The sequence below is a fragment of the Cajanus cajan genome, chromosome 1, assembly GCF_000230855.2.
Source record: "Cajanus cajan strain Asha chromosome 1, NIPB_CcT2T_4, whole genome shotgun sequence".
Taxonomy (NCBI): domain Eukaryota; kingdom Viridiplantae; phylum Streptophyta; class Magnoliopsida; order Fabales; family Fabaceae; genus Cajanus; species Cajanus cajan.
This window is the reverse complement of record NC_138517.1, coordinates 10517111-10570451: the sequence shown is the minus strand read 5'-3', so window position 1 is coordinate 10570451 and position 53341 is coordinate 10517111. Positions and strand designations below refer to the sequence as shown.

At 31.5% G+C, this 53341-nt stretch overlaps 6 protein-coding genes across 12 annotated transcripts; 2 read left to right on the top strand and 4 right to left on the bottom strand.

Moving 5' to 3' along the window:
• Window positions 1-4886: 4886 nt before the first annotated feature.
• On the bottom strand, window positions 4887-6484 carry LOC145958280 (uncharacterized). Its single transcript, XM_083075164.1, has 3 exons — window positions 5812-6484; window positions 5390-5737; window positions 4887-5218 (listed from the first exon to the last, which is right to left on the bottom strand). The coding sequence occupies exons 1-3, from the start codon at window positions 6482-6484 to the stop codon at window positions 4887-4889; spliced, it is 1353 nt and encodes a 450-aa protein (XP_082931290.1).
• Window positions 6485-9487: 3003 nt separating this feature from the next.
• Window positions 9488-14092, bottom strand: LOC109819199 (Acyl-CoA N-acyltransferases (NAT) superfamily protein). 4 transcript variants are annotated; one of them, XR_014433811.1, is made up of 8 exons: window positions 13939-14092; window positions 13765-13867; window positions 12828-12907; window positions 12167-12496; window positions 11832-11898; window positions 10801-10843; window positions 10662-10724; window positions 9488-9826 (listed from the first exon to the last, which is right to left on the bottom strand). XR_014433811.1 is itself a non-coding variant. In XM_020384832.3 (8 exons), exons 1-8 carry the CDS (start codon window positions 14026-14028, stop codon window positions 9812-9814), a joined length of 801 nt encoding a protein of 266 aa, XP_020240421.1. In that variant the 5' UTR covers window positions 14029-14092; the 3' UTR covers window positions 9488-9811. The 4 variants fall into 4 exon arrangements, 2 of the variants coding, with proteins under 2 accessions (XP_020240421.1, XP_020240420.1); XM_020384832.3 differs by having other exon boundaries at window positions 11822-11898; XR_014433810.1 differs by having other exon boundaries at window positions 10662-10843.
• A 5452-nt stretch (window positions 14093-19544) lies between these two features.
• Window positions 19545-28168, top strand: LOC109819200 (putative 3,4-dihydroxy-2-butanone kinase). Of its 2 annotated transcripts, none has more exons than XM_083074686.1 (20): window positions 19545-19764; window positions 20246-20319; window positions 20425-20488; window positions 21053-21165; window positions 21279-21326; window positions 21640-21711; window positions 21800-21889; window positions 22052-22225; window positions 22553-22636; window positions 23557-23612; window positions 24179-24309; window positions 24393-24489; window positions 24645-24726; window positions 26520-26663; window positions 26752-26792; window positions 27055-27138; window positions 27219-27292; window positions 27401-27513; window positions 27589-27684; window positions 27802-28168. In XM_083074686.1, the coding sequence occupies exons 1-20, from the start codon at window positions 19725-19727 to the stop codon at window positions 27922-27924; spliced, it is 1800 nt and encodes a 599-aa protein (XP_082930812.1). In that variant the 5' UTR covers window positions 19545-19724; the 3' UTR covers window positions 27925-28168. The 2 variants fall into 2 exon arrangements, with proteins under 2 accessions (XP_082930812.1, XP_020240423.1); XM_020384834.3 differs by having other exon boundaries at window positions 19547-19764; window positions 24393-24485; window positions 24662-24726.
• A 4914-nt stretch (window positions 28169-33082) lies between these two features.
• On the bottom strand, window positions 33083-33782 carry LOC109819202 (zinc-finger homeodomain protein 11). Its single transcript, XM_020384840.3, has one exon. It carries the CDS (start codon window positions 33748-33750, stop codon window positions 33325-33327), a length of 426 nt encoding a protein of 141 aa, XP_020240429.1. The 5' UTR covers window positions 33751-33782; the 3' UTR covers window positions 33083-33324.
• Window positions 33783-37786: 4004 nt separating this feature from the next.
• On the top strand, window positions 37787-39558 carry LOC145958170 (uncharacterized). Its single transcript, XM_083074685.1, has 2 exons — window positions 37787-39078; window positions 39399-39558. The coding sequence occupies exons 1-2, from the start codon at window positions 37914-37916 to the stop codon at window positions 39431-39433; spliced, it is 1200 nt and encodes a 399-aa protein (XP_082930811.1). The 5' UTR covers window positions 37787-37913; the 3' UTR covers window positions 39434-39558.
• An 11731-nt stretch (window positions 39559-51289) lies between these two features.
• Window positions 51290-52932, bottom strand: LOC109819205 (protein BASIC PENTACYSTEINE2). 3 transcript variants are annotated; one of them, XM_020384842.3, is made up of 3 exons: window positions 52774-52932; window positions 52508-52633; window positions 51290-52419 (listed from the first exon to the last, which is right to left on the bottom strand). In XM_020384842.3, exon 3 carries the CDS (start codon window positions 52321-52323, stop codon window positions 51481-51483), a length of 843 nt encoding a protein of 280 aa, XP_020240431.1. In that variant the 5' UTR covers window positions 52324-52419; window positions 52508-52633; window positions 52774-52932; the 3' UTR covers window positions 51290-51480. The 3 variants fall into 3 exon arrangements, with proteins under 3 accessions (XP_020240431.1, XP_020240433.1, XP_020240432.1); XM_020384844.3 differs by having other exon boundaries at window positions 52521-52633; XM_020384843.3 differs by lacking the exon at window positions 52508-52633.
• Window positions 52933-53341: the final 409 nt, after the last annotated feature.

Sequence of the window (53341 nt, the reverse complement as noted above, 5' to 3'; positions counted from 1 at the left end):
ATTTATTTATATTTAAAAATAAAAAATATTTTTTTTCTTCTTATAATAGAGAATAGTAGAGATGACAAATAAACCCGTACCCGTGGGTAATACCCGAACCCGTCCCGACTTTGACGAGGAATACCCGGTTTGACCGAGTACGGGTACGGGTACGAGTAAAACCCGATAAATTAAACCGGGTACGGGTACGGGTATTGGTATATACATACTCGCCCCGTACCCGTATCCATACCCATACCCGTACCCGATTTAATTATATTAAAAAAATTTAATATTTTATTATGTGTAATTATTTATTATAATGTGAAATATTTATAGTTATATAATTATTAAGAAATCTCTTGATTAAAATAGGAGATAAAGAAATAATCTAATTATAATTATAATATAATAGAAAAATAATTTTAAAATATTATATTTTTTTTTGCAAAAAATAATAATAATTTTTTACGGGTACGGGTATACCCAATACCTGATGGGGACGGGGATGGAGATGAAAATCACATACCCAGTGAATACGGGTATGGATACGGAGATGAGTTTGTCACGGGGACGGGAACGAGTATCATAAAACTCATGCCCGACCTGTCCCGTTGCCATTCCTAGAGAATAAAGATAGTACTAATTTGTTTTTTTAACCAAAATGACAGATTGAGAATTTCACCACTATGGAAGGAATTTCTAAAAATTTCTTGTTTTTTCTTTTTTTTCCAAAAAATCCAAGCTGAATAAAAATAATTTTATATTCCAGCTCGGATTTTCTGAAAAAGAATTAGTGTGCCAATAAAAACAAACGTTTGTGTGCGTTTTCCCCTAGTTTACTAGTTGAATGACATACACGGGACTTTTTGACCAAACTGGGGTCCTTTTACAAGTTTATTACGTAAATGAGGCTCTTTTGAAAGTATTTACGCCTTTGGGGCTGTTTACAACGGTGTCGCTATGGGCCATAGCGACACCAATAACACGTGGCATTTTTGTAACTCCAGAGAAGCCATGAAAGCCATATTGATGAAGTTGTTGCAGCCCATAGCGACACTCACAGCTTGAATGAAGTCGCTATAGCCCATAGCGCCCCATATTTTAAATTTAAAAACAAAAAAATCAAAAAATATATTAAATAAAGAAATTAATAGAAAAATAAATTTATAAAATTGTAATTAAAATTTATATGATAATGTAAAATAAAATAATTAAAAAAATAATATAATTCATAATTTAAAAAAATAAAAACGTCAAAATAAGTGGCGCTATGGCCTATAGTGACTGTGTGTCGCTATAGACCATAGCGCCACTATTATAAATACATAAAAATAAATAAATATATATATATATATATTAAATAAAGAAATTAATGGAAAAATAAGTTTATAAATAGTAACTAAATTTATATGATAATATAAAATAAAATAATTAAAAAAATAATATAGTTCATAATTTAAAAAAATAAAAAGGTCAAAATAAGTGGCGCTGTGTATCGCTATAGGCCATAGCGCCACTATTATAAATACATAAAAATAAATAAATATATATATATATATATATTAAATAAAGAAATTAATGGAAAAATAATTTTATAAATAGTAATTAAAATTTATATGATAATATAAAACAATAGAATTAAATAAATAATATAGTTAATAATTTAAAAAAAAAAAAAAAAACTTCAAATATAGTGCCGTTATGGCCTATAGCGACACAGAGTCGTTATAGCCCATAGCGACACTGATGGTAGTTGAAAAATTGATTACAGTGGCCACGTGTCATTTAATTTAATAACGTGTTATTTAAATTTATTTTTTAAAAATTTTATTAAATTTTTAATTGAATTAAATTATTTCTGTGTAATTTATCTTTATTTTAAAAATAATGATATTTAAAATTTAAATTGATTTAATTTAATTCTGTGTAATTTAAATTGATTTCAAAATTAATTTTATTTAAATCTGTGTTATTTATATTTAATTAAAAAATAGTTTTATTTAAATTATGAATTGATTTAATTTATTTCTGTGTACAATTTATTTATATTGAAAATAATGATATTTAAATTTAAAATTGAATTAATTCATTTTTGTGTAATTTATATATTTTTAAAAATAATTTTATTTTAATTTAAAATTGATTTAATTTAAAATGATTAAATTTCATTATGTGTAATTAATTTAGTTATATTTGTATTTTTTTGCTTTATTTATATTTTATATAATGTATGAAATAATGTGTTGTTAAATTTTGTTATAGATGGCATCATCTTCTACATCTATGCATGTGAGTTGTGGACCCGTTAAGGATGATTTATTGTCATTGCAATCCATACATGTTTCACAACATGTTTGGAATAGAGAAGATGATAGGAGATTATTAGCACGACGTGCTGCTCCAACACGCAATGGAATTGACGGAATTCCACATCAAATAGTTCTGTTATTAGACCAGGCTGGATTTGGATGGATTGCTTGGTTGAGTTATATCAAAGTTAGTCCTGGTTTATTAACTGCTTTGGTAGAACGATGGAGACCAGAAACACACACATTTCACATGCCATTTGGAGAATGCACAATTACTCTCCAAGATGTTGGTATGATTGTTGGTCTTCCAGTTGACGGTGAAACACTGTTAAGTCGAGGCAGTACTAATATATTCGAATTAGGTACTAAAATAACAATACTTTTAAGTTTTATTTTTTTGTTATAGTAATTGTGTTTTATAATATTAAAAATCGGTAAATAATTTGTTTTATTTTATGCAGCTCATGATTTTTTAGGTGTTGTTCCACCTGAGTCAGAAATTAAAGGACATCGGCTGAAGCTATCTTGGTTGGCAACATATTTTAATGAGATTGCAGATGATCTACAGGAGCTACATCAGTTGCTTCCTTATGCTCGAGCTTGGATACTACGGTTTATAGGAGGGCTTCTGTTTCCTGATAGATCTTCCAGCTATGTCTCATTGAGGTGGTTGGCGTTCTTAGGTGGCTTTCAGACCATTAAGACGTATGCATGGGGTGCAGCTGTGCTTGGATGTTTGTATCGCAATTTATGCACCTCTACTGATTACAAAACTCCAAGTTGTGGTGGGTTTACACTTTTATTGCAGTTATGGGCATGGGAACGATTCCCAACCATTTTGTCTTCTCCATTCCCACTTATTCCTCCAGCCTGTCCTATTGGTTTAAGGTATGATCAAATTCAAATATTAACATTTTTAAAATTATTCAATAAATTTTAGAGAAATTAATTGTTTACATTTTGATTTCAGGTGGTCCAACACAACCACTAAAATAAGCATGAGCGATGATATTAAATTTTATCGCAAATTCTTTGATCGTTTGACCAGAAAATCTGTAAGTAACTAAAATTTAAGGGTTTACGGTTTTCATTATGTAAGTTATTAGTATTTTAATATAAACTAATTAAATTATTTTATTTACAGATTATTTGGCAACCATATCCGCCTTTGGAACAGATGCCCGAGGACTGCACACAGGGGATTCGTATTTGGGGTTCTGTAATCCCCTTACTTTCTTTGTGTATTTGTGAATGGCATCAGCCTGATAGGGTGATGAGGCAATTTGGTTGCCAACAACCAATTCCAAATCCTCCGATGACTCCTGCTCATGTGCATGCGTTGACCCTACGAGGAAAAACTGATGATGATTGGACTACAATATTAAGTCCAGCACTTGAGCACTGGGCCAATCGATATGCATACCACTTTGCACCTACTCCTCCACAGGTTGAACTATTAGGTCCAAATTCTGAATACATGAGGTGGTATCGCAGAAAGGGGAAGTTTTACATTGATCCTGATGAAGTTAAAGACTCAGTTGTGGTATGTGCATATTACAACTCATATTTTAATATATTATTTTGTTAAATTATAAAGTTGTAAACTAATTTTATTTTGTTTTCTATATGTAGGGAGACGTAACTGAATGTTTGGCATACTTGACATCTCTTCATGGCAGGATAGACTTTTCTGTGGAAGCAGTCACAGAGCAGACTAATCGATTATTATCGATATCTGATGACTATAGGGCTAGATTCGTTGAGCCAGCTGAGGAAGCACCCCTTCCCCCTGGTTCATATGACGTGGGGACTTTCAATGTTCCTCCACAGTCAAGGGAGGCTGCAGGGTTACCTAGACGAAGAACGGCAGTTGAGGCGATGGATCAGATGTACCCTACAGTGCCAGACAGAGTAGCAGGGTTATATTATATTCCTTCTCAAGAGCGCACTTATCCATCGCAATCCCAATATACATATTGGTACACTCCACCTCGCCCACCAGGTTTTGAGACATCAGTTCCGATGACTACTACACATATCTATGAGTCACTTGGTTTAGACTCATCACCGAAACCAACTATGTCATCAGAAATGATGGATCATATTTTTGGACATTCCCCTTTAATGACTCCACAGCCAAGTATGCCACAGGATGCCACACAATCTAGTCAGGAAACACCTTTTCATATTCTGTATGATCATGATTATATCAGTCGTGCTTATACATCAGGTCTACTCATATTTTATTAATTTGTTATTCTTTTCTTCTTATAATTTTTATGAATATTAATAATTTGTGTCAAATATGACGTTGCAGGTGTTGATTTGCGTCCACAATTTTCTGCGGAGGCTAGTCATCAACCATCACAGCCAGAACAATTACCTGTTCGAAGAAATCCTCAAAGGGTTGCAAGGGAAAGACCACGACGGTGTATTCTAACTCCTGCTACTGTTAGAGGGAATCATCATGAGGAAGATGAGGAAGACAATGATGAGTAGATTTTGTATAATTATGAATAGACAATAGTAATTACATTATGTTATACAATGACCATCATCAATACACATTAGTAATTACATTATCTTTAAAAAATGCTAAACATCTTCAAAATTTATCGACTGATTATTAGACTTAGATGGACAATTGCGCCTGTTGTGACCTTCTTGTTTGCATATGCTACATTTTGGTCGTCGTTGTGAGCTCTCAACCCAATCCATTTCATTTCTAATTCTTGTGGATTTTGGTCTCCCTTTCCCGCGCACCGATGTTGGATCTGGGACAAGTATCCAATCCTCATTACTCGGAGGGATTAAGTCTTCATTTCCGATTGGTTCCCACGGACCAGAGTAGGCTTTTAAAACATAATCACTGGTATAAACAGGATCTATAAACTGGTAGTAATCAATGCTAACAACACCACATGCAGCTATAACATGAGAACAAGGATAATGAAATGTTGTAAACTTTCTGCATTGACAGTATCGTTCCTTTAAATTGACTACCCATTTCTTGCCTCCTGTTTGTGTTATTAGATCAAAGGCCTATTCAACCTCAAATTTAGAAGATTGAATGTCGTATCTACAAACTTGGTGGGAACAAGCCTCTTCTTGATTTTTTTGCAAAGCTTCAACCAACTTTGAAACGAAGACCTTCCTAGATGAAACATCGGCTAAAGCACGACTACCACGATTACTAAAATACTCAGCGCACCTGGTATACGTCGACCAAACTAATGCAGTGATAGGGAGATTTCTACAATCCTTTAAAACCTTGTTAACACATTCAGACAAATTTGTTGTTATATGACCATATCTTCGACCATCTGCATCATATGCCATGCTCCATTTATCTTTTGATATCGCTCCTATCCACCTTTCAACATCAGGGCTAGATTCACAAAACTTTTGCAAATTGCGATAAAAAATGTGCTTACATGGTGTATACCCTGCATACAAATTATAAATGATGCACAATAAATTTTTTTGAAATGATTAAAAAATTTAAAATAACAATACGTACCTAACTTCACAAGCTTTTGTTTAAGTTTCACATCCTTGAATCGAGTATTAAAATTACTTGCAATGTGCCTAATGCAATACTTGTGATATGCATTTGGCGGTCTCCAACCAATTGCCTCATTGTCAATGGTCGATTTAATGCTACGATGTCGATCAGATATTAAACATATCATTTCTTTGTTTGTAACATGTAACCGCAAATGAGACAAGAACCACGACCACGCAAGTAATGTTTCTCCTTCAACCACAGCAAATGCAAGAGGAAGAACGTTGTTATTACCATCTTGTGTTGTAGCAATGAGTAATGTACCTCGATACTTGCCATATAGATGAGTGTCATCAACTTGTATCAACGGTTTACAAAAATTAAAGGCATCACAACACGGCTTGAATGTCCAGAATAATCTGTGAAATTGACGATAACCACGATGACAACGATTACCAACAAAAAACTCATCATGAAACAGATCATAAAATGACCCTGGAGCAATTTCTTTCATGTATTGGAGCCATCGAGGTAAATAAGCATACGATTCTTCCCAATCTCCAAAAACGTTAACAATTGCTTTTTGTTTCGCCATCCAAGCCTTTCTATAAGATATTTTGAACCCAGTTTGAGATGTTATTCTCTCTTGGATAAGGCTAATCTTGATTGATGGATCTTGGTTAACCATTCCTACATATTAAATATTAGTAATCACTAAGATAAATTATTATTAATATAAACTATAAACTTTGCAGAACTTACCTTGTATGAATGTTGCAATTAACTCAGAATCTAACTTAGCATGATCTTGGGACAAAGACATGTTCAAACACGTATAACGTCCACCCCACTAAGTCACTTTCCACTTATCAGATCTCTTTGACTCAATGGCTCTCATGTACCATCCACATCCATCATGTGCATTTGGACATCTAACAACCCACTTAGTCTTTTTCGACTCAATCACATAAAAACTTTGATGCATTCTCATTGCATTTTGCTTTACTGCATTTTTAACCGCATCTTTATTCTCAAACTCCAACCCCACATATAAATCTTGGCCAATTGACCAAGTATTACGCAGATCCATCCCTGGGATATCTTCTTCATCGGGATGATTCCAATTGATGTTAGTGTAGTGGGGTAAATTACCCCAAAATTGACTTCCACCTATTTTAATAATAATGAATTTAGTAATTTCAATAAAATCAATTTCAACAATTTATTTTAAACAAATAACAAATTATTGATAAATTTAATTTTCAGATGTTACCTTCAGTAGATGGATACATTGAAATTGGTTCAACCATTGGACTATTAACAATAACATCCGGCTGTACCTCATCATCAGATGGTTCACAATTATCAATTTCATCTTCATTGGATTCATCAATGCTTTCATATGATGATGAAACATGATAGTCTTCATCTTCTTCGTCATCTTCATCTTCGTCTCTTGTGATCAAAGGTGATCGTTCAATTGACAAGTTTTCTAATGAAAAAGTAGAAGATTCTTGCATACCTATTTCAGCATATAATTCCATTATTGACATCACATTTTGGCTCTGAAATGCTTCTATCTTGCATTGTACATCATCATCGTCACTCAATCCCAATGAAGAATATATGTTGTTATCACCTTGTGAAACTAAAAATCTGTAACTTATAGATAATACCACTTGATTTGAGTTAAGACTAAATTTGTTGTGAATCCTTCTCTTTAATATATCCAAAGTGATACCTCGTTTAATATACATTCCTTTTCTTGGTCCATCAAATGTTACACCTTCAGCACCTTCAGCACCTTCATACATCTTTCCAGTGTAAATATAAGCAATCATTTGATCCATAATATTTGCAACAAAAAAATTAATTAGTACAAATAGCTACAATTTATATATTAACAAAAACAAAATTATACTCACATATTTCAATCAGAAACAAACGTAACTAGCTCACAAATTTAAATCAAAGCAAAACGTAACTGTTAAATATTTGATTCCAAATGGGAAAAAAACGTAATTGAGAGGGGGGTATATACTGATAGTGTCGCTATGGGCCATAGCGCCACTTTTAAAATTAAGAAAATTACATAAAAAGGAATAAAAATTGATTAAAATTAAAAAATAACAGAAAACATACATTTATAAATATAATGTTATGTCAAATGAATAATAAAAAATAAAATTTGTATCAAATAATTTAAGTTAATAATTAAAAAAAAAATATTAAAAGCTGGTGGCGCTATGGGCCATAGCGACACAGTGTCGCTATAGGCCATAGCGCCACTTTTTAAATTAATAAAAAAACATAAAAATGAATAAAAGCTGTATAAAATTAAGATATTACAGAAAACATACATTTATAAATATAATCTTATGTAAAAATGAATAATAATAAAAAATTTGTAAAAAAAAATTTAACTTATTAATTTAAAACAAAAACAAAAAAAAGGTGGTGGCACTATGGGTCATAGCGACACAGTGTCGCTATAGGCCATAGTGCCACTATTTAAAATATATATAATGTTATTTTATTTACTTATTTTTTCCACAATTTATTTTAAAATTATTTTTAATATAATAATTTTATTTTAATTATTCAGTTTGTTTACTTTGAATTAAAAATATATAAACGAATAATTATATATAAAACATGATTATTTTGCAAAAAATTAAAATGCAAGGCGTTATGGCCCATAGCGACACAGTGTCGCTATGGCCCATAGCGCCTCTATTAAAAAATACATCAAATTTATTTTAAAATTACATTTTTAAATAACTTAATTTTATTTTTATAAACATATAATAAAATAAATCAGTTTATTAATTTTATTTTGCATTTCTATTATTTTTCATTTTTTTCTTTTTTTTTGTTAGAGGGTGTCGCTATGGGCTTACATCATTTTTCTTAGTGCATCAACTGTGTTGGCCCAGCCCATAGCGACACTCATGTGGCTCATTCCAGCCCACTCTACACAAAAAAAAAAAATTTTGCCACGTATCATTGGTGTCGCTATAGCTATAGCGACACCGTCGTAAACAGTCCCAAAGGCGTAAATACTTTCAAAAGAGCCCCATTTACGTAATAAACTTGTAAAAGGACCCGAGTTTGGTCAAAAAGCCCATACACAAAAGCCAGAAAAAAAAAAAGAAAAAAAAAACGCATTTTCTCCCTTCAGCAACGTGATGCATAGACATTGTCCCCTTGTATGATATATATCATAGACGATGATTTAAAGTCACTATTATCTGTACCCATTATATATCATAGACGATGCATTAGAGCATTTGGATAACGGTTCCATTTTAAAAGTGGGGCTTCCTAATATAAATACATCTTATAAAAAGAAATACTTTTTACCTCTATATTTATTCTTTAAGAGTTTAAAGAAAAAATAATTGTAAAAGAAATATTAAAATTTTAAAGTAGATACCTATATTGAGTTTTTTTTTTTTTTAATGTAGAGTGAATAGAAATCAAGAAAGTGGTTCCTGAACCATATTCCTTAAAGTGGTTACCAAACCGAATACCTTAGGCATAGATGATGATGATCTGGCTCATTAAAGGACTCCTAAATTTTCTATTATGGCGATTAAAAGCAAAGTGTTTCTAAAATCAAAGTGTAAAAGGTACAAAGGAGAAGCAAAGTAAAAGGCGATTTGCGATGAAATGTTAAAAGGCACAAAGGAGAAGCAAAGTGTTTTTGATATTCGTGACGAATGGATTCAGTTGTTACATTTCCAATATACAATCTTCCTCATAAAACACAATACTAAGAAAAGCTAAAAATAAAATAACATTATCCTAAAGAATCATTTTTTTCCTAAAACATAGAACGCAATCCTATCATGCACCATTTGTCTTTTATTTACCAATATAATTCTTGTCAGCACATGCCCCCTCATCTTGGCTTAATTTCAGACGAACTTTGCATGAAAAATACTTGTGTTCCACTTCCAACAACCTCGTGTTATATAACATTTGAGCAAGGATGAGTCAGACCCACTTTATCTCAAGCAGCTGGCATCTACAATGTGACAAAAGAAAATTCTTTTAAATGAACAGATAAAAAAGAAACAAAAAGAACCCAATAAAGAAGGGTACTTGGTTGGTACAGTAAAGAAGCCTATAAAAATGGGACTAATCACTTCTTTTTTTTATCAATGGGACTAATCACTTTGAGTCCAACAGGACCAACTCATCCTCTCTATCCCGCAAATTTAAAAAGCTTTGGTCACACTGAATATCAACAGAAGAAACATGCAGATGTATTTACTGAACACACAAGCTAACGAGGTTAACATTTCTGTTTCAAGTAACAAATTAGAAAAAAGCTAAAGCAAAACAGACCCAAGGAGAACTAACTCAAATCATCTTTCTTTTCCAGAGAAAGAACAGCATCCTAAGTATTGAAATATCTCAAGAATAATTGGTATATCACCAACTAAATGGAGCACAGCCTCGAAAGATCGTATGCAATCCGACAAGTTCAACTAATATAGCCACCCCAAGATGAAAAAGAAAAAACTGTTCCCATTTAGCAGCCTCGTCATGTTGGTACAAGTAGGGAAAGACCAAGATCAAACAAATGTTAAAAAAAACGTAGTTCTTCTGAGATAATGTTTACAGTGTAGAATGTGAAGCATAAAAATGTCATAGCAATAAAAACTTTAAAGCATGACTGATCTAGACATACAGTTAAATGGGGAAGGTGTTTTACAAAATTCAATGGTGAATGTATGATGATACGAAGTTTAAAACCCAACTGATTTGGAAATTGCTCATAAGGAAAGGTGTTTTATGAAGTTTAGTGGCACTGCTTCAGAAATCAAATCTAACAGAGTCCTCAGTTGGTGCCTTACCTCCAAAATGGTTTTAGCTTCATCATTGAATGTTTTACAAAGAATTTCATAACTCTTGTCCATCTGCATTTAAGAAAAAAAAATAGCAGAACATTTTCATATGATAACATGAAAAAGGAAAAAAAAAAATTCTGTATACCATTGGATTGACTTTTGAAGGTGACATAGCCGATATGATATATCTGTAACAGAAATATTTCATCATTCAACAAAACAAAAACCAAAGGGAGGGAAAAAGGTATATTAGCAAAAGGTAGATAAAATAGAAACATTTGCATGACTTGCAAAAATCCAAAACTTTTTATTAGAGCTGCAGAGAGACCTGTAATAATCATACTGTTCTTTATTTTTATGTGTAATCACCAAAGATAACAAATACTATTATAATAACTAAATTATAAATTAGAATCACACAAGCAATTGACATGTCCTGGATTTGTGCAAATAAGCATGTGATTGCATGAGAAAATATAACTATATATAGTAATAAGGTAGTTTGGATAAACTTCTCAATAAATGCTTAGAAGAGAATAAAATAAAATGAATTAAGGAGGTAAAATAAATCAAACTTCTCATAGAAGTTAAATTAACTTATACACGTCAACATGTTGAGAAATTAAATGAGGGAGACTCTAAACAAGATGATGCACCCAAGTTGATTTCAATTTGAGAGAATTTTGATTAATATTTCCTCCTTGATTCATTCTCTTTTCTTTTCCTAGAAGTGTTTGTTGAAAAGTTAGTTGTTGAACACATGAAACATAGTTATTTGTGAACTTCTCATGATTTTGAATTAATGAAACACCCCTCTTAAACATATATTAGGTTCAGACTCTCAGATCACTCTTTTCAATAATATGTTCACGGATTATTGGTTACACCTTTCATCAGGACTTGTCAACAATTCCACCCTCCCCCTCCAAACCCACTGCGACAGAATGCCAGTTTGCACTAAGACTAGCAATGTTGTCCCCTTCGTATGCTTGTTCAAAATCAGACAAGTTTACCATGAAATGTCTTAGGTTGACATACAATTAGTAAGCCTAACAGAACACGAACATTTGGTGTTAGGAAATTCTGTCTCCCTTTCATTCTCATCAAACTTGACATATTTAGCAAAGTAGTTCAATGATGGCAGCATACATAAGTGGAGATGTTACCTCAGCTTACTTGTATAGAAATCCATAGCTAATGTGTTTGCTTTTTGAACAGTCAGCATGACAGCACCCATACAGTTCTACAGAAGACATTAAACAAGGAAAATAGTAGATCAGAGACCGTATACATTGAAAATCCTGTTAAAGGGCATAAGAAATTTCCAAATGGAAATTATGAATACTATACATCAACCAAAAAATAAACTTAGTTTCTTCACATATCATAATGTTCAACAATCCATCATCTTTCCCAAGCTTAACGGCTGTGTCCTTTGCAAGTTGCAACAGAGTGCCACTTCTCAATTATCATTAATATCAAAGGAAGATGTAAAAACAATTCAGCATTACCTTTTGCGCCATAAGCTCAACAAGTTGCATTAGAAACTTCCCCAGTCCCTTCCCCTGAACACAAGGCTCAAGCTGTAATTCATACACATAAAGCACTGGTATCTCTTCTTCCAAAATAAAGCGGTACTGTACAAATCCAACCAATGGGCCACTATCTTCTAGACAACAAGTTGAAGTCTCTGCTGCAGTCAACATCATTGTCATCTCATCAGCATTTGAATTGGCAACCTCATGCACAAATACATAATGTGCTTCAGGAGCAACCATTTCTCTGCGCTTCACCTTTTCTTCCTCTGTCCACTCAGATCCATACGGTCCTTCCATGTTTAGCTGCAGGTTTGGGAAACAGAAATCAAACATTTTTGTAAGCCCGTTCATTTCATTTCAACAAATAACAAACGAAAACCAACCATGATCCAAAAAGACAGATTTTGACACTAATCATATCACATCATAAAAAAACGAGAATAAAATTCAAAATTTCAATAAATAATTCTTCTCTCTCTTTCACGGAATTAGCTAGGTACATCTTTTGAACAGAACAAAAACCAAATGTAGATAAACATGAACAAATGGGAAAAATTACAGATTCTCCTTCAGATTCTAGTATAAACACACCCACGAGCACACACATATTCTAAATCTCTAGCATTCTCTCTACCTTAAGGAGACTCTGAATATAATGCTTAATAGGTGAGGAAAGTTTATTGCCATGTCCTGACTTCAAGCACACAGAGAGACCTAGAAATCAGGTTAAAAATAGGCACTTAGAACCAACAAAAAAACAACCAAACACAAAAATCAACATTATCCATTGGCAGGGATACTTTGCACTAATAACACGGTATCAAAAATTAAAAAAGTTAGCCCCCACTATCACCTCTTTCATTGACTCGTGTTATTGTAAAAAATAATAATAATAATAATAATAATAATAATAATAAATAAAAAATAAAAAAATTTAGCCTACAATGTAACAAGAACATTAGTACCTAAAACCTTTTACATATTACCCAAATCATTCATTGATGGGCCGACCCTAGTGATAATAAACTCATGTTACTGTAATAAGGGTCTTTTTGCATAAACTTCTCATGAAGTACTTATAGAAGCAGAAAATATAAAATAAAAAATCAAATAAGTTAATTTATAAAAACTCTCATATTAGGTTTTTCAAAAAAAAAAAAATTATTTTTAACTTGTACACAGAGCATGCTTGGATATAGTCCAGAAGAGTTTTTAAGAACTATTTTACTATAAAATACTCTTTATTTTCAGTAGATAAGCTTACTATATCCACTTCATTTCAGTTTTCTTTTCCTACAAATATTTTTGGAGAAGTTTATTCAAACAGAGTTCAATGAAGTTTTATCTAGTTTTATTGTTAGGGCAAGTTATTATATAATATTATAAGAGGATCAAACACATTAAACCGAACACGCATTTAAATTGGTTAGAACCCTCGTTAAGTTAGTTACCAAGTTCATCGGGAATCTAGCAAGCCATTGATGTGTGAGCACAACTTTAACTCATCCAATAATCTTTTTTTAATTTTTGGTAACTGAAATAACAAGATGTAGCAAATCCAAAACGGTTACCGTTTAAGTGGAAACGGCGAAACGCGGGAAAAGTAGCAAGATGGTCCTTTTCGGCACGTGCGGCTTTGATGAGTTCTTCGACGGCTTTCTTCTTGGCGAGTACCTGAAAATTGAAAAATGGAACCGAGTAAGTGACCTAACCATGGTTTGGTTCAGATTCGTAAAACGACACACCTCGCTGCGTTTCTGCCTCTTCTCTCTGATAGGCGCGTTGTTGGGGCTGGCACTGCTCGAACGGCGTCGTTGGAGAGTCTCGGATTCCATTGCCGGTCAGTGCAACAACAAAGACGGGGTTTACGAAGTGAAGAGATGTCGATGTTTATTAAACAATTTATTAAATTCAAAATTAAAATATTCCAAAATATAAAAATTATATTTAACCTCGAATATATTTTTAATCTGAGTAAGATAAGCGATTCTCATTTTAGTATTTTATAAATAAATAAATCACCCTCTAACATTTGATATCATTCACTTGCTCTCATAAAATAGGGAATTCGGTTTTAATTTTTATAAAATATTTTTTAATTTTCATCTCTAAAATATATGAAATAATTATTTGTTCTTGAAAATTATTTTAAGTTAAATAAATACGTTCTTTTTTAAGTTGTAACATTGTATGTTTTTATTTTGTGTTGTTGATTTTAATATAACTTGTATTGTGTTGATTTGTTAATTATTGGAAACTTTGGAATTTTGAAATCTTTTATAACTTTTAATTTTTTAGAGGTATCTTTGAGGAGTTTAATTTAGTCAGAAAAAGGAAAGGTGTATAAGATCTTTCTTAAGAAGGAGATTTTATAAGTTCAATTTCTTAAAAAAGTTGAAAAGAGTTTAGATAGAAGTATTATGAAATTAGAAAGTTCTTATTCCTTTTCTAAATTCTCGAGTACTCAGATTCCTTAGATTATGATTGATTTATTATGTTGGGATTCAAGGTGTTGTAGAGCCAAGAATCTATAAGTAGTTGTCGTGTGGAGTAACTAAGAGTAGCTTGGGGTGGACGTTTCGCTTTCTCCTACTATGTTTTTATTTGATATTGAGGTAAGGGAAGTTAGATTTCAATTTTTTGTTGAATTGTGAAGCTACATGATGTTTGATCTTACTCAATTCATAGTTGTGTTGGTTTACTTGTGTAGATTGGATGTTGAGATTTGTGTTTCGGTACTTTCATGAATGTGTTGTGAGAATTTGATGATTTGATCATTTTATTGGTTCCATGTTGAAGTTATTGCTAAAAATGATTTGTGGATGATGTAAATATATGATATTTTTGTGTTGCATGTGTTGGATTTGACTGAGTTTCAGGCGAGTTGAGCAAATTTGAGAGTCTACCAAGTGTAAAACTCATCGTCATGTTGGGCGCACCTTCGTGACGCCAAGTGTGGTTTCAATTAGAAGTTCTTTATTTTTCTTATGTCAGACACAAGATTGGTGGTATTAAGCATGGGGAGAGGGAATTGTATCGGGTTAAAATGGCATCAAGTGTAATTTGAATGACGTCGAATGTGAGGTGAGAGAATTGGCTCTTCTAGATTGACGTTGGGCACTAAAGGAGTAACACCGAGCATGAGGAGAGAAAATCGTTTCTACCTGGATTGAGGCTGACATGGACTTTGCCAAGCCAAACATAAGGGTCCAAGGGTCCCTACCAAATTTATGTCGAGCGTAGGTTGTATATGATGTTGAGCGTGGGCAAGGTAGAGGACTCCCTACTTTAATAGCATCGGGCACAGGATGGATAATGAAGAGCGCAAGTTGCCTTATTTTAACTTGTTGTTTTCATAATGAATTAGTGAACATGTATATGATAATTGAATTTATTGCATGTTGTATGATGAATAAATTGTGCTATATGTTTGTATATTGGTGTATGATGTTGAATCTTTGTACATTAATCTAGGATACTGTATAAATGATTAAATAGTTGAAAGTTAAGTTGAGTTGTATATTGTTTTATTGAGTAGTTGTGTTGAGAATATTTATGGCATGGTGTTGAAAGTTGTACCGTGTTGTTTGACTTAAGACCAAAGGAGAAATTATTTTTAAAGTTGCATATTCCAATGAAAGGATATTATGTTGTGGTACTTTGAGAGCCCAGTTGGTTGAAAACCTTGCTTAGGAAGTTAACCTTTGAAGTGGATAATTATGTCTTTCCTGAGACCTTAGTTTATGCGATATGTGAGTTAAGTCGAGGCATACTGATTATAAGTAACCTCATATGTGGGCAAGGTTGAGACATGCGTGTAGAAAGCGACCAAACTAGAGTAAGGAACATGATTGAGAGCCAAAATTCCTAACTAAGTACTAGAATGACATAATATCTGGAGGGTAGTTAGTAGACTAATTTCATAGGTGGCTAATTCTACCTTGACATAAATATTAGACTTTCTAGTTTAAGTGACAAAATTTGAAAAACCATGTTATGTTGTGGATTTTTATGCAAATTGGTTATTAATCTAATTGGATCGAAAAGATTGGGTTGTTGGTTCGATAGGGTCGAGCCACTTAGACTATTCACATGGGTTGTAAGAGATCTCTTAGTTGAAATACGTGATGATACATATAATTGTTGTATTGTGCATGCGATGTGTTGACTAAGTTGTATTGTTCATATGCCATGTTAAATTGTGATGAGTTGCATTGAGGTGTTGTTGTGTTGTTCAAGTTGAAGAACATGTTGTTTAATGTTGAAAATTTGTGAGTTAACACTATGTTGAATGAAGTCAAGTTGTTTATGTTGATAGTATAGGTGTTTTTACCTCTATAGTGATTATGTTGATTTCTTTGAATTCTAACTTACTTTTACATGTTTTTATGTGGTTGGATTGCGATAATTATACTTGATATAAGAGTATAGTAAGGATATGTTATTTGATGAAGTCATTTGGAGACCATGTTGGTTAACAATGCTGATTTTGAGCTACTTTGGGGTGACTAGCCTACTAGTTGTTAGTTGTTGGTTGTCTAACAACCTAAGTTTATATATTACAATTTTTGGATTACAGTGTATACATATATACTTATGTATGCCTTTTTTTGTCGGTATAGATTTTGTACATGTATATATATCATTACTTGTTTTATTCATGAACTATTGTATATTGATCTTAAGTAGAAATATGTATATTTTTCTACTACTAGTTGTAAACTATTAAGTGTAGAAACTCGACGAATCGTTACAAAGGTCTCATAAAACATTAATGAGTATCAACTAAATGATTATTTGACCTTTTATCAATAAAAAAATGTTACATAATAATAATAAAAAAATTAATAGTTTCAAGATTTTGATGATAAAAAATAAAGAAAAAATTTACATAGACTAAAGTCAAAATTTATTTGCTTCACAAATGCTAAAATATATTTTAATGAATACATTTTTTTTATATACATCATAACTCGAGTATCATTTATTAAAGCAATCTTATTCCATATACATCAAAACATCATGAAAAGTTTTTCTTCTAAAATTGTCAAATGAGTTGAGTTAAAATGGACTAATTTAACACTACTTAACAAGTTAAATGCATGTAAAATAAGTTATGAGATGCTTATTTATTAGTCTACTATTATTTGTAATTAAGTCAAATCAATCAACTCTTTTTTTCCTCTAATTTTATCTTAATTTTACAAATGAAAATAATATTGAATCAAGTTAGTAAATTTCAACTCTACATTTTATGGACCTAATTTTTTTTATGCATTTTTAAATTTAAGAGCTCCACATACTCAATGTCCTAGAGCAATGAAATGGCTCATCAAACCAAGTCATTTTGTCACTTGTATTTCATTCTCTTGGAAGCATTTAATTAAATTCTATATCTAATATTTGAATATTTTCGAACGTGTACATTAATTATTGAAGAGTTATTTTAGTTTGGAAGATTATTTTTGGTAGAGATCAATTTATATGATTTTAAAAATATTTAATAATAAATTTTGAGATGAGTGATAAAATGAAGATGCTCTATAATAAATATAAAAAATGTTTAAAGGATTATAAAAGAACAAGTTAAATAAAGAATAAACAAGAAGAGATTGTATTTGCTTGCATTGCGGAACCTGAATAGCATGAATAAGAAGAGTACGTTTTGGATTAAGAAAAACAAGAGTACCTTTTAAAATAAAATAGTACACGTATTAGAATTAGAATGTTGTTAGTATTATGAATTGAGGTTGAGTATATGTTCAACTATTTTATATATTTTTTTTCTGATTATAATAATTGATAACACTAATAAAGGGGTATTTTTTAAAAAACTTTTTTTTAGACTTTTTAATCATTCAAATTATTTTATGTATTTCAACCTCTTATAATATTTACATTGATAGATGATAAATGAAAATTGCACCAGCTACATATACAATATATTTAATTCAAAGAATGAAAGTGTAATTTTATATGTAAATATAAATTAGAATAACAATATCAAACATGAACATTTTTAAAAGTGTTTTCAAAATGGTAGTGTTTTTGGTATTTGTTGTGGTTGGACATAGTATTCCTCACAAGTAAGATTTTCGTTCTAACACTATGGATATTTTTTTATAAAAAAATTAGAAGAGGAATCTTTATTAAAGTTGATTAATTAATTATAAAAGAGATATATAAATGTATAATTACTTTTTATTTTTATTTTTAATAGATCATTATATTCTTAAAAGAATAAATTTCTCATATTTTGTAAATAATCACTTACATCACTTTTTATTAAACAACTTTTTAATTATGCAATTATTCATCAGTTATCGTTATATTTACATAAAGACGAAATGTCTCAATTTTTTTTAATATTTTAATAAAATCAATAATTATATCGCTTAAATAATATACTATATTAAGAATAATTCTTATTGTGATATCATATTATCCTAATAGTATTACATTACATAGCGAGCATTTTTCTTCTAAATATTTTACTTTTTTCAACTATTTTTTCTTAATTTCAATTTTAACTTAATTAGTATTCCATTGTGTGTAATATATATACTAAATGTTTATTATGTATAATTACAATTTATAATAAATATTATATATATATATATATATATAATTACATTTAATTTTTTTATATAAATTAAATATTTAAAAATATAAAATATATTTTAAATTTATGGTAGATATCTTGTATCATATTATTTTTAAATATGGATAATTCATTTTAAAAATATTAAAATTCATTTTATAAATAAATATAATAAATAAAAAATTGAATTAATAAAAGTTTAAAAAAATGTCTAAAATACTTTTCATCGAAAGAAAAATTCCTAATAATACTGTGACACAAAATGGTTATTCATTTGGGTGAATATATAAATTAGATTTTATATTTATGTTATATAATTTATATTATTGCACAAAATCATTTTAAATTATTGATAATTTATTTTAAATTATAAAAATTTAACTTATAAAAAAATATGATAAATAAAAAGTTAGAAAAAAATTTAAAAACTCTTTGATTAAAAAGAAATCTCTAGCCACATCAATGTATCCATTTACTACTACTAATATTATTATTATATCATAAAAAGATTCACGTAATTTGATAATAAAAGAGATTAACGATTGGTTAGTGATATTAATTAATATTTAAAATGGTTAATTAAAATGAAAAGTTAAGCAATTAAAAAGAAAAGGTGAGTAATTAGGGTGAAGATGAAGGGCATTTGGATAAAGAAAGAAGATTTAGTTTTAGTTAATTAATTTAATTTTGCTTGCTGGAAGAAGGCAACTATCAACTCCCCCGCTTTCCTTCTCTTGAGATTGTGTATATAAAGAGGCACACCCACACTCACACCACCACCAAACCAACAAGGCAACAACACCAACACCAACAACAACAACTCTTCTTCTCTCTCTCTCTCTCTCTCTTCTTACCACTGTTTCATGCAAAACCATTTCTAGGGTTGTCGCTTTCTCCCATTCTCTCCTTCAATTTCCCAGCTCCGATACCATGGCATTTCCCTCCAAGAAGCTCATCGATGACGCCAATGGTGCGCCTCTCTCTCTCTCTTCAATTTCTCCTGCAATCCTTCTCTTCTTTCTCTTTCCTCTGCCCGCAATTGCTGTGCTCTTCGTATTTTTCTTTTCTAATCGCCTTCTCTTTCAACTGTTTCTATTCTGTGCATTTTGTTGACTTTTTTTTTCTTCTTCCTAAAATCTCTTTGAACATGATGAAATGTTTTAGCATTCGTCTTTGACTAAATCGCCCTGTGCTTTCAATGATGGAAATTGCTGTTTCAGTTTGTAATACTTGATGTGGAATTCACTGATTGAGTAATTGTTCAAAGATTAACGCCAGAGAGTTAGATTCTGATTTAGGTTGTTAGATTTTTGTTTTATATTTTCCTTATTAGCACTACAGTTATGATTGTGTTTAACTTTTGCAATAATTGGACAATATGTGTATGGAATAGAAGGACTGTCTTAGAAATTAAATATTTCCTTATATATATATATATAATTTGATTGCAGATGTTGTCACTGAGTTCATTGAAGGTCTTGTGGAGACATATCCTGGACTACAGTATTTGGATGGCTTTCCTCTGGTGATTATACATACATGTTCATATGCAAACTTGTAATAAATGTGAGAGTTGCTGAAGGAGTGAGTTTCTCGGTTTTCTTTTTGTTGCTTTTTTGCTTGAATGCAGGTGAAGGTTGTGTTACGGGCAGATGTTTCAGCTGCAACATATGATAAAGTTGCAGTCATTTCAGGTGTGGGATCATCCATTGGATACTCTACATTTCTTTACGGTTCATTTTTAGGAGTTTTGTTATTAGGGTTTGGATCAAAGAATGTAGGAATTGTCATGTCAATTAAGGAAAATCGAATAAAAAAGGTACAAGAAGGGGGGATGGAATAATGGTGGATGCAAATATAATATTTGACCCTATGGAACATATATAAGGTCTATTTGGATAAACTTTTCTAGACACATTTATAACTTAGGAAAATAAGAAGGAAAAGTGAAGTAAGTTTTTCCATAAGTCAAAATTAGCTTATGCATAAGTTAAATTGCAGAAGCTCTTTCCTATTAGCTTCTCCAAAATATTATTTTTAACTTATGATTTATAAATAAGTTAGTTTCAACTTATAGAGAAACTTATATTAATTTTCCTTCCTATGTTTTTCTCTTAGAAGTGCTTCTGGATAAGTTTATCCAAACAGACCCATAAAATGAAATTTCTTAGGATGATTTCACAACTTTAGTTGTTCAGTTAATATAATTCCATAGGGTTTATTAAGAAAATTGTCTACATCTATATTTTATTTTACAGGGGGAGGAAGTGGCCATGAGCCTGCCCATGCTGGATTTGTGGGAGAGGGAATGCTTACAGCAGCAATTTGTGGAGATATATTTTCTTCTCCTCCTGTTGATTCAATTTTAGCTGTATGCATACTTCATATTACTGAGATTGATATATGTATATCGACCTTTCAGTTATAAGCAAACTGCTCTCTTTTTTACTTCTGACCCACTTATTATTATGATTTGAAATTCAGGGGATACGGGCTGTAACTGGTCCTAAAGGATGTCTTTTGATTGTAAAGGTATTATTTTTTCCCCTTCTTTCTTTTGCATTTTGCCATTCTTAGTATAGTTTTTTGCATTGATCTTTCAGATAAGTGTGCATATTAGAGGTCGTACACATGGAATATGTTGTCTGCTGTGAATATGTGATTAAGATAATAAATGTGTGCCCTAAAAAATAAAAATAAAAAAAGCTTGACATATTGTGAAATCAATTTCATGCTTTAAATAGCACATAGTGTAGCTTTTGCATTAGTATGGTCAGTTCATGATGAGTCATTAGGATTTGCTTTTGTTTCTGAATTCATAGTGTTCGAATTTGGGTGTTGATAGAATTATACTGGTGATCGATTGAACTTTGGTTTGGCGGCTGAGCTAGCAAAATCTGAAGGTTATAAAGTAGAGGTATGTCTATCTGGCTAGTGTTTTCTTCCTGAAAATAATTTAATATTTAATATGTAGGTAGAGTATGACTTGTGTTTTGCATATGCAGACTGTTATTGTTGGGGATGATTGTGCACTACCTCCACCTAGAGGAATTGCTGGAAGAAGAGGTTTGGCAGGGACTATTCTTGTTCATAAGGTTTCTTTCTGCATTCTGTTTGTTATCAATGCATACAAATGCTCTAACCACTCCTTTAAACATTTTCATATGAACTTATGAAGGGACTAACTGACCTGTGTATTAATGTAAATTTCATTAATGTATTATTCACATTTAATGATTTTCTTTTGACTGGACCAGGTTGCTGGAGCTGCAGCTGCAGCTGGTCTCTCTCTTGCTGAAGTTGCTGCAGGAGCCAAACATGCATCCGAAATAGTGGGAACAATGGGAGTTGCTTTGACTGTTTGCACAATTCCTGGTCAGGTTACATCAGATCGTCTGGGGCCAGGAAAGATGGAACTGGGTCTTGGAATTGTAAGTGGCCTTTACTTTAATGCCTCCCAACCTACAAAGTATAAATCTCCGGAAAAAATTCAGCAGTGCAGATTTTTCAGTCCAGATTTTATAAGCTGAAATAAGCTCTTGTTATTTTTCTTGTGGTTTTCAGTTCACAATACTAGAGATAGTGTCCTTTTCTTTTTTCTTTATTCTTCTGTTTATTAATACATTATTCTTTCATAAAAACTACTCCATTGTTATTTGATATTTATCTCCCTTGTGTTGTGATTGAAGTATGTCTTTGCTATATTCACTTCTCATCCAAGTTCCAAAATATGCTGATTACATCTTACTTTTCTACAGCATGGAGAACCCGGTGCAGCTGTGGCTGATATTCAACCTGTAAATGTGGTGGTTTCTCATGTGCTGCAGCAAATATTGTCCACGGTATGCCACAATATTAATGGAAAGCTCTTGATGGGTGTATGCTATTGGGAATGAAATGTTCTTCTAACATGTACTTTACAACCACATCAAAACAGTTGTTGTATTTGTGACAAATGAACTTTGATGCTCAGCCTTTGACTGTACTGGGGTGGGGGCATTCTGTTTATCATATTTATGAGACTGAAGAATTTTAGTGTTTTAAGTTCTTCTTTTTCTTCCCCCCTCTCTGCTTTATATAGATCTCCTATTATATCTTTTTCTGATTTTCTATTCAATAAGCTACCTGCTAACATCAGTGCCTAAGTTTTAGTGTATTGTTTATTTATAAATATTGGAGACACTAGAGACCAAACCGTGTTTTGCCAACTTATGTTGGTATAGACTAGCATAAATAGGAGAGAGAACAGGACAATACACTGATTAAAAGTTATTTTCTCTAAATTGAGTCCAATAGAAAGAATGACCAATTAAAAATTAAAATTGGGAAGTATATTCCAATTCCAATGTTAGAGCCCCCTGATCTTACAAATATTGGACAAAGAAAACCCATGCTAAAACTTGTAACATAAAGATGCCAAATGGACTATTTTATCTGCTAACATTTGTAACAGTTAAAATTTGACTATAATAGGCGTGTTTGTTTTGCTGTTACGTTCTGTTGAACAGAAAAGCTATGTGAGATAGCTTTTCTGTTGAACGGAAATTTGGAATTTGTGTTCTTGTTAAATATCTTCTTACAAAGAACTCTGGGAATTGGTGGGAATAATGTGCATAGTTTGATCCCAAAATTGAATCTAATTATCAATTTACTCTTTCTTCAATGGAAGTGCTTCGAGTATTAACTGCTTTTGTGTCTCTGCAAGTGTAGCAACTATCATCATAGTGAATGGGTCACAATCTGTTTATGGTAATGTTTGCAGGAAACAAACTATGTTCCAATAACTCGAGGAGAAAGAGTGGTCCTCATGGTCAATGGGTAGGTTCATGAATATTATCTTTGCTTGAGAACTAGAGTTAATTTTAAATTGTGTAAATTTTGCTAATATTATTTATATTGGAACTTGAATTTTTTAGTATATGTGTGCATGTCTGAGTGCAGTGTGTTTCATAGATAACATCTTTTGTCTACAACCAAAGAGATTTCATTAAAACAGGTTGTCTAATCTGATGTATTTTATATTGAAAATTTATTGCCCTCTATTTAGGTAGCATTAAAAATTTATCAACCTTCTCAGCTTTTTTGTGTGTGCATCTTTTGTAGGTTTTAACCTCCCTTCTTCAATCTTCTCTTCTCTGTCTTCAGTATTTGTATATTCTTATATTGTATTTTTAATTAGATGCATGCTCTTTAGAATTCATTTTACTTATAAATATTTTTCGGATATTTCTAACTAATGAACCCCATAATACAAGATTTCAAATATTACATCTGAAAATACTTTCAAATTTCAATTATTTTATTAATGTTCAGGTTTCCTTTTGACCAGAAATTTTTTTCTTTTAAGTAGATTATTTGTTTTTTAAATGATTCTTCATATACAGGTTAGGTGGCACTCCTATAATGGAACTAATGATTGCAGCTGGAAAAGCAGTTCCAAAATTACAGCTTGAGCATGGGCTGGCTGTTGATAGAGTTTATACAGGGTCATTTATGACTTCACTTGATATGGCAGGTTTGTTGCCAAAGATAATGACAATCAACTTTTCTTTGTGATACATTATTAAAGTTCTGATTAACATATTTCGTATTCTTTAGGTTTCTCAATTTCTATCATGAAAGCTGATCCACTTATTCTTCAACGATTAGATGCCACAACTAAAGCTCCTTATTGGCCTGTTTCTGCTGATGGTTGGTAATTCACTCTAGTTGTTTTCGTCAGTCAATTTTATCACATTAAAACTTTCAATTTTATCTGTACATAACAAACTTTTACCTCTAAAATGTTTGTTCAATTGTAATATTGATTGGAGCACCTTTATTAATTGCTCATCTATTGATCTTTCAAAGTTCTTTTTTCTTTCAAGGTAATCACCCACCTGCAAAGATTCCTGTTCCAATTCCAGTGTCTCGTTCAACAAAAACTGATGAGGTATATCCATGTAAATTACATGTCATCTCCCTTCTAATGACATGTAACTATTGTGATCTAACAATATTTATGCTTAATAACAGCCCTATGAAAAAGGTTCATATGAACTCTTAATCACATTATCCTGTAGTTTTTTTTCTGGTTTAGTTGTTGAAAATTAAAATTTGACCAACATTCTTTTTCTGTTTTATATTTGATACTAGTTTGTTAGCTCAATATAGTTAACTGCACTTAATCTATAAGTGGTTTAATGATTTATTTTATTCACACAAAACTTGCAGTACTTCTAAGTGCATACCATTGAAGCTAAACTAATATTATATAATAGGGCTCGTAATTCAAAGTCTGGCATGGAAGGAGTTATAGTGGGTCAGCAACAAGAAAAGCTTGCCATTTGGGGAGTTTATTCTAAAATAAATAAGTGGAACCTAGGGGTATTTAGTTAAGATGGTATGAAGTATGAACTGACTAATTCATGTGAGTAGTATGAAGGGGGTTTGTGATGTATTCATTGAGCCATTCAATTGGGCGGAGAGAATTTCTTCTGAGGAGCTGTTGCTCCAGTTATTGATTTGTATTGGTTCTTTTGGGTTTGTATTTCTTATTCAATAATACTCATCATGGCTATACTTTCTGTTCTGGTCATTGTCATTGGTCTGACCTACTGGATTAGGGGAGAATTTTATTTGAGTGTGGAATTGCTGTCCACGCCACCGAAAATGTCAGACAGGATGGATGTGTTGGGCGGTGCATGGCCAACATGGTGGCCTATTGGAAAACCTTCAGGAGATTGCAATTTAACAGTCAACTGTGAGGTTCCAAATAGAGGGCATCGTCATCATCCAGCACTTTGTAAAGCATTTGGAGGAGTACTTGAATAGCAGGCCTTTCTTAATGCTGACCACCATAACTCTCCACATCAGACCTTGAATTATGGGTCCCTGCATAAAATGACATTCCAGCTCACAGAAAACATTTTTCACAATATATATATATATATATATATATATATATATATATCCAACTTTTCTTTCTTTTTGGTGCAACAGTTCAACTATATCTTATTATCCCTTATCCTACTACCATCAATATATATACTTCTTGCTAGAAGCCCAGCACCTGGCCACTGGGTTCTCTTCTGTAGCTATATTTTAAGTGATGCTGCCACCTTCCTTCAAATGTTTACTTCCTGTTCCTTCTTCATACAATATTTCTAAAATCTACAATGAGTCCTGCATTTAGTATTGAAACTAATATAATTAAGATTATCAACCATCAATTTTGTATTAATGTTATTTATTGCACTAAGCATTAATGTTATTAATGTTGAGTCCTGTATTTACTTCTTTACTACCATCCAATCAAATTCTTAGTTTAAATGATTTTATTGTGAATTTTAGTTGTCTGCATCAGTTCAATCAAATTATCTTCTATAAATGAACCCCCCCGCTAGTCATACATTCAGTACAAAACAAATTTTTGATTGTGAATTACAATTGTTTGTATAAAAAGAAATTGTTCAAATTGAACGAGAATTATGGTTTCTTATGCAACTTGGCTTATCCATGCATGCTATGGACATTTTCTCCCTTTTGACAACATGGTGTTTGTTATTATAATTGTAAACGATGATGCTAAAAACCCCTATACTTTTTGACAGTTGATATCTTGTTTCTCTTGGAGGGAAATAAATACTTTGTAGTCAGCTTTCTTGTTCCTTTTTATTTTAACCGTAAGTTTTATTGTCTTAACATAATTTGTGAAATATGGTTTCCATATTTTTGTGTGTACAGCCACGAAGTCGGCCACTACAACTTAATGAGCAAGGCCAAATTCTTGAGGTAGCTATTGAAGCTGCTGCAAATGCAATTATAAATCTTAAGGACGATCTAAATGAATGGGATGGTAAAGTTGGTGATGGTGACTGTGGATCAACTGTGAGTCTCATCGTCAACTGTCTCCTTGTTTATTCTTGTTTGTTAATGTGTAATGTGTGTTATTTGGTGTCTGGTTTTTCTTCTGCAGATGTATAGAGGTGCAAAAGCAATTCTTGAGGACATAAAAAAGTAAGTTTATGCTCTGCAGTTCCTAGCCCTCTATATAATTTTGTTTTTATTGTTTAGATTTAATGTTATTTCTAATATGTTGAGTCCATAATGATCAGTTATTTGCCCATTTATTTGATTAATGGATTATTTATATATGTTTTTCTTTATTGCATTATAAGAGTTTATGCCCTTGAGCAACTACAAAGGTGGTTGCTGCAAGTATGTTGTCAATTTGGATTGTGATAACAGTCTGACCTAAACTGCTATTATTTATTTACAGTTACCCCCTAAATGATGCTGCAGAGACTGTTGGTGAAATTGGTTCATCAATTGGAAGATCTATGGGAGGAACAAGTGGGATCATGTATTTTCCATTCCTATGCCTCCTTTAAAGTTAAATCATTTATGCTTTCTGATTACTGCCACTCACTGATTTTTTTCCAGATATACAATATTTTTTAAGGCAGCATATTCACATCTGAAAGCGAGCTCCCATTCTGGTATCACATCAAAACAATGTGAGAACATTCTCCAAATCAAGCGACGTTTAACTAGAACTTTACAGTTTCCTTTTGATCCTTTTTTGGTTGGACTGTCCATCCCTCATGAGTCTTATGTTGATTCAGGGGCAGAAGCACTTGCAGCTTCCATCGCTGCTGTAAGTAAATATGGGGGCGCGAGTGCTGGTTATAGAACATTGTTAGATGCCCTTATTCCAGCATCATCTGTTCTTGAAGAGGTAACATCTCTTCATTTCCCTTGGTTATTTTTATGACCTTATTTACTGTTTACTTACAATGATTTGACTTCACAGAAACTAAATTCTGGTCATGATCCTTGTGCCGCGTTTATTCTCTCCTCTGAAGCTGCATTAGCTGGAGCTCAGTCAACTGTAGACATGCAAGCACAGGTGACAACTTACTGTTGGTTTACGTGAGAGAACTTCTGTGGTGTAGATGCTTATGAAAGAAAATAAGAAAGTAAATGAGTTGCATGTTTTTATTGATTGGTAGTGGATGTGATGCAGGCTGGGCGTTCAACTTATGTATCTGGGGAGATTCTTTCGAAAGTTCCTGATCCGGGTGCTATGGCTGCAGCGACATGGTACAGAGCTGCGACCTTAGCTGTGAAGGCCAAATACGAGAGCTAAGCTAAGGCAGGCACACATATTATATATTATAGCTCGCTCTTCTTGCGATGTCCTGTTTGTGCGGATATAGCCAAGTTTTGTTCCGAATTTTGTACTCTTGTAACCATTAGGCTCTCCGCTTATGTTTTTTAATGCATAAAGCTGAGAGAGCACTTTCATATACACCACCCAAATTTTAAACTGCATGTAAATTTAAAACTTAATTGCTACATTCGACAATAATATCCATCTTAATTTCATCTCATTGTAATTTTTGTTCTTCAGTTTAGCCGCTGTATGCCAGTAGTAAACGACTGTAGCGATTAGGTTTAGAAGCTAGTGATATCGTTTCATTAAGATTATAATAGTTTATATAAATGGAAAATAATAGTGTTGAATACCATGTGTATTAAAGTCTAATTTAGTCTTATAAAATTAACTTGTCAAGTGAGTTGAGATCCCCCAACACACCCATGTCACATTAGGATAGGTTTTGATATGCCTTAATATTATTTTAGATAATGAATTTTTGGATTCAGTTCAATCCTACTACTCTCATAAATTCTTTATCTTAAAAATCGATATAGGACTCTTTTAAATATATATATTTTTATGTCCAACATTATTGTTGAACTTGTATGTGTAGCCTATTTTAGTGGGTTTATGATAGTTTTGATACTATTTTAGAAACTTGAGTTTGAATCTAATACAAACTTATAAAATTGGGCTTCATGTGTTTAGCCTATTTAGCGAATTTAGGATAGTTCTAATACTATATTAGGAATTTGAATTTGGGTATAATTCAATTCTACAAAATTTGTTTGTAGTCAATGTGATTAATAGCAGCTTGATATGAGAGTTTGATATTATCTATAGAAAGTAGATTAGAATTTAACTTAATCTTATAAAATTGACTTGTAAAGTAAAGATTATTTCATACACACACACATATATATATATAAGGAGAGTTATCATAATACCGATGTAATTTTTACTAAGTATAACACCGCTTAATAATTTTATTAAATTTGAATTTTATAAATTCAACCGTTAGATTAAAAGTTTTTTACTCGTAGATCATATATACAAAATTTTATATTAATCCAAGATGATTTGATACTTCATTCTTATAAAATAAAATTGATGTAATATATTCATTTCAAATTATATTAAAATATGAACACTTTGATTACCTTTAAGTTGTTTAATTTTAACAAAATTTAATATACACATATAAAGTGATATAAACTTTTAATCTAACGGTTGTATTTACAAAATTTACATTTAATATAAAGTTATTGAATAATATAATATTTAATAAAAATTACACCAGTATTATTATAACCCTCCTATATATATATATATATATGAGGATGGATCCTTTTACTCTAGAAGTAAAGTTTACCTAGATTTACTTCATTCAATAACTCATGTTCTACATCAAATTTCAATGATCTAACCGTCAAATTTAAAGTTGTTAATGTGTAGATCAAATCTGCAAAGTTTTAGAAAATTTAAAAATTATTTGATACTTCATTTCCTTAATTCAAATTGACGGATAATTATAAAATCATTTTATACATTGATTCGAATTAATGAAATGAAGTATCAAATAATTTTCAAATTTTCTAAAACTTTGCAGATTTGATCTATACATTAAGAACTTTAAATTGAATGAGTTATTGAATGAAGTAAGTCTAAGTAAAGTTACTCCTGGAATAAAAGGATATATATATATATATTGGTTGTCCTTATGACTAATTGACGTAGGATCTCCGATCCAACCGAATATTAACACAATGCCTTAATCTTGATCTCGCAGTTTTCTTGGAAATATGGTTGAAGGGAGTGGACAAGAATGAGAAAAATTGCATAGGAGTGGGGTTGTAGGAAAGTAAGTAGCGTGATGGATCCATCGTTTTCAATAGAACGTGGCCATTTGAGATGTTAGTGGGCTCTGAGTTCCACTGCCCCCATCTATTCTCCAATATTGGCCCCTTTAATCATGCGTGTCTTCTCAATTCCTGCCTCTTATTCAATATTCAGATGCAAGTTTGAAAACTTAGCTCGCTCCAAGCTGAAACAAACAGGATTAAGAACAAAAGTCACCACCCAATAGGCTCAGGCTCAATGGTAGAGATGATTGCTTGGTTTTTAAGTGGAGTTGAAATTTGCTACAAAATACTCAAGACGGTTCTGCGAGAGTGGCACAGTTAGTTAAATCTTTTTACTTTTACTAATTATACTTAGAATTGAATCTAACTTTTTTTTTTTGTCTTATATTCTTTCATGTAAACTTGTATTGTATTGAGAATAAAATAAATAATCTATAATCCCACAAAAAAGTTTCAAAGAAATTGATAATTGGTTTTAACTTTACATAGAATCGTATCTTATTCTAATATAAATTTTGTTATCCAAAAAATTATACCCAAAACATAATTCTCTTAAATTTTTATGGTAAACATTGAACATATTTTATATTTTCAAGACATTAAGTTCATTTAATAGTTTGTTAATAAAGTAGGAAGGAGACTTGTTGGATGATTTTGTAGGATATAATTACAACAATAAATAAGTAATTGAGATTTTGCGTTTCAATTAACACTAAAAATGTTCAAGCACTTCCTATGCAGCAGGACCAAGTATTATAACTTCGGTTTTGCTAATCTTTATCTTAAAAGACAACAATTACAAATTTAGTAAATTTTCTTGAGTAAAATTTATAATGAACATATTCATATATTATACATTTCTTACGAGTTTAGTTTCGCATTAAAAATGTGAACAATCACATCATTGATAAGGAAGATGCGGAAGATAGAAAAAAAACTTCTCCATTTTTTTTCCCTTTCATTACTAAGCTTAAGAAAAGAAAAATGGAGATGATATAGACTTTGAGGAGTAACAAATATATTTCATGACACGTAATACGAAACAGGTTACTTGTCAACATTTATTATTTTTCTCTATCTTTCTTTCATTATATTTCTCTCTTTCTCTATCATTTACCTGTTAAGTTTCCATGCATTATTTTTCAAAGAGATCCCTTTCACAGAAAAATGGGTTGGAACTTGTAAGTGCAATATAACCACAAGTTATTGAGGATAGTCTCTTTGTAGAAAACTCCATTAGAAAGAGATGAATATGCTGCTAGTACAACCTGGCTATATATAAAGGGAAGATTAGCCTCTCAACATCTTGTGGTCAGGTTGCAATTTGCGAGTGCATATGCTGTCTTTTCTTTTGTCCCTAATCACAAGAGCACCACCTCAGTACTGGCAACATGCCAGGTGGTCTCACCTAAACACTGGTCTTGTCTCTGGGGTTCTAAACAGATCCTCAAATTTCACATTTCATTCATACTCTTTTGTCTTTTAAACATTTCACTTGGAGAAAAAGAGATGATGGAGTGTGATATGATTGAGAAATAATTATATTTTTAAATATATAATCAGTGATTTGATTATCATGTTTATACTTAGAGAAAAATGTTAAGAAATAATATGTTCTTTTAAACACATTTTTTTAATTAGTTAAAATTTATTAAAAAATATAAAAATTGGTAGATCTCATATCTTATTTATTAGTTCTCTCTCCTCATCTTAAAAATTTCAACAAATTACAATCAATAAGGGAGGATATAATAATTCTTCCTTTATAAAAATCAAAATAATTTCAATGAAATTACATGATATAAGTGATAGATATTTTTATTCTTTAAAACGTGTGATTAGGGTTTCAATCTTCATGTCCTATATATATGTTAAAAGACTAGTCTGTCAAATAAATATCAAAATCTCAAGAGATTAATCCTTATATCTAAGTATATAAAAAAATGCACATGGGTGTGAGACAGCATAAGTTTGTTGTGGAGGAAGGGACATGTTTAAATTATTTTTGGATTTGCGTAGAAATGAAGGTAAAAACTGAATCCATAAGGGTCAGTACTTCGTGGTCCTCCATCGTTTGCAAAAGATTCTTCTTTACCACGTATTCATCTGACATTTAAGCCCTACCCTTCAATTCATTTTAATTTATGTGAATTGTCAAGAAAACAAAATTCAACTATTACTCATCCAATCATTGCCTTCCAAACCCTCAATGCTTCTTGCTTAATCAAGCTGCAATTAAAGGTTGAACAGGAAAATATATATGTATTTTTTACAACTAAAATGTTAAGGGAGTATTTTTTTAGATGTATGTATAAAAAACATAAATGAGTAGAAAATATTATAATTCCTTAATCAGTTAAAAACTATTGTTTAATAAAATTATTGCTGCCCAGGATCAAACTGGGGACCTTTAGTGTGCAAGACTAATGTGATAACCAACACATCATAGCAGCTGTTATTTTTTTTTATTTTTTTTAAAGATAGAACAGCAGGTGTTTTATTACAAATATATTAATTAAGACTTGTAGAAAAATATTGTCAATTATTCATAAATTACTATTAATGGTAAGCATATCTTTTTATAAAAAAATAAGAAAGATTACAAAGATTATCATAATAAGAATTAAATCTAGATCTCCATGTGTTTAACTATCTCAATTCCTCTCCACTCAATCATTAGGCTAATCCAGTTAACAGGAAGTATATTAATAATTACTTTAATTGATTGATATTGTAAAAATATTTATACTATAATGTAAAAAGAAATAAACTATAAATAAATATATACCACATCCATTTTTGAGTTCATATAATAAAATTAGATTGAATATAAACATTAAATTTTAACTATTTCATCATGCAAAAAGTCAAAGAAAAACAATGAGTTTGGAAAATGAACTAAACTGATTAACTATTTTTAAAAAAAATATATATATATATAATTTAGACTTTAGCACTTTTTTTGTGTTTATTTTTATTTTCTCTTTCTCCTTCATTGATTTTGATTTTATGATCTTATTTAGTATTATCAAATATCTTAATTTTTTATAGGTACAAAATAGTTATTAATTTTGTCAAAGATTAATATTTATATAAAAAGTGATAATTAATAAATATTTAATAATTAATCATTAAAAAATTAAAAAAAACATTTACCTTACACTAATATAAAATTTAAAAAGATATGAAATAGCCAATAAGTAAAGATTAAAATATAAAATAATAAATTAATTTTTATCATAACCCAGAATAACATAAACAAAAATAATTCGATCTTAATCAAATTTATTTTTAAAAAATTAATTTAAGACAAATTGAAAGACAATTCTCTCCCCTCCACTCCACTCCATTTTAACTTGTAGTGATGTGTGTTGGTGAATCTAATTCTAATATAATTATAATTGTTTTGATTGAAATCCAAACATACATTGTCCATATGGATCGATCTTAGTGATGCAAGAAGGAAAAGAGAAAATAGAAAATGATTACATTACATGAAAAGGTTGGTTGCATAGTGCATTGCATGTTATTGAGTGAGAGAAGAGAGGTTAGCAGAGGAATTAGAAGAGTTAGAGTTATTCTTATGGTTATGCATCCACACCTTGAAAACCTGTCTGCTAACACCAACGCTTCGGCAGAACCTCTCTATCTCGTCGTCAACCTCTCTCCGCTGCAGCTTCCACCCCAGCTTCTCCGCGAACACAACCATCTTCTCCTTCTGCTCCGCGCTGAACTTCGTCCGGAACCTCTTCTTGCTCCTCTCTCCGCCCCCCACCACCTCCGCCCCCTCGCAGGCCGCCTTGCGGTGGAAGTTGCGGTGGCACCCGCAGGCGCCGCACTGGAGGGACCCCTCCTGCAGCGTGAACTCGCCGCAGCCGTCGGTGGCGTAGCTCCCCAGGCTGGCGGCGTGGTTGCGGAGGCACTCTCTGTAGACGCAGTTTGAGTTTTCCATGCTCTTGTTCTTGTGATGTGAGAGAGAAAGGTTTTGGTATTTATTTGCACAGTGTGGCTGAAATTACGAAAAGGGACATGCTTCGACTTGGAGTGTTCCCCCTTCTCTCGACATCTTGACAACTAGGCAGATAAGATTACATCCAAATCTCTCACTCACATCTATGCATTCTATCATTTACATTCTTTTTTAATATATTTTACTTCTTCCATTTTTTTTTTCTTTCATAGTCATTTAAGGTTTTACATGAAACTTAAGAAAATGATTTATATTCTAATTTTTAAAAATATTTATTACTTACTTTTTTATTATTTTTTTTTTGTATTCAAGTCTTGAGACCGTTGATTTGTATACATGAAATCTTCTACCTTTTTTAAAGTTAAAGAATCTTGTAAATAGCTGTCTTTTTTTCTATTTCAATGAAAATATATTGTTCTCATAAATGTAACATTAACTTCACAAAGGTGGTTAGAAAAAATAGATAGACATTAGAAATAAAGTTAATCATCCATACACTATTAATGTAAAAATTTTACATTGACAACTAATTATATCTTTTAAATTATTTTATTTTATTAAATAAGCAACTGACATAACACTATTAAAAGATATAATTGGTTGCTAATGTAAAAATTTTTTACACTAACAATGTATTGGTGATTAACTCTTAAAAATAAATAGATACATTGTTTAATAAACATATATTTATTATCGAGGATAAAAATGAAAAAATAATAATAAGTCATTGATTTTTGATAAAAATGACAATAAAAAAAATAAGATACCGACAAAATAACTATGAAAAAATAGAATAAATATAATTGTTTGAGTAATAAATCCATGCATGACTAATGGCATCATAAATAATATTTGAGAATTTTTTTTGATATTGCTCAAAGATTCATGTCTTAAAAATTCAATTACCAATACCATATTAATTTTTGTAGGACATATTTTTGGTTTTGTATAAAATTTTCAAGTGAAGGAATGGAGGGGGTTTGAAAAAGAAAGCAGTGTGTGAATCTTTGAGCTCTCTACTTTAACTGAGTCCCCCAATCGTCATTTTGAATCGCTGCCAGGGGCATCTTTGTCCAACCAATTAAGAAAAAAAACCCAAGTGGTTCAGGTTTTTTTTTTTATTTTTTGGCTGAATGACCCAGTGGCTCTTTGAAAAGTCTATACAAATGTATTAAAAAAGAGTGATAGAAAATAGGTTGCTAATATTTTTAATTAAAATTTTAATTTTAATTTGATAGCTCATGAAATAAAGGTTGAGAGGAATTATTGAGATATATAAATCGCTCATTTTAATTAAATAATACTAAAAACACCTGCATTGCTATATCTATGTCTTATCCATTCTTTTAGTTTCACAAAAAAAAACTATAGTTTGTAATATTGGTCCTTTAAATATTTTTATTTTTAAATTAATCTCTTAAAAATTAAAATATTACGACTCGTTTTTTTATTTATAGAAAATAAAAAATGTTATATAAGAAGATAAATTTGATAAATATTTTGTATTATTAGAAATTGATTTGGTCAGATAAAGTTTTAGAAGACTGATTTAATAAGAAGTTAATCTCTGAAATACTGGCTCAGGATCTACTGTTCAGAAAACAATAATTATTACAACAAATACAATTAATTGTTAAAAAGTACAGCTAATATAAAACAATCATTAAGTCATAAAATAATTAAGGTAAGTCTCGGTGAATTTAAGCCTAACTCAATCATTAAGTCATAAATGGTAGGTGACCCATTTTTAATGATCTAGGATTAGTGGGATTTGAATTTTTCTCAATACACCCCTTCATGCTTATAGTGCATGTATCAATGGTAGGCGGTCCATTTTTTAAGAATCTAGGATAACTCTAATACCATCTTAGAATAGTGAATTTAAGCCTAACTCAACCCTACAAAACCGGCTTGTAAAGTGAGGATTACTTTTCACTTATATACTATTTAATTGCCTAATCTCTAGTCAACGTGGGACTTGAAATTTTCCCAATAAAATTATTGGATGCTTTACAAATTACAAAGTTTATCAAGACAAAATTATCATCATATTATGTAAAAAGGTAGTGATTTAAGTATAAAAGCATTAAAATTTATTACTAAGTTGAAAATTTTGTTGTTTTAAACTATTTTTAAATAACAGCTTTAAAAGTAATGGTGTTAACACTTTCCCACCAAATCAAAAAGCTCGACCCAAACTCCGACCTAAAATTCACCAGAAATTTCCAATAAAATATTATCCATGTAGGTTTTTTTTTTAAAAAAAATTCAAAATATTCATTTATTTCATCGCAAATTACAAGTCGTGCTCTTCACTCCTCAGCCACAACTTTTATTATATATATTACTAAACTATGTCTTATATGCACACACCTCATGCAAGTAGTATTTAAAAATTAAACTCATATATATATATATATATATATATATATATATATATATATATATATATATATATATATATATATTAGAGCTGTCAAAACAGGTAACCCGGCCCGGCCCGGCCCGGCCCACCACGGGTTGAGCCTTTGGTGGGCCAACCCAACCCGGCTCGTTTATTGGTGAGCTGGAAAAAATTGAGCCTGGCCCGGCCCACTACGGGTTGGTGGGCTAAATGGGTTGGCTCACCTAATTTGAAAAAATCACCTAATTTAAAAAAATGTAATCAAATTTAATGCCTAATCCTGCAAAAATAGTATGCACATAAGCTTTTCTAGAGAAAAGTAAATAAATTCCTACACTAATTACATAATTTGAAGAAAAAATACATAAAATTGAGAAACTATGATGGTCTATGAAGTTTTATTTGGCCCAACCCAATAGCAGAAGTTTTTTTTTTTTTTTAATGGGCTGGTGGGTCAGCCCGGCTCACCACGGGTTGAACCCGGGTGAGCCGGGTTGTTAGTGGGCCGGGTTTAAAATTGGCCCACACTGAAATTTGCAAAAAAATTTTAGCCCAACCCGGCTCGAACCCGTGGTGGGCCGGGTTGACTCACTGGGCTGAGCCCATTTTGACAGCTCTAATATATATATATATATATATATATATATATATATATATATATATATATATAGTTTCAGAAATAATTTAAACTCTTGAACTGAATTAATGATAAAAAAAACCATATACAATTACACGACAAAAAATAAAAAATTTCTACATTAAAGATACATCTATCAAGATTAGTATACTAATTATAAATAATTTAAATATTTGAAATATGTAATTTAATGGTGGAATATGCTTTTAATTATGTATTAAAATAAAATAGTGTAATAAATTATCAAATAATTTTAAAATTGTGTAGAGTTATATTTGTAGAGTTGATTTATTTCACTTGTAAAAAAAATAATAAGTTGATTTATTTCATTAAAAATTTTAATTGCAACGGTTAAATTAACAAGATTTACATTATTTTTTTTAAAAATCATTAAAGATGTCGGTTTACCAATTTTGATAACCGTTATCAAGCTAAAAAAGAAATGTTATTCATGGTTGGATAGTGCTTAGAGATTTTTATTTTTTTTTATATTTATATAACTATATTATTAATACAAAATATTTATTAATTTTATGAATAATTAATCTTATATATATGACAAGAGCGCGTGGTGAATGAGAGTGGGAAAAGATGGGTATAATAGAAGTGGGCACATGGTTGTTTTAGTTATGGTGTTGCATATATATTGACTGACAGATTGAATATATGCCCCATGTTAGGGACTCCAATGGCGTCAAATTTGCCCACACAACTAAGTCTTTGCTTCACAATCACCCTAATGCCCTCAAACCTCATACTCATACACAACTTAGAAGAAAAATATATATGCTTCCCCACACACCACAAACATATATGTATCTTAACTATAGTTAGTTTTTACTCAACTAGCTATTGTTAACCTGCACTGACTTTTCTGTTAGACCTTTTTGTTATTCTGTTTCATTTCTGTTATTCACCTCTGTTAGCTGGTTTGTATATAAATACTGTACAGATGGTTAATAATAAGCATGCAAGTCTTTGATCATTTACGTGCTATTTTTCTCTCTCCGTGTTTGCACTTTTCGTATTATGGTATCAGAGCTCTTCAATTGAAGAGCTCTGCTGCGCACTCTTATTTTGGTGTTCTTTCTATTCTTTACCACCATGAATGATGCATCAGAGCAAGCTCCAAATATGCATAGTTACCTCTACCTTCATCCAAGTGAAAATCCAGCAACAGCACTTGTATCTCCATTACTTGACTCAACGAATTATCATTCATGGAGTCGATCGGTATTAACTGCACTCAGCGCAAAGAACAAAGTTGAATTCGTTGATGGAAGTGCTCCACAGCCATCGAAATCGGATCCTGTTTACACTGCATGGCGCCGTTGCAATAACATGGTTGTTTCATGGCTCGTTCATTCAGTTTCACTCTCGATTCGTCATAGTATTTTGTGGATGGAAAACGCTGATGAGATTTGGAAAGATTTGAAGTCACGCTACGCACAAGGAGATCTTCTTCGAGTTTCAGATTTACAGTTTGAAGCATCTTCCATAAAACAAGGTGATCTTTCTGTAACTGAGTTTTTCACTAAGCTACGTGTTGTCTGGGATGAAATTGAAAATTTTAGGCCAGATCCTGTTTGTGCTTGTACTACAAGATGCACGTGTAATGTTCTTTCGATTATTGCTCAACGCAAATTAGAAGACCGAGCAATGCAGTTTCTCCGTGGTTTGAACAATCAATACAGTAATGTCAGATCACATGTTTTACTCATGGATCCATTGCCTCCTCTCTCTAAAATTTTCTCATATGTTGCACAACAAGAATGTCAACTTCTTGGAAACAATTTTATGATACAGGTTAATTCAGAAAAGAAAGAAACAATGATCAATGCAGTTAACTCTTCAAATGCTTGTTCTTATTGTGGACGAGCTGGTCACAATGAAAACGTCTGCTATCGCAAACACGGATTTCCTTTGAATAATGATAATAAAGGTAGTAAAGGAATGTTCAATCGCAACGGAAAGGTATGCACACATTGTGGAAAAAGTGGGCATACGATAGACGTTTGTTACCGTAAACATGGTTTCCCACCTGGACATAGGCTATATAATGTTAAGAACGCTAGTGTGAATAGCACTGTGACTGGTGATGGCAAGGTCACTGATAATGATCAACAGACTTCTGAGAACCAAGATCTCCGCTTCTCATCTCAGCAGTTTCAAGCCCTGCTAGCTTTAATACAACAGCCAAGTAATGGAAACTCAGCATCACACACTTCACATGTTAATCAGATCAGTTCCATTTCCTCTTCTAATCCAGGTAAATGTTCTTCCGTCGTTTGTTCTGCAATTACGCCACACACGACTTCTTGGATATTAGATTCAGGAGCCACCGATCACGTGTCTTCATCATTAACAAATTTTCTTTCATATATTACTATAAAACCCATTGTGGTTAAACTTCCCACAGGACAACACGTTGTTGCTACTCATTCTGGAACGGTGAAATTCACAGAGTCTTTCTTTTTTACTGATGTCCTATACATTCCTAGTTTTGCTTTTAACCTCATTTCAATTTCTAAACTTGTTTCTTCTCTCAAATGTGAACTAATTTTTTCTCTCAATTCTTGTGTCATTCAGGACATGACCAACAAGCAGAAGATTGGTACAGTTGATGTAAATGGTGGTCTCTACCAAATTACACTTAAACCTGTCATTTCTCATTCTGTCTGTACTAGCGTTGTTCATCCTCGATATAATAAAATGCCTATTGACTTGTGGCACTTTCGTTTAGGTCATATATCTCATGATCGTATGCAGTGCATGAAACAATATTATCCCTGTTTGATAAGTAATAAGGATTTTATGTGTAACACATGTCATCACGCTAAACAACGACGTCTTCCTTTTCCTTTAAGTAATTCGCATGCATCTCAACCTTTCGAAATTATGCATATGGACATATGGGGTCCATGTTCCACAACTTCTATGCATGGACATAAATATTTTCTCACAGTGGTTGATGATCATACACGTTTTTGTTGGATTTTCCTTATGTCTTCAAAAGGTGAGACTCGTACTCACATTCATAGTTTCATTAACCAAATAGAAAACCAGTTTGGAAAACCTATAAAGATCATACGTACTGATAATGGTGTTGAATTTTCCATGCATCAATACTTCATGAGTAAAGGGATCATCCATCAAACTACATGCATAGAAACACCTCAACAAAATGGTATCGTGGAACGAAAGCATCAACATCTTTTAAACGTTACACGCGCATTGCTCTTTCAATCTAATCTACCTTTAAACTTTTGGTGTTTCGCTCTTTTGCATGCAACGTATCTCATAAACTGCATTCCCACTCCGTTTTTAAATAATACTTCTCCTTTCGAAAAACTATATTCTCGACCATGTGATATCTCTACTCTTCGCATTTTTGGATGTCTGTGTTACACAAGTTCCCTTACTGCTCATCGTACAAAACTCGATCCCCGAGCTCATCCTTCTATATTTCTTGGCTTTAAACCACATACAAAAGGATATCTCATATATAATTTACATTCTCGTACCCTTTCAGTTTCCCGAAATGTAATCTTTTATGAAGATTATTTTCCCTACGTCGACACCTCACCCACATCTTGTTCTACCTCTCCTTCTCTTCCTATACCTACCTCTTTTATACCTGATTTTCCTTTAGACAACTCTACTTCCTCTCCCAACCCGTCACCCATCTCTTCTCCCCTTACGTCTCATTCAGATGACTCATCTCATATTTCTCCTTCTCCAATTCGTCAGTCAACCCGTTTACGCCAACCTCCTGCTTACCTTAGAGACTTTCATACCGCCTTTACATCAACTGGGATCACTTCTGCTCCAGGTATTCGTTATCCCCTTCATCATTTTCTTTCTTATCATCGTCTTTCTCCATCTTTTCGTCAGTATATTATGTCTATTTCATCTGTTTCTGAACCTAAAACATATGCTGAGGCCTCCAAGCTTGACTGTTGGCTTAAAGCCATGCACGACGAGATCACTGCTCTTGAAGCCAATCAGACTTGGGTTCTCACCGATCTTCCTCCTCACAAAACAGCCATTGGGTGTCGTTGGGTATATAAAGTAAAACATCATGCAGATGGATCCATTGAACGTTACAAAGCACGTCTCGTTGCCAAGGGCTATACCCAACAAGAAGGCCTTGATTTTCTTGATACTTTCTCTCCGGTGGCTAAGCTTACTACTGTGCGTCTTCTTCTTGCCCTTGCTGCTATACATAAGTGGCATCTTAAACAGCTTGATGTCAACAATGCTTTTCTTCATGGTGACCTTCATGAAGAAGTTTATATGCAGCCTCCTCCTGGATTATCTCTTTCGAAACCAGGTCAAGTTTGTCGTTTACAGCGTTCTCTATATGGCCTCAAGCAAGCCAGTCGTCAATGGTATGCTCGTCTCTCTTCCTTCTTGCTTTCTCATGGGTACAAACACTCCACGTCTGATCACTCTCTTTTTCTCAAGTTTTCCTCCACTACGGTTACAGCTCTCCTTGTTTATGTAGACGATATTGTTCTTGCTGGTAACAATATTCATGAAATTACTCATATCACTTCTCTCCTTGATCAAACCTTTAAGATCAAGGATCTCGGGGATTTGAAGTTCTTTCTTGGGCTAGAGGTTGCTCGTAATGCGTCAGGTATTCATTTATCTCAACGAAAGTATGTTTTGGATATTCTTTCTGATAATGGGATGCTGGCATCTCGTCCTGCTTCGACTCCCATGGACTATGGCACACGTCTTCATGATTCCTCTGGCACACTCCTTTCGGATCCATCTACTTATCGTCGTTTAATTGGTCGTCTCATCTACCTCACGACTACTCGTCCAGACATTACACATGCAGTTCAACATTTGAGTCAATTTGTTTCCAACCCAACGTCAGCTCATCATCAGGCTGCTTTTCGTGTCCTTCGCTATCTAAAACGTGCTCCTGGTTCTGGCATATTTTTAGATGCTAATAGTTCTGTTCAACTAAAAGCATTTAGTGACTCTGACTGGGCTGGCTGTGTTGACACTAGAAGATCCATCACTGGTTTTTCTGTTTATCTTGGGAATTCTTTAATATCCTGGCGTTCAAAGAAACAATCCACAGTTTCTCGCAGCTCTTCTGAAGCTGAATATCGTGCTTTAGCAACTACTACTTGTGAGCTTCAATGGCTTACCTATCTGTTGACTGATCTTGGCGTTTCTTTTGTCCAACCTGCTTTGTTATATTGTGACAATCAGTCTGCTATTCAAATTGCTTCGAATCAAGTTTTTCATGAACGTACGAAACATATCGAGATAGATTGTCATATTGTTCGTGAAAAGCTTCATGCTGGACTGCTCAAACTTCTACCCATTTCATCTTCTCTTCAACTTGCTGATATTTTTACGAAGGCTCTTTCTCCCGCTGTTTTTAATAACATTTGTTCCAAGCTGGGAATGTATGATATCCATTCCCAGCTTGAGGGGGGCTCTTAACTATAGTTAGTTTTTACTCAACTAGCTATTGTTAACCTGCACTGACTTTTCTGTTAGACCTTTTTGTTATTCTGTTTCATTTCTGTTATTCACCTCTGTTAGCTGGTTTGTATATAAATACTGTACAGATGGTTAATAATAAGCATGCAAGTCTTTGATCATTTACGTGCTATTTTTCTCTCTCCGTGTTTGCACTTTTCGTATTAATGTAGAAGCAATTTCTAGAAGAAAGGAAAAGGAAACCAAACAAATATATGTAGTCTCATCGATCGTATCATATTTGAACTTTTGCTACTATTCCATTTACTAAACTACAAAAGAATACGTATTCCTTGTGTTTAATTTAGAGAACAACAAATCAAAAGAAAGATGGTGCAGCTCAATCATACATCTTGAGTTTTCAAAATATAGATTCCATACGGAGATAACTTCGACAAATTTTCTCTGATTTTAATGCTACTCTCCAATATAATTTAAAGTTTTATGTTAATAATGATATAATACTAAATATCAACATAAATTGTATAGATAAAATTTTGATTCTAATTAAGTGAAACCAAAAATATTTAAGCAACTATATTTGTAGTCTTTGTTTGATTTTGCATTAGCTTAAACTAAATTATTAATAAATTGTTGAGATAGAAGAAGTGAGGTGTGGGCATGGAGAATAATAGGTGGGTCGGAAATTGAGAGTGCAAAGGATGAATTCACTTGATGTGTCGGAAAATAATTATAATGTTTCAGTGTCTTTTGGGAAGCAAATTGCTTTGTTTCCTTTTCTGCATTCAGTGTTCAGTCACTGTACTATGTGACCCTTCTTACAGTACCACAACACCCACAAAGCTAGTTATAGCTAGATCCAACTTTTCCTGCTCACTCTCTTTGGCTCTTTTTGCTTTTTGCTTAAGCCTGCAACCAAAATCTCCCTCCTCTCCTCTATTTTCTAATTATTCTCACCTTATATATCAATCCTTATAATACTAAACACACAAAAAATTACAATCAATTTGCCTTAAAAAAAGTTCAAAATTTTTTGGCATACATCACATGTATAATTCTATTTAAAATAATTAGTATAAGAATATTTAGTACAATTACATGTAAAATTAATTTGAACTCAATATTGTTGGTTAGGATGAATAATCTTATATCAATTGATTTCCTTGTTTACCTAAAACACACAAAAGAAAAATGGTTGGAAATTGAAACATATACAGCAAGGTAACATAGATTGGAAAAGGAAAAAGTTGAAGGGTAGTTTAAATTTGTGGCTTAGAGAGAAAGGGAAAAAAGGCTGCTGAAATTTGTTACAATGATTGTGGTAGAAATGATTAACTGCTTTCTTCATTGTCTAGTGCATTTTGGGTACATGATTGTATTTAGAATTTTTTTTTCAAAAGTTTGATGAAAAAGTTAAAAAAAGGAAGAAAAAAAAAACAATTTATTTTTAGAGTAAGTTGAAACAAATATGTATTTAATGAGTTGATAAGAAATAACAAAAATAAGTTTGTGTCTTAACAACTTTACTATTTTAAAATTTTAACAAATAAATAAATAAAAATCATGTTATTAAACACGATTTCGGTTTTAAAAAAGAAAAAGTAAAACTCATGTTTTGTAGTACACGATTTTTATTTTAAAATATTTTTGCAAAAATTGACTTGTGTATTTTATTTTATATTTTAAATTATCTATTTTGGAAATTGTAATCAGATACTACTTGATAATCTAAAATCAATGGAATATGTGTCAGAATTGTTGAGCTCTCTTTAGAACTTTATTTATAAATTTCTAAATGATTCACAAATAGAAATCGATGAATATTGAGATGTTATAAAACTAGAACATTTTTTTTCCTACTTCTAAGAGACATATTGATAATAAGTATCTTGATTTCATATATTAATTGATTATCTCTAGAGGTCTCTTTTCTAAGTTATTTTTCTGACTTAAAATTTCTCATCTCTCCACAGACAAATGTAATGTATAAATATTTTTTGGAAGAACTAAAGAGATATATACCACAACCAAACTCCATCTTAGATATGGGTTCCACCCACAACTAACTACCATCACTGTAAATCATGGATTATTTGAGTATTTATGATTTCCTAAAGTCATAAGTTGTCATTGCCATGTGCATGCAGAACAAGGATGCATTTCTAACTAGACAATTTTGTTTGAACTTTCTAGATTATTACACAATAATTATGCTTCTACCATTGGCTTCTAATGAGATAACCCATCTAACTCTTGTAGGGAAGCTCTAGGGATAATAATAATAATGGTGCATGCATGGCAACCTATATGTACTTGCCAGATACGAATATTTCCTTGTCCACCACCACCATTAACCCTTGTCCATGTTTCAATTCTAATATGGTCAAACAATGTGGACAGCTTCCAAGTTCATGAACCTGCCAAGGTTTTTGTTCTTTACTATGATTAAGTGAATTAGAATATTATCCAAATGTCCCTTGTACCTTAAACATGTTCGTTATTATGCATTAAACTATATTATTCTCTTCATAATTATATCTTCTAAGTACTGTGAATAACTTGTTAGGGACACATGCTTTGCTGTAAGCTTCTAAGTGATGGAAGAGAAATTGATATTTCATCTCTGTTCATATAATTCGTATTTATACAAATATATAATTCATGACAGAAAGAGTTCGAATCTCTAATGTGGTTAAGAGTTTGTCAAGGTTAAAGGTAGTGAGTTTTATTCTCTGTATTTTAGAAAAATATTAGTGAAGGGAATATGAGATAAAACAGTATTCCATCTTGGTTCTACTATAAAAAGAATGTAACCAAAGATGATAAAACAAAACAAAGGGTTTTGTTTTATTCCATCCATTTACCAACACTACATAAATGTGCAAGGGAAATAATATGAGGCATTATTTCATATACACTTAATTATTCAAACCTTATAGATTGTGTACGCGTGTGATTTTCATTGTTAGAAATAAGAGAAAAGCAAGGCTACGCAATATTTTTTTATTATTATCAATTAGTTCTTATTTGGATTAATTTAAATTCTAGGAATTGCTTCTTTTTTTTTTTCAAAATAAGTTTAATCGTACACTTAATGTTTTGTTTATAAATTGACAAAATATCTTGGGTTAGGATTCTCTTTCTAAGAGCATGGTTTAATGTGCTATATAGAGCCCGTTTATTATGTTGTGTAAGACTTGATAGGATAAGTTAATCCAATACAATATCACATTATCCCATGTTTATAGTATGAGTATAGTCAATGCTTTCTTTCTACCTTACCGTTAATCTGATTTTTATCATATGATTAAACTTAAGAGTTTAGTCTAGAAACCTTTCACTTGGACATATATATACTGTCTTCAATGAATTTGCGGTTTATTTTTATGTCTCGTTTTGCATTAAACAATCATGCTTTGTCATGGTTCAATAGCATGTGTGCATGTGCCTAAAGTATTTTACCGACTCGTTTCATGCATCTAACCCTAAACTTGACTTAATTCACATATAATTTAAGTAGACAATTTCAAAGAACACACACACGAAGAGAGAAAAATAAGGGTGTTGAGAGTTGAGTTGATGCATATTTTGACCATGTGTGTTATCTGAACTTAAACAAGAGTAAAGTACTACACAAGTAAAAATATATATAGCATCTATATTAGATATCAACAGACAAGTAAGGGAATCAATGTTTAATTATATTAAGATACTATATTGCTGATTAGAAACTTTGCACGACAAACTTGTATGAAAAATAACTTAAATTTAAATGTAAAAAAGAAGTACCAAAGTAAGTGTCCTTTTCTTATGGGACATTTGACTTATATTGGTTGGAAAAGGCAGAATTAGTGTTTGATTATGCTTACAGAATCAAACACGTTCTCTGGCACAGTCTACAAACATTGCCTCATCATTGTTATAAGTCATATATTTATGTAACAAGATCCTTAGGCTAGCTTCAGGAATCTCTACAGGCCAGACTAGTGTTAATGAGCACATACATGGCCTCATATTCATCAAGTGGACTTTAAATTTTTTAAGTTACGTTATTTAAATTACTTAAACACTTTATTAGTTACTAACACCATCTTTGTGACCTGTATTAATTATTTAATTCTAGTCTTCGGCTTTCTGTTATTTTGTTTTTTATATTTAATTTGCACATATAATGATCCTAGAGTAGGAAATATACTAAAAGTAGTTGAATATAGATGAAGGAGATAGTATTGATCATATACTATAAGAAATGTTATATAGAATGACATATAAAATGTGTCACTATAAACATAATATATGTAAATATATATCTATTTAACATATAATTTTAATATATTTTGTGTGTTATTATAGTCTATACCTATACTTTTTAATAATATACCAATATATATTATATTTATTGTATAAGTAAAAGTAATTTTTAGAGACCATTTTTATGTCATTATAGAATACGTGTCATTATAAGATAATTTTCTTATGATGATAATATTGCAATTTAAGACTGAAATTTCTATTAAGAGAAGTGAAATTTAATATCTGATTGCATCTCAAAGAGAATTGCCTTTAAAATAAAATATGTGTGAGAAGGAAAAAAATTATAAATATTTAAGTTTTATGAATGAGAAAATGCAAGAGTGTTCTTTATCTATAACCATGCACGAACCAAATTTATTAAAAGAAATAACCAGATCATTTCTTGTGAACAATTTGATAAGATAATGATTAATGTTAAGTTCAAATATAAGGGTTATGAAAACTTGAAGATGAGAAAGAGGAGAACATGAAGAATTTATGATGATGGTAATGTTAGTTAATTACTTGTGAATGGTGACGTTTGTTCCTTTGCCAGCCACCGCCCAAGCTTATCCTTATACAAGTATACAAATCCATATCATATCATATATAAAAAATCACCATTTCATATATGACGGTGAGATAACGGAAATTAGATTAATTTATTTTTAATAATTATTATTTCATTCAAAAGTTTTTAATTAAATAATTATTTTTAAAACTTATTATTAATTTAATAGTTCCTTATCCTTAGATTACATATACAACTTTTTTATATTAATCTAAGTTGATTAAATACCTTATTCATATAGATCAAAATTAATGTAATATATACAATTTAAAATATATTAAAATGTAAACGGTTTGATTATCTTTAAATTATTATTCAATTTTAACAAAATTTAACATAAACAAATAAGGTTATATGATGTCATAATTTAATGATTGAATAAAAAAAACTACATATAAATATTTTATTGATTGTATTTGTAGAAATTGTACTTATATAAGAGCTAAGAAAATATTGAATATTATTTTGATTAGTTGAAAAACTTGTTTGATCATATTAATAATGTTTATTAAATAGTATTATTCAATACTAACTTATAACTGTATTTAATTTCATGTAGGTTTTAACTTCTAACTACATAATAGTATGCTCTAATGTATTTTATCCTTGAAATATTTCGTAAAATTTATACAAGAATAACATATAAATATGTCTATTTTTGTTATAGATAATTCTATCAAACACTTATAATCCAATAACTTAGCTTAACAACTTTCAAATAACTTTCAATTATTAAATATTTTTGGGCTCATGTGTAACTTCTCAATTACTTTTATGAAACATAAGTCAAGCAAAGGTAATGTTGCCTAAGAAATGGCAAAATAGTATAAGAATAGTGAGACTCCAAAGTAATACGAAGATACTACTATTAGAGGCTATACATGATTTTAGATTTTTATTAAATAACATTAAAGTTAACCAAACATGCGTAGCATTGTTAAAATTTTATTAGATTGATAGTGTTTTCTCAACGAGAATGATTGCAAAAACTGATGGAGACTACCATCAATTATGAAACAATGCCATGGCAAGATTACACATGTCAACTTGTCACTGTTCTATGACTTTAACATTGAATCATGTTAAAATCTCGTGCTATATCATCTACATTCTACCGTTACCATTATTCATTACTAGTCTCATGACATAGACAATACCGTCGCCTATTAAAGTAATAAAGTGCAGCAAGAAGGATTTTCATCATTCACATTATGGCATAAATAGATTCCACTTTCAATGACTGCCACATTTTCAGCGAGTTACCCAAATGTGTCACCTAGATTTCATGTGTTTTAGAATGAAATAAAGAGAATAATAAACTTAATTAGTTCGATTCGATACCTTTAATATTAAAAGGTTCAAGTTGACCACTTATTTTTTTAAAAACAATGCTATGTTACATTTTTCATCCAATTAAACTATGTTTATCTCACGTACAATTGACGCAATAAAAGAATACTTGTGTCACCATGTATAAGAAGAATGAGTCTAAATTGGACGATAAAAAATCATCATTACTTTATTTTTAAATATTAAGAGATCATATTAAACTTTTTTAATAATTAAATGTTGAACCAATCATATATATATATATGTGCGCGCGCTTAAATATCTCATGCTTTTAGAAAGAAGAAAAAATGACACGATTTAAATTAGTTTATTTTCATATAAAATGAAGTATTTTGTAGCAAGATCCGATAAGGGCTTTATAGAAAAATAATAAAAATAAATAAATAAATAAAGACTGGAAAAAAGCATATAATTATATTATAAATTAATGGAGACTGCAGTTTTTTGAAAGTTGCTACAAATCATGGGTCTTTTTCATACCATAAAGACCACCAATAATAATATCAATCAAGCTGTCACTTCTTGTCATTTTTCACACCGTTTTCATCCTCTTTCTCTTTTTAGATAATAAAACAAACAATATATATATACATATATATATATATATATATATATATATATATATATATCTTTACACTACCACCCTTTTTTTCCCTTAAACCAAGTGCAAAATTAATTAAAACATTTTTGGTGCAGAAACCACAGTCCTAAACTTATTTAGCATCGGGAAGCAGTCTTTAACTCACCCTTCATTTCAGAAAAATTGATCAAAATCGGGAACAATGGCTTAAACTTAAACAATCCAAAACATGAATTAAACAAAGTTATTATTCCACTGTTTGAATATTTTAAAGATGCCATAGAATAAAAATGATTCCTTCTTATACCTCCTACATCGGTCAAATTTGATTTCAAACAATCCAAAAAATAAAACCAAATATCATTTCATTCTATCTACTTAATTCCATTCCTTTATATTAATCTAGGGGAAACCCTGAAGCTCTATGAAATTGCACCAACACCTGTTTGTTTTAGGTTTACAGTAACCTGCCTTATAGGATGTTACAATATAATACTTTTCAAATAGGAGTCAAAATAATATATAAGGGGTGTTACTATTAATATTTTTTAAACAACTAAGAGAAGTTATTGTAAGAATAAAAAAAACAGAAAGTATTTGTGCAATTCGCGAATCTTGAAGGAGAGTTAGTGTAGTTTACTCTTAATCTAAACTTAACCTCAAGGTTATACAAAATTAGTGGCTTCTCACTAGCAAAGACGGCGATCAGCCCGCCCCTTTGTCAAATAATATTCAGAAAGGGATGCAAAATGCAAAAGACTTATTTTATGCTAGCAAGCAACTAAAGAAAGAATGGTTCTGCACAAATAGAATAATTATTTCCCTTAAAAAAAATGAAAAACTAGATCTTCAGTTTGCATTTCAGATAATAAAATTAAAATCAAGTGAAGTACACCTTATCATGTCTTCAAAATTATAAAAATAAAAATAAAAATGGTAAATATACTGCAAACAAGATGTTCAAGTTAACAAGCTACTTGTCAAAAAATGCATATCTTCTTACATAACACTATAACATTAGCATATAAGCCTATCATCACCCAACAGTAGGTTTGTCACAGACACAATCGACGTGGATTATAATCCCGGCAAACTTTACCTGCATTAGAGGAGTTTGAACCCGGGAATCACCACTCCAAAGAAGGTACCTACCTTACCACCATCCCCAGCTTACGGGTTAATCTCACATCTTTGCTTGTGAGGTCAAAGACGAAAAATGACATAACATACTATCTAGTAGTGATGCGGAACATGCCAACACTGCTAATGCCAGGAAATATGCACAACAATGTATTAGTTACCAATGTAACAGTCAACATAAAAAGAGTCACATTCCTCACCAATCTACTATATATGCTAATGCTGCAACTTTTCATTCCCCTTTAACCCTTTCTTGCCTTACTATTTTCTTTCTGACCCTTCTATTTGGGCATGACAACCTGCAATTTCTCATTTTTCTGGTTTACTAATAACCAAATGTAAGACCACGTAACTCAAACATCAAATTTTACATCAATAAAAAGTCTCGTAACAAGTAGTAGTTTATTTACCTACAGTGTTCAACAAAACCTATTTCGCTAAAAACAGAACTGCATCTTTCAGGAATTTAAATGATTTGGTAATCAAATTGCTTGGATACAATTGCAAGGTTCGAGGATTTGACTCACATTGGAAATATGAAATTCTTGTATGGAAATTAAGGCCTTGGGCTCTCCAATTACAATAGCTAATGTTTGTGGTATGGTTCTCCCAATGTCCTTATAACAAATGTTGAAACTAATCATACTTGGACACAAGTACTTTTAATCATTTTCTGAAAGAAATGCATTAAAAAAGGAAAATATTCTGGGTAAAAGACGAAATACTGTTTTCACCACTATCTTAAACAAGATGAAGCATCCATGCAATTGGACAATCTAGAAACACATTACAATCTAATACATTGTGAAGTGTTTCCCAGTTCAACCCAGCAATCACAGTTCATAAACAATAGGCATGTTTTAATTATGGTTTTACACGGAAAATAATCAAGTAATGTGCCAGAAAATTGAAGAAAAATATTTAGTTGGAAGTTAAAATGAGTTGGATGTAACTTTCGATCACCAGTAGGATTATGAACAGATAAAATTCTCCAGCTAAATATTAATAAAACAAGATCTAATCAGCTAACTCCCCATCAGAACCAACCAACCAACCAAAAGATGAATTCCCATGTACTAAATCCAACAAAGTGAAGATACCAACGTAGAAGTGTTAGAAGAGAAAACAAGATGTCTAATGTAATGACTGATAATTCTTGAACTACAAACCAGCTAAGAAGTCTCCATCTCTGGCCAAATACACATGTATATACATGACAAAAAGGCTAAAAGACATAACAGGCCAGGTGACCATACCATAGAGTAGATCTACCTGATAGTGACAAACTTGTTGGTGCCATGTTTTGCCCAATAAGTCCTCAAGTCAATTGGATTAGAAAAGTTATAACCCTCGGCTGCAAGTTTCTCTAAAACTTTTTTAAATGCTCCTATACTCATTTTCCTCCCAGCTATCCTAGCACCCCGGCGCTTGGTACTCATAGGTAATGGATATATCGACATGCCGGTTGTGCAACATGCAGACTGCCAACCACCAGAGCCCCATCTATAACACTGTTGAGGTGCTCCAGTACATGAACAAACAGGAATCGGAATACTAGAAATATCCATATCAATCCCATTTATTACAATTTCAGTAGTTTTCTTCGGAACCCTTGCACGTTGAACTGAGGGAGTATTCTCATCCTTTGGCGTGCGAGGCCCCCTCTTGGGCTTCTTAGCCTTGGGAGATTTGGGAACCTTGGGACCCTGTCTTTTCTTACGAGTTCCGTTTGGCTTCTCAACAACTGGTGCTTCTTCAACTGGCTTTTCTTCCTTCGGCATTTCTGGTGCTTGAATCATTTGAATTTGATGTGCTGAAGATGCCTCCGGAATACCACCATAGTTATGATTGGTAGGTATCATATTCATATACTTGTCTCTCTGACTGCTAATCCATGCATCCCTCATGTATTCTGTAGGGTATGTAGCTTGGTGCATACCAATGTCCCTATGGTGAAATGCCCCATTAGTGCCAGATAAAACCGCAGCATTGCGCCCTCCAATTAAAGGTTTTTCTGGCATGGACGACATCAGCTGCAGCCCCAGATGGCTCTTAATAGCAGGTTCATAGTAACCCCAATTACGAATATTAAGGCCATTATCACCATCCATCACAACACCAAATGATAAAAATAATTGCAGGAACACAATGTAGTGAATATAGTGTGTTAAATATCCTCACAAATTATCCAAGTCCATTGCAATCTCCTAACAAACCAACACAATGCAAAACACAAAATTAATATGGAAAATAGAAAAATAAACAACCACAAGAAACAGAATGCAATTGACTAACCTAAAAACTCAACTTTGTTTCAGCTCAAATAAAGTCAAACCATAAAAGGGGGTAAATTACACAAATCCCATAAATGTAGACATGCAAAACCTCAGGTCCCAAAGTTTTCAGCTTCCGGGTTTTGATCTAAGATCCATTTTACCATAACAAAAGTGGGAAACAAAATCAGATCTTTGGGCAAAAAAACAAACAGATCAACAAAATCTAAGAGCAAAATGGAAACGAGAAAATGAAGAAGAAGAAAAAAAAAGGATTTTGATACTAACCCATGTGGAGATTTGAAGAAATAAAAAAAGGGTAAGCCAGTGTTTGAGCAGAGCGAGAAGGGAGCAGTAGCAGTTAGGGTTCTTGCCGTCTACGAATGGAAAATGAAGAGAGCAAAGAGAGAAAAAGAAGACTGCACGCCATCTTAATATCTAATCTTAATCTTAAAAAAAAAATACATAAATAAAATACATTTATGATTTCTAATAAATATTTTTAAAACACGAAATGTGAATATTGCATAGATCAATCTCCAAAGCTTGGATAACTATTTGAATTTTTCAGTCAAAAAATAATTATTTGAATTTTATATGTTATTTGGTTCTTTAATTTTTTTTATTTCAATTTTCAGTTTCTATATTAAAAATTTGTATGTTTTAGTTTTAATACAATTTTTAGCAGCAGTTTTCATTCTTAGAGAAGATTTTAGCAGTTTTTCGTTACAAAAAAGTTGTCTTTAATGTTAACGACAGGACCAAAATTCATTTTATATGCATGCATAGAAATTATAATTTCTAGTTTTATATATAAAAATACAACTTAAAATAAAGATACCATATAAATTTTAAA

Bases quoted from the DNA above. Each gene is read 5' to 3' on its own strand.
- LOC109819205 (XM_020384842.3), bottom strand. From the start codon at position 52,323: ATGGATGGTGATAATGGCCTTAATATTCGTAATTGGGGTTACTATGAA.
- LOC145958280 (XM_083075164.1), bottom strand. From the start codon at position 6,484: ATGGTTAACCAAGATCCATCAATCAAGATTAGCCTTATCCAAGAGAGA. The intron at 5,738-5,811 runs GTACGTATTGTT...ATTTGTATGCAG, and splicing joins ACAAAAGCTTGTGAAGTTAG to GGTATACACCATGTAAGCAC. The intron at 5,219-5,389 runs GTTCCCACCAAG...CTCATGTTATAG, and splicing joins AAAAAATCAAGAAGAGGCTT to CTGCATGTGGTGTTGTTAGC.
- LOC109819199 (XM_020384831.3), bottom strand. From the start codon at position 14,028: ATGGAATCCGAGACTCTCCAACGACGCCGTTCGAGCAGTGCCAGCCCC. The intron at 13,868-13,938 runs GTGTGTCGTTTT...TTCAATTTTCAG, and splicing joins AGAGGCAGAAACGCAGCGAG to GTACTCGCCAAGAAGAAAGC. The intron at 12,497-12,827 runs GTAGAGAGAATG...CCAAACCTGCAG, and splicing joins ATATTCAGAGTCTCCTTAAG to CTAAACATGGAAGGACCGTA.
- LOC109819200 (XM_083074686.1), top strand. From the start codon at position 19,725: ATGGCATTTCCCTCCAAGAAGCTCATCGATGACGCCAATG. The intron at 20,320-20,424 runs GTGATTATACAT...GCTTGAATGCAG, and splicing joins ATTTGGATGGCTTTCCTCTG to GTGAAGGTTGTGTTACGGGC. The intron at 21,712-21,799 runs GTATGTCTATCT...TTGCATATGCAG, and splicing joins CTGAAGGTTATAAAGTAGAG to ACTGTTATTGTTGGGGATGA.
- LOC145958170 (XM_083074685.1), top strand. From the start codon at position 37,914: ATGAATGATGCATCAGAGCAAGCTCCAAATATGCATAGTTACCTCTAC. The intron at 39,079-39,398 runs GTAAATGTTCTT...TGTGTCATTCAG, and splicing joins CATTTCCTCTTCTAATCCAG to GACATGACCAACAAGCAGAA.
- LOC109819202 (XM_020384840.3), bottom strand. From the start codon at position 33,750: ATGGAAAACTCAAACTGCGTCTACAGAGAGTGCCTCCGCAACCACGCC.